General features: G+C 55.2%; 2 protein-coding genes across 2 annotated transcripts; both read left to right on the top strand.

Annotated features, from left to right (window-relative positions):
• The first annotated feature begins 25652 nt into the window (after positions 1-25652).
• Positions 25653-42993, top strand: LOC138353798 (fap1 adhesin-like). The gene is made up of 15 exons (XM_069307206.1): positions 25653-25772; positions 26862-26993; positions 27432-27566; positions 27999-28130; positions 29637-29828; positions 31527-31661; positions 32094-32225; positions 33732-33923; positions 36076-36228; positions 37846-37977; positions 39046-39177; positions 39900-40139; positions 40788-40979; positions 42408-42539; positions 42880-42993. The coding sequence occupies exons 1-15, from the start codon at positions 25653-25655 to the stop codon at positions 42991-42993; spliced, it is 2265 nt and encodes a 754-aa protein (XP_069163307.1).
• A 1541-nt stretch (positions 42994-44534) lies between these two features.
• On the top strand, positions 44535-55654 carry LOC138353797 (fap1 adhesin-like). Its single transcript, XM_069307205.1, has 16 exons — positions 44535-44684; positions 44943-45077; positions 45414-45566; positions 45624-45755; positions 46584-46715; positions 47364-47555; positions 49044-49175; positions 50409-50630; positions 51219-51350; positions 51609-51743; positions 52080-52211; positions 52590-52721; positions 52770-52901; positions 54330-54461; positions 54660-54911; positions 55346-55654. The coding sequence occupies exons 1-16, from the start codon at positions 44535-44537 to the stop codon at positions 55652-55654; spliced, it is 2604 nt and encodes an 867-aa protein (XP_069163306.1).
• Positions 55655-62104: the final 6450 nt, after the last annotated feature.

Here is a 62104-nt window from a genome sequence, read left to right as displayed (position 1 = left end):
TGGCAGTGTTTTCACCGTGTGGGTACACACCTGTCTCAGGTGTCTGGCACTTTCTCTCGCGAAATAGCTGACGGCTCGGTTGACAGATGTATGGTGTGACAGGTGTGGGGTGTGACAGGTGTGGGGTGTGACAGGTGTAGGGCGTGACAGGTGTAAGGCGTGACAGGTGTAAGGCGTGACAGGTGTGGGGTGTGAAAGGTGTGGGGTGTGAAAGGTGGGGGGTGTGACAGGTGTGGGGTGTGACAGGTGTGGGGTGTGACAGGTGTAAGGCGTGACAGGTGTAAGGCGTGACAGGTGTGGGGTGTGAAAGGTGTGGGGTGTGAAAGGTGGGGGGTGTGACAGGTGTGGGGTGTGACAGGTGTGGGGTGTGACAAGGGGAGGTGTCACCCGTCCAAGGGGAGGTGTCACCCGTCCAAGGTGAGGTGTCACCCGTCTAAGGGGAGGTGTCACCCGTCCAAGGGGAAGTGTCACCCGTCCAAGGAGAGGTGTCACCCGTCCAAGGGGAGGTGTCACCCGTCCAAGGTGAGGTGTCACCCGTCTAAGGGGAGGTGTCACCCGTCCAAGGGGAAGTGTCACCCGTCCAAGGAGAGGTGTCACCCGTCCAAGGTGAGGTGTCACCCGTCTAAGGGGAGGTGTCACCCGTCCAAGGGGAAGTGTCACCCGTCCAAGGTGAGGTGTCACCCGTCTAAGGGGAGGTGTCACCCGTCCAAGGGGAAGTGTCACCCGTCTAAGGGGAGGTGTCACCCGTCCAAGGGGAGGTGTCACCCGTCCAAGGTGAGGTGTCACCCGTCTAAGGGGAGGTGTCACCCGTCCAAGAGGAAGTGTCACCCGTCCAAGGTGAGGTGTCACCCGTCTAAGGGGAGGTGTCACCCGTCCAAGGTGAGGTGTCACCCGTCTAAGGGGAGGTGTCACCCGTCCAAGGGGAAGTGTCACCCGTCCAAGGAGAGGTGTCACCCGTCCAAGGTGAGGTGTCACCCGTCTAAGGGGAGGTGTCACCCGTCCAAGGTGAGGTGTCACCCGTCCAAGTGGAGGTGTCACCCGTCCAAGGGGAGGTGTCACCCGTCCAAGGGGAGGTGTCACCCGTCTAAGGGAACGTGACAGCCCTCGTGGGATAAGAATTAAGGGAGATAAGAGATCAAGGGATGGATATATCAGAGATATCCACTCTCTCTCATTGTCTCACTCCCTCTCATTGTCTCTCACTTTCTCTACCACTTTCTCTCTCCCTCTTTCTTATTTTAAGACTAGGTAACTAGTGAAATTGCAAGCAGGAGCTGTTATCCTACCTCACCTCATCTGAAGCCTGCTCCTAGAAACTCATATATATCAAACTCTCTCCCTCTCTCCTTCTCTCTCTCTCTCCCTCTCCCTCTGTATTATGAGCAAGATAAAAGGTTTCACAAAAGAGTTAATTGCCTCTTTATAACCTTCTCTCTTACTGAAAAAAAACTTTTGTGTGGGATGTGATGGCCCCCCATTGTCCGACCATTATGCAGCCAATGGCAAAGGCACATTAAAGGCACATTTTCGCAGTCTCCGTGGTGTAGTGGTAAGACACTCGCCTGGCGTTCCGCGAGCGCTATGTCATGGGTTCGTATCCTGGCCGGGGAGGATTTACTGGGCGCAATTCCTTAACTGTAGCCTCTGTTTAACGCAACAGTAAAATGTGTACTTGGATGAAAAAACGATTCTTCGCGGCAGGGGATCGTATTCCAGGGACCATAGGATTAAGGACTTGCCCGAAACGCTACGCGTACTAGTGGCTGTACAAGAATGTAATAACTCTTGTATATATCTCAAAAAAAAAAAAAAAAAAAAAAAAAAATATTAAGAGAAGCACCGAACCAAGGGTCCATTAACTGAGATTAATCATTCCTTCAGTGACAGATGATGAGTTCAATCTTCACCTGCGGGTTTAATAGTGCCATCATCCCAAATGCTAAGTTGATGTGTATCTAAGAATCGTAGGGACTTCAGGAGACTTGGCAGTCACTGGAGTCACAAGAGAAATGACATTAGCAATGGGGAAAATCCATAGCTGTGATTAGGTTTCGAATCTAGGAGTCGGGGGGTTCCTAGGTGCGCTGGGAATACCCAGGGCGCAGGTTCGAATCCTTATTACAGCTTCCGTGGATTATATTACTCACTGGATTATTATTGTAATCATCACAGAACAACTGTGATCTAAACTGTCCCTATTTCCCGCTTGTTACAACTTGTAATGAAGTTGTTACAACTTGTTATATAGCTTGTTATAACTTGTTAGGTGTTAAACATTGTTGGTACGTTGTAGCCACGTTGTAGTTTCGTTATGTGTTTGGTGGGCGGGTTATACCTTATAAGGATATAAGTTATCATATCACGAATATGATCATACCTAATCATCATATCATTCGCATATCATCACGAATGATCATTCTATCTTCGACACAATTAATGGTAAGGGATCCGACTCTAATTAGCACCTGTATGACTGCTTTTGGTTAATTCATCAGAAATTTAGATATTTAAGTGAAGAGATAACTGTTGATATATATATATATATATATATATATATATATATATATATATATATATATATATATATATATATATATATATATATATATATATATATATATATATATATATATATATATATATATATATATATATATAATCTCAATCAGTCTTAATCTCTTGATAGTTCTGTTTTATTATTCTCACGTTGCTTCTCTCCTTCTCATTACAATCTCTTGTAATCCTTCTCAACTTATTTATGGTTGTTGAGAAATACTCTGTTCTCTCTCATTCTCATCAATGTCATTTTGTTTTTCGTATGTGATTTTCAGTACTTTCTTGCTGATTGTCCTTTACGCTACAAGACCAGGTTTCAGACAGTGTTCTCTCATGTTTCAGTGTACTTTTATGTTTCAGTGTTCTCATGTTTCAGACAGTGTTCTATCATGTTTCAGTGTTCTTTTATGTTTCAGACAGTGTTCTCTCATGTTTCAGACAGTGTTCTCTCATGTTTCAGACAGTGTTCTCTCATGTTTCAGACAATGTTCTCTCATGTTTCAGACAATGTTCTCTCATGTTTCAGACAGTGTTCTCTCATGTTTCAGACAATGTTCTCTCATGTTTCAGACAGTGTTCTCTCATGTTTCAGTGTTCTTTTATGTTTCAGTGTTCTCTCAGGTTTCAGTGTTCTCTCAGGTTTCAGTGTTGTCATGTTTCAGACAGTGTTCTCTCATGTTTCAGTGTTCTTTTATGTTTCAGACAGTGTTCTCTCATGTTTCAGACAGTGTTCTCTCATGTTTCAGACAGTGTTCTCATGTATCAGTGTTCTCTCATGTATCAGTGTTCTCTCATGTTTCAGACAGTGTTCTCTCATGTTTCAGACAGTGTTCTCTCATGTTTCAGACAGTGTTCTCATGTATCAGACAGTGTTCTCTCATGTTTCAGACAGTGTTCTCATGTATCAGACAGTGTTCTTTCATGTTTCAGACAGTGTTCTCTCATGTTTCAGACAGTGTTCTCTCATGTTTCAGACAGTGTTCTCTCAGGTTTCAGACAGTGTTCTCTCAGGTTTCAGACAGTGTTCTCTCAGGTTTCAGTGTTCTCTCAGGTTTTAGACAGTGTTCTCTCAGGTTTCAGTGTTCTCTCATGTTTCAGACAGTGTTCTCTCATGTTTCAGACAGTGTTCTCATGTATCAGACAGTGTTCTCATGTTACAGACAGTGTTCTCTCATGTTTCACACAGTGTTCTCTCATGTTTCAGACAGTGTTCTCTCATGTTGCGTGCTGGGAAGCAGTCTGGTCTTCGCTGAGTGTCAGTTACTTGTTCTTCAGTCCCTATAATTCCGGTACAGGTTTAACTTTTAGTTCACTTTCCAACTGTTTTCTTTATCCCCTGAAAAAAATTCTGATAGTCAGGTTAACTACCTTCACAGTTCGCTGTTATCGTCTATTATCTCTCTCTTCCTCTTTCACTTTCAATAATATCACATATTTAAAGGGTAATAGACAAGATATCACTCATTATATATGTGATATCATTTTAAGCCAGTGAAAGAAGAAAGAAACTTATGAAGGAAAAACGATTATCAAGCCAATACGACTATATAGCACTTGGAAGGAATAAGGATATAAGGATTTAGGATGAGACGGGAGGGATAGGAATGGTGCCCAACCACTTGTGGACGGTCGGGGATTGAACGCCGACCTGCAAGAAGCGAGACCGAGAGAGACGGTAATAATAGCAAAGCTACGGAGGAAATTATTCTGAATGTCAGGATTTTTTTACGGATAAAGAACACAGTTGGAAAGTGAAGTAATATTTATACCTACACCCTACCCCCCTCCCCCCCCCGTCCCATCCCTAATCCTTATCTTTCCCACTGATATATAATTTAACGGCTTGGCGCTTTCCTCCTGATAGTTACCTGCCCTTTATTATATAGGGAATATTAGCACATTATACATGTTAATTTCACTATGTGTGTAACCGTGTCCAGCTTGGTAAACTCACTACTCACTCATGAGTACGTGTCCAGCCTGGTAAACTCACTAAACACACTCATGAGTGTGTCCAGCTTAGTAAACTCACTATATACTCATGAGTGAGTCCAGCTTGGTAAACACACTACATACTCATGAGTACGTGTCCAGCCTGGTAAACTCACTAAACACACTCATGAGTGTGTCCAGCTTAGTAAACTCACTATATACTCATGAGTGAGTCCAGCTTGGTAAACTCACTATATACTCATGAGTGTGTCCAGCTTGGTAAACTCACTACACACTTATGAGTGTGTCCAGCCTGGTAAACTCTCTACACACTTATGAGTGTGTCCAGCCTGGTAAACTCACTATATACTCATGAGTACGTGTCCAGTTTGGTAAACTCACTACATACTCATGAGTACGTGTCCAGCTTGGTAAACTCACTACATACTCATGAGTCTGTGTCCAGCCTGGTAAACTCACTACATACTCATGAGTACTTGTCCAGCTTGGTAAACTCACTATATACTCATGAGTGTGTCCAGCTTGGTAAACTCACTACACACTTATGAGTGTGTCCAGCCTGGTAAACTCACTATATACTCATGAGTACGTGTCCAGTTTGGTAAACTCACTACATACTCATGAGTACGTGTCCAGCTTGGTAAACTCACTACATACTCATGAGTCTGTGTCCAGCCTGGTAAACTCACTACATACTCATGAGTCTGTGTCCAGCTTGGTAAACTCACTATATACTCATGAGTACGTGTCCAGTTTGGTAAACTCACTATATACTCATGAGTGTGTCCAGCTTGGTAAACTCACTATATACTCATGAATACGTGTCCAGCTTGGTAAACTCACTATATACTCATGAGTGTGTCCAGCCTGGTAAACTCACTACCCACTCATGAGTGTGTCCAACCTGGTAAACTCACTATATACTCATGAGTGTGTCCAGCTTGGTAAACTCACTATATACTCATGAGTACGTGTCCAGCTTGGTAAACTCACTACAAACTGATGAGTGTGTCCAGCCTGGTAAACTCACTACACACTCATGAGTGTGTCCAGCCTGGTAAACTCACTATATACTCATGAGTACGTGTCCAGCTTGGTAAACTCACTATATACTCATGAGTACGTGTCCCGCTTGGTAAACTCACTACCCACTCATGAGTGTGTCCAACCTGGTAAACTCACTACACACTCAGGAGTGTGTCCAGCCTGGTAAACTCACTACACACCCATGAGTGTGTCCAGCCTGGTAAACTCACTACACTCTCATAAGCGTGTCCAGCTTAGTAAACTCACTACTCATGAGTGTGTCCAGCTTGGTAAACTCACTACACTCTCATACGTGTGTCCAGCTTGGTAAACTCACTACATACTCATGAGTACGTGTCCAGCCTGGTAAACTCACTACCCACTCATGAGTGTGTCCAGCTTAGTAAACTCAATACTCATGAGTGTGTCCAGCTTGGTAAACTCACTACACTCTCATACGTGTGTCCAGCTTGGTAAACTCACTACATACTCATGAGTACGTGTCCAGCTTGGTAAACTCACTACACACTCATGAGTGGGTCCAGCCTGGTAAACTCACTACACACTCAGGAGTGTGTCCAGCCTGGTAAACTCACTACACACCCATGAGTGTGTCAAGCCTGGTAAACTCACTACACACCCATGAGTGTGTCCAGCTTGGTAAACTCATTACACACCCATGAGTGTGTCCAGCCTGGTAAACTCATTACACACTCATGAGTGTGTCCAGCCTGGTAAACTCACTACACACCCATGAGTGTGTCCAGCCTGGTAAACTCACTACACACCCATGAGTGTGTCCAGCCTGGTAAACTCACTACACACCCATGAGTGTGTCCAGCCTGGTAAACTCACTACACACCCATGAGTGTGTCCAGCCTGGTAAACTCACTACTCACATCTCTGGTAAACTCTAACGCAACATTTCCCACAAGGTCGGTCACCATATTTACAAACTTTTAAACCACTTAAGATCCTTTACAAAGCAAATCTCTCGCAGTTTTCTCGGTAAATATTGAAAATTTCCGCCTCGACTCTTAAATGGTCCATTGGTTCTCAGCTCGGATACGTGTCTGACGGAAACGCTTGGGCTCAGAAACTGAAACTTCAGAAACTGTTACTGACGCCAGGCATATGGGGAGCGGGGGTGAAGAGACGTGTCAGGTGAAAAACGCAAAACCATTACAGGTATACTGACCCACCACCGGCAGGTAGACTGTTGACCTAGATATGACGGAATGAAGTAACCTCTGTATATACCTTCCTTGGAGTTCCACACACCATATCCAGGACCCAATTAAACCTGCCGGCTGGTCAGCAGGCTGGTGCCACAGCTTCAATAACTCTTCAGAGACTGACAGGCTCTAGGCCAGACTCAAAGCCAACCACAACAGCCAAGTGGAAACCAAAACTTTAATGATATTCGAATGTAATAACGTTATCTCTTGTACAATTTTCTGCGTCACATTGACAGGAATTTTGTCCACAAAATATTCCGAACGGAACACTAAACCTGCAAACTTTATTAGTGCCTTTACAGACTTTATTGCTCAGCACGCTGTCAGCTGCTCAGTAATATTGCTCAGCACGCTGTCAGCTGCTCAGTAATATTGCTCAGCACGCTGTCAGCTGCTCAGTAATATTGCTCAACACGCTGTCAGCTGCACAGTAATATTGCTCAGCACGCTGTCATCTGCACAGTAATATTGCTCAGCACGCTGTCAGCTGCACAGTAATATTGCTCAACACACTGTCAGCTGCACAGTAATATTGCTCAACACGCTGTCAGCTGCACAATAATATTGTTCAACACACAGTCAGCTGCACAGTAATATTGTTCACCACGCTGTCAGATGCACAATAATATTGCTCAGCACGTTGTCAGCTGCACAATAATATTGCTCAGCACGCTGTCAGCTGCACAGTAATATTGCTCAACACACTGTCAGCTGCACAGTAATATTGCTCAACACACTGTCAGCTGCACAGTAATATTGCTCAGCACGCTGTCAGCTGCACAATAATATTGTTCAACACACAGTCAGCTGCACATTAATATTGCTCAGCACGCTGTCAGCTGCACAATAATATTGCTCAACACGCTGTCAGCTGCACAGTAATATTGCTCAACACGCTGTCAGCTGCACAGTAATATTGCTCAACACACTGTCAGCTGCACAGTAATTTTGCTCAACACACTGTCAGCTGCACAGTAATATTCTTCAACACACTGTCAGCTGCACAATAATATTGCTCAGCACGCTGTCAGCTGCACAGTAATATTGCTCAACACGCTGTCAGCTGCATAATAATATTGCTCAACACGCTGTCAGCTGCACAATAATATTGCTCAACACTGTCAGCTGCACAATAATATTGCTCAACACACTGTCAGCTGCACAATAATATTGCTCAACACACTGTCAGTTGCACAATAATATTGCTCAACACACTGTCAGCTGCACAGTAATATTGCTCAACACACTGTCAGCTGCACAATAATATTGCTCAACACGCTGTCAGCTGCACAATAATATTGCTCAACACTGTCAGCTGCACAATAATATTGCTCAACACACTGTCAGCTGCACAATAATATTGCTCAACACACTGTCAGCTGCACAGTAATATTGCTCAACACACTGTCAGCTGCACAATAATATTGCTCAACACGCTGTCAGCTGCACAATAATATTGCTCAACACACTGTCAGCTGCACAGTAATATTGCTCAACACGCTGTCAGCTGCACAATAATATTGCTCAACACACTGTCAGCTGCACAATAATATTGCTCAACACTGTCAGCTGCACAATAATATTGCTCAACACACTGTCAGCTGCACAATAATATTGCTCAACACACTGTCAGCTGCACAATAATATTGCTCAACACACTGTCAGCTGCACAGTAATATTGCTCAACACTGTCAGCTGCACAATAATATTGCTCAACACTGTCAGCTGCACAATAATATTGCTCAACACTGTCAGCTGCACAATAATATTGCTCAACACTGTCAGCTGCACAATAATATTGCTCAACACACTGTCAGCTGCACAGTAATATTGCTCAACACTGTCAGCTGCACAATAATATTGCTCAACACACTGTCAGCTGCACAGTAATATTGCTCAACACTGAGCCATCAAGGTGACTATTACTGAGCACAGCGTCAACTGCGTCACTCTTCATTAATAAATTATCAAGTTATGACTTTATTAGTAGTGACTTTATTGTGCACGTGTGTTGTTGTTGTTGTTGTTGTTGTTGTTGTTGTTGTTGTTGTTGTTGTTGTTGTTGTTGTTGTTGTTGTTGTAATTGTTGTAGTTGTTGTTGTTGTTGTTGTTGTAATTGTTGTAGTTGTTGTTGTTGTTGTTATTGTTGTTGTTTTTGTTGTTGTTGTTGTTGTTGTAGTTGTTGTTGTTGTTGTTGTAATTGTTGTAGTTGTTGTTGTTGTTGTTGTAATTGTTGTAGTTGTTGTTGTTGTTGTTGTTGTTGTTGTTGTTGTTGTTGTTGTTGTTCAGAGCGTGGACTCCTACACCTGCGGCCTTATTGTCAAACACACACATCTGTTTTTTATTAATAATATCGTTGGCATCTGTTATTCCAACTATTTACTCAATATAGGGACACTTGTACTCGCCTAGTTGTGTTTATGGAGGGTTGAGCTCTGGCTCTCTCGGCCCGCCTCTCAACTGTCAATCTACCTTTTTACTTGTACTCCTGAATCTTTTCAATTTCTTCAATCGGGTATGAACAGTGTATTTGCTGCTGTATTTTCCGTAATCTCCCGTGTGGGCTGTACAAGGAACTCTCATTAAGTTGCTGTATTGTTGAGAAATTAGTAGGAGCCTTCAGCAAGGGTTCGATCCCCCTGCTGGGGTTGGACTGCTTCTACTCCCCGGCTCCGGGGAGTACAAGAACTCCAGAAACTCTCCGCAGGTATGTTCCAGGTAAGCAGTAATAATAATAACCCTTGTTGGGAGAAAGTTGGGCCGAGTGAATATTTCTTGAGAGTCAGAAAGGTTTTAGCTATTTTTTTAATTATTAGGGGAAAGTGCCAAGCCATTTCGACTACATAGCACTGGGAAGGGATCAGGAAAATGATTTGGGATGGGACGGAGGAAAAGAATGGTGCCCAACCACTTGTATGTCTGCAATCCCCGATTATGCAGGTCGGGGATTGAACGCCGACCTGCATAGTCCCTCATTAATGGAGGTCATGTTAACAATTAGGTCTTGGCCGGCATAGCTAGACAACAGCCAGGACGCCTGAAAAGTTATCTTTTTCTGGTAGGAAACTATATTAGCACGCAATATATTCCATTATTACGTCGACGTCCTTGCAGAGGAAATTGTCTGCCATATCTGTGTTTTTGTGGATTTTGCAACATTGATGAGAAAATTAAGACACGCAGCTGACTAAGGTCTACGTCTGGGACACCAAGATGCCATCCAGCGGTGCTCAAGGAGATCTTGATGCTTAATTACTTCTAAATCTGAAAAATGTCATGTGATGAGTATAGAGATGAAGGGGCCCAAAGGTCATGGTGGACGCTGGAGACACAGAAGATCAGGAGAGACGTCGCGACCAGAGGTCATGGAGGAAGCTGGAGACACAGAAGATCAGGAGAGACGTCGCGACCAGAGGTCATGGTGGAAGCTGGAGACACAGAAGATCAGGAGAGACGTCGCGACCAGAGGTCATGGTGGAAGCTGGAGACAGAAGATCAGGAGAGACGTCGCGACCAGAGGTCATGGAGGAAGCTGGAGATATCATTCATTCCCACTTATCTTACTCGTGATAACGGATCATCCACTTACAACTGCATTACTTATTACACTGCATCATACACTTTGATCTGTATTACTCATGGCGTTGTATCATACACTGAGCTGTGTGACCCAGGACCTGACATCATACACGACACTGCCAGTGTTCTCTCCTTCAGCAGCTTATGGACTCAGACCCAGAGCCCATGGACTCTGATCCACAGCCCATGGACTCAGACCCACAGCCCATGGACTCAGACCCACAGCCCATGGACTCAGACCCACAGCCAATGGACTCAGACCCACAGTCATGGACTCGTAAACACAGTACCTCACAAAAGGCTGTTACAAAAGTTGGAGCAGCAGGCATGAGTAAAAGGGAAGGTGCTCCAGTGGATAAGGGAGTACCTAAGCAACAGGAAACAGCGAGTAACGGTGAGAGGGAAGACATCAGAGTGGCGAGATGTCACTAGCGGACTCCCACAGGGCTCTGTACTTGGACCCATCCTGTTTCTTGAATATGTAAACGACCTTCCAGAGGGTATAGACTCATTCCTCTCAATGTTTGCTGATGATGCAAAAATTATGAGAAGAATCAATACGGATGAAGATAGACAGAGACTACAGGACGACCTGGACAAACTGGAGGAATGGTCTAGAAAATGGCTGCTAAAGTTCAACTCAGGAAAGTGTAAAGTAATGAAATTAGGTGAAGGGAGCAGGAGGCTGAACACAAGGTACCATCTGGGAGGTGAAATCCTGCAAGAGTCAAAGAGAGAGAAAGATCTGGGGTTGATATCACACCGAACCTGTCCCCAGAGGCCCACATCAAAAGGATATCATCAGCGGCATATGCTAGACTGGCCAATATAAGAACTGCCTTTAGAAACTTGTGTAAGGAATCGATCAGGACCCTGTATACCACTTATGTCAGACCAATCCTGGAGTATGCAGCTCCAGCCTGGAGTCCATACCTAGTTAAACACAAGACGAAGTTAGAGAAGATTCAGAGGTATGCCACCAGACTGGTCCCGGAACTGAGAAGAATGAGTTACGAGGAAAGGCTAAGGGAGCTGAACCTCACATCCCTGGAAAATAGAAGAGTAAGAGGAGACATGATAACCACCTACAAAGTTCTCAGGGGAATTGACAGGGTGGACAAAGACAAACTCTTTAGCGCGGGTGGAACACGCATTAGGGGACACAGGTGGAAACCTAGTACCCACATGAGCCACAGAGACGTTAGAAAGAACTTTTTCAGTGTCAGGGTAGTTAACAAATGGAATGCATTAAGTAGTGTTGTGGTGGAGGCTGACTCCATACGCAGTTTCAAATGTAGATATGATAGAGCCCAATAGGCTCAGGAATCAGTACACCAGTTGACTGACAGTTGAGAGGCGGGACCAAAGAGCCAGAGCTCAACCCCCGCAAGCACAACTAGGTGAGTACACTCCATGGACTCATAAGCACAGCCCATGGACTCATAAACACACCCCATTGACTCATGAACATACTCCAGGGACTCAAACACACTCCAGGGACTCATAAACATAGCTCACTCTGCGTGTATAAATATCCATATATGCCAAGTGAGAACTGGTTCATAACTGTGAATACATTTATACAAAACTGTGAGGACTGTGTGAGTGGGGGCGAAGCTTTGCATGTATGAATACTAATGAAGTATCCAGAGCCTGTGATGTATTACTGTATACGTGCAAGCAATGTATACGAGAGTTATGATGTATTGCTATGTATCCAAGCATGTATACTGACTGAATGAATACTGACCGATGGGATTATTGTGTTTCTGCAGGCAAAGCATCCTGATTGGTTGTTTAATAATCTTAACTTTATATTAACTATACCTTGAGTGGGCGCTTTATATTTTTATTCAAACTTTATATTCATTTTATTGGTTTTATTGATTTTGTTTAAGTATTTATCTATTGAGTCAGTTATATTAATTTTCTAAACTTTGCATCTCTATCATTACTTAGATATCTTTCTTATATGAATAATATATTAAGTAGATGGACGATAGTTATATATAATTATATATCATGAGGAATAAAAAGTTTTTTCTTTTAAATTAGTTTCCCTATAATTTACTACTTTTTTTCCCCAATAATTCGATAAAACTTTTTTTCTCTGTTTTAATTAATAAAGTAGAAGTATCTCTCTATCTTCGAGATAATTATTCACAAAGTTATGCAAAAATTATGCTTAAGACTAAGTTGTGTACTCAGCTTTACTATTAAGATTGTTTGAGAATACTCAACTCCTGTACCAGCCACGGGGCTAGATTCACAAAGCAGTTACGCAGGCACTTACGGGCCTGTACATCTTTTCTCAATCTTTGGCGACTTTGTTTACAATTATTAAACAGTTAATGAGCTCCGAAGCACCAGGAGGCTGTTTATAATACTAACAACAGTTGATTGGCAAGTTTTCATGCTTGTAAACTGTTTAATAAATGTAACCAAAGCCGTCAAAGTCTGAGGAAAGATGTATACGTTAGTAAGTGCTTGCATAACTGCTTCGTGAATCTGGCGCCTGATCTTCGAGCCTGTTGTGGTCTGATGTGATCTGTATACCCTTTTCTGGCGTCTGAAAATGTTGAATAGGATGAGGCTGGACAACATTGATACGATGAATATTAAAATTGTAGCAGTAGGCATCCATGAGTCTCAGGAGACTATGGAGTTGCGCTCTGGTTGTCGGTCTGGAGTGGCCTCACCAGGGCGCAAAGCCTGGGTAGGTTGATGCGGGGAAGAAGTGGTTACCCATGCAGCAAGTCCCCCCCTCTCCACGGCGCCAAAAAGTCTCCAATTGAAAGACAAACGCTAATACGACTGGTTCCAACGCCGTTCAGCTGCCGCCGTTCCAACGAAGCTGTTCGGTTATTACAGCTATAACGAAGCTTTAGGTGAAAAGGCCAAGACATTACGAGTATTTAGCACTGGGAAGAGGTCAGGATAAGGGTTCTGGATAATCCAGAATTCTGGATAATTCCCGATAGTCAGGATAATCTACTCCTTCCCCCCATTTGGATGGGACGGGGAAAAGGAATGGTTCCCAGCCACTTGGACGGTCGGGGATTGAACGCCGGCCTGCATGACGCCAGGCCGGTCAGCCCAGGTGGTTGGGCACGGCTTCAACAACGTGATGACTTATGGAATATACACATGGTAGAGAGGACACAGGTATACTAAAATTTACATGAAGCATCATACATATACATATACATGGGTTTACCTCGCCCCATCATAGACATTAGAGATGAAGGGCCCTTAATCGTAGTGGGAGAGACGCTGTTTAAGGCTTTTGGTAACTTGCCCCGCTTCATGCAGGTCGGAGTTCAATCCCCGACCGTCCAAGTGGTTGGGCTGGTCCAGGTCCTCACTGACTCACCACATGATTCACTCATTACCCACATGATTCACTTTACTCATTCACCATCCCCTTTCCCCTTGAAGCGCAAATGACTCCATTACCTCTTGGTAAGGAATCAATACAGTGTTGATAATACTTGAGATACTTCATTAAATATGGTGATGAGTTTTAAAGAGTTTTGTTACGAGTTCTTCTTCAATTGCGTGCTGATTGGCTTGTTCGTGTGGGTGTCGTCGGCAGGAGTGATCTACGTCCTGGGCTGCCTCAGGCACCACCTCTTGCACCTGCTGCAGGAGCAGCAGGGCTGCTGGAGCTATCTGCCTGTTGTGGGCAGGTTCTTCACGTCGCAGGATGCCATCAGGGGCCTGACCCAAGACCCGGACACAATGATGACGCAAGTGCCGCTCGCTGGCTCGCTGGTTACTCTCTGCTGCCGCATCTGGCAGGTGTCGGTCCTCTTGTGGCGTGTAGAGCCGCGTCGCCTGCTGGAGGGAGGCGCCCTCTACGGTGCTGGGCAGCTGGCAGCCCTCCTGTGTGTTATCTGTGGAGCTGTTATCGTCTTTATGAAGACTCGAATGGCGGACCTCCGGGTGAGGGCCCGGTCTCCCGGTCCTCCCCACCAGCACCACCACCAGCAGCAGCAGGTGGAAGAGGACCACTCTCCCCACCAGCACCACCAGCAGCAGCAGGTGGAAGAGGACCACTCTCCCCACCAGCAGCACCAGCAGCAGCACCAGCAGCAGGGGGATGAGGACCACTCTCCCCACCAGCAGCACCAGCAGCAGCACCAGCAGCAGGGGGATGAGGACCATTCTCCCCACCAGGACCACCAGCAGGGGGATGAGGACCACTCTCCCCACCAGGACCACCAGCAGGGGGATGAGGACCACTCTCCCCACCAGGACCACCAGCAGGGGGATGAGGACCACTCTCCCCACCAGCACCAGCACCAGCACCAGCAGCAGGGGGAAGAGGACCACTCTCTCCGGCTCCAGCATAGAGTGGTTGCGAATCTCCCTTCCTCCAAAAACGGTTGTTCCCAGCAGCAGCAGGTAATCTGCCTCTCTGAACCCTGCGGACGACCGGAGCCCTGTGGACGATCGGAGCCCTGCGGACGACCGGAGCCCTGCGGACGACCGGAGCCCTGCGGACGACCGGAGCCCTGCGGACGATCGGAGCCCTGCGGACGATCAGAATGCTTCAAGCGGATACTGAAGAAGAGAGTGAGAGAAGACGACTGGAGGCAGTTAGTTCTGCCGCAGGAAGATCAGCGTACCACAAACCGGAGGCAGAGGACACCGCAGGAAGATCAGCGTACCGCAGACCGGAGGCAGAGGACACCGCAGGAAGATCAGCGTACCGCAGACCGGAGGCAGAGGACACCGCAGGAAGATCAGCGTACCGCAGACCGGAGGCAGAGGACGCCGCAGGAAGATCAGCGTACCGCGGACCAGAGACAGATGACGTCGCAGGAAGATCAGCGTACCGCAGACTGGATGCAGTTAATGCTGCCGCAGAGACAGTGTGAAGCATACTGGAAGGTGGTGAGTTTACAGAAGCTTCAGCAGGGTCTCGCAGACATTCCATCGCCAGTACGAGACGCAGAATTCGTCTTGGTTTACTTCAAAGTTGGCGGATGTGCGTGCGCCGCCTGTCTCAAGCACCACTTTCAGTTCTACTTGCAGGCGCATCACTCGCTCACTCCTCTCCACTACGAGTGCTCGGCCACAGAAGGGCATTCCAAGGCACACTCGGGCAGCAAAGAGGGACCTCAGATGAGCTCAATAACCAAAGGAGAACCTGAGGTAGGGGCTCACTCATCCCGCCTCCAGCATAGGATTGTTGCGGATCTCTCTCCGTCCACAACGGGCGAATCCCAGCAACAGCAGGAGCAGACCACTTATATCTCTGAACCCTGCGGACGATCTGAACCCAGCGGACGACCTGAACCCAGCGGGCGATCTGAACCCGGCGGACGACCTGAACCCAGCGGACGACCTGAATCCTCCAGACGATCAGCGCTCTGCGGACGACCTGAGCCATGCGGACGACAAGACTGCTTCGAGCAGATTATGAAGAAATGGCAGGAGAGAGATAGAGGAGACGACTGGAGGCAGGAACATCCCATAGTGCGCTTGGCCCCAAAGGAGGAACCTCGGGACCACTCGAGAACCAGAACAGAATACGAGGTCTTCTCTGATCCCGAAAAGAAGATCGATGATCGTCCGGCATTAGAGGAAAAATCTGGGATTCGATCGGTGCCTGAAGAACACACGCTCATCTCAACCACCGAAGAGAAACCTGAGGTGGAAGAAGTATCTGAGGTGAGCTCCATCACTGTGAAAGAACCCGAGGTGAGCTCCATCACCGAGGAAGTACCCGAGGTGGGCTCCATCACTGAGAAAGAACCTGAGGTGAGCTCCATCACCGAGGAAGTACCCGAGGTGGGCTCCATCACCGAGGAAGTACCCGAGGTGAGCTCCATCGCCGAGGAAGTACCCGAGGTGAGCTCCATCGCCGAGGAAGTACCCGAGGTGGGCTCCATCGCCGAGGAAGTACCCGAGGTGAGCTCCATCACCGAGGAAGTACCCGAGGTGGGCTCCATCACCGAGGAAGTACCCGAGGTGGGCTCCATCACCGAGGAAGTACCCGAGGTGGGCTCCATCACCGAGGAAGAACCCGAGGTGAGCTCCATCACCGAGGAAGTACCCGAGGTGGGCTCCATCACCGAGGAAGAACCCGAGGTGGGCTCCATCACCGAGGAAGAACCCGAGGTGAGCTCCATCACCGAGGAAGTACCCGAGGTGGGCGCCATCACCGAGGAAGAACCCGAGGTGGGCTCCATCACCGAGGAAGAACCCGAGGTGAGCTCCATCACCGAGGAAGTACCCGAGGTGGGCTCCATCACCGAGGAAGAACTCGAGGTGGGCTCCATCACCGAGGAAGAACCCGAGGTGAGCTCCATCACCGAGGAAGTACCCGAGGTGGGCTCCATCACCGAGGAAGAACCCGAGGTGGGATCCATCACCGAGGAAGAACCCGAGGTGGGATCCATCACCGAGGAAGAACCCGAAGTGAGCTCCATCACCGAGGAAGAACCCGAGGTGGGCTCCATCACCAAGGAAGAACCCGAGGTGGGATCCATCACCGAGGAAGAACCCGAGGTTGGCTCCACCACCGAGGAAGTACCCGAGGTGGGATCCATCACCGAGGAAGAACCCGAGGTTGGCTCCATCACCGAGGAAGTACCCGAGGTGGGCTCCATCACCGAGGAAGTACCCGAGGTGGGCTCCATCACCGAGGAAGAACCCGAGGTGGGCTCCATCACCGAGGAAGAACCCGAGGTGGGCTCCATCACCGAGGAAGAACCCGAGGTGAGCTCCATCACCGAGGAAGTACCCGAGGTGGGCTCCATCACCGAGGAAGAACCCGAGGTGGGATCCATCACCGAGGAAGAACCCGAGGTGGGATCCATCACCGAGGAAGAACCCGAGGTGAGCTCCATCACCGAGGAAGAACCCGAGGTGGGATCCATCACCGAGGAAGAACCCGAGGTGGGCTCCATCACCGAGGAAGTACCCGAGGTGGGCTCCATCACCGAGGAAGTACCCGAGGTGGGCTCCATCACCGAGGAAGAACCCGAGGTGAGCTCCATCACCGAGGAAGTACCCGAGGTGGGCTCCATCACCGAGGAAGAACCCGAGGTGGGCTCCATCACCGAGGAAGAACCCGAGGTGGGCTCCATCACCGAGGAAGAACCCGACGTGGGCTCCATCACCGAGGAAGTTGCCGAGGTGGGCTCCATCACCGAGGAAGAACCCGAGGTGGGATCCATCACCGAGGAAGAACCCGAGGTGGGCTCCATCACCGAGGAAGAACCCGAGGTGAGCTCCATCACCGAGGAAGAACCCGAGGTGGGATCCATCACCGAGGAAGAACCCGAGGTGGGATCCATCACCGAGGAAGAACCCGAGGTGGGATCCATCACCGAGGAAGAACCCGAAGTGGGATCCATCACCGAGGAAGAACCCGAGGTGGGCTCCATCACCGAGGAAGAACCCGAGGTGGGATCCATCACCGAGGAAGAACCCGAGGTTGGCTCCATCACCGAGGAAGTACCCGAGGTGGGCTCCATCACCGAGGAAGTACCCGAGGTGGGCTCCATCACCGAGGAAGAACCCGAGGTGAGCTCCATCACCGAGGAAGAACCCGAGGTGAGCTCCATCACCGAGGAAGTACCCGAGGTGAGCTCCATCACCGAGGAAGTACCCGAGGTGGGCTCCATCACCAAAGAAGAACCCGAGGTGAGCTCCATCACCGAGGAAGAACCCGAGGTGGGATCCATCACCGAGGAAGAACCCGAGGTGGGCTCCATCACCGAGGAAGTACCCGAGGTGGGCTCCATCACCGAGGAAGTACCCGAGGTGGGCTCCATCACCGAGGAAGAACCCGAGGTGGGCTCCATCACCGAGGAAGAACCCGAGGTGGGCTCCATCACCGAGGAAGAACCCGAGGTGGGCTCCATCACCGAGGAAGAACCCGACGTGGGCTCCATCACCGAGGAAGAACCCGACGTGGGCTCCATCACCGAGGAAGTTGCCGAGGTGGGCTCCATCACCGAGGAAGAACCCGAGGTGAGCTCCATCACCGAGGAAGAACCCGAGGTGGGCTCCATCACCGAGGAAGAACCCGAGGTGAGCTCCATCACCGAGGAAGTACCCGAGGTGGGCTCCATCACCGAGGAAGAACCCGAGGTGGGATCCATCACCGAGGAAGAACCCGAGGTGGGATCCATCACCGAGGAAGAACCCGAAGTGAGTTCCATCACCGAGGAAGAACCCGAGGTGGGATCCATCACCGAGGAAGAACCCGAGGTTGGCTCCACCACCGAGGAAGTACCCGAGGTGGGCTCCATCACCGAGGAAGTACCCGAGGTGGGCTCCATCACCGAGGAAGAACCCGAGGTGAGCTCCATCACCGAGGAAGAACCCGAGGTGAGCTCCATCACCGAGGAAGTACCCGAGGTGGGCTCCATCACCGAGGAAGAACCCGAGGTGGGCTCCATCACCGAGGAAGAACCCGAGGTGAGCTCCATCACCGAGGAAGTACCCGAGGTGGGCTCCATCACCGAGGAAGAACCCGAGGTGGGATCCATCACCGAGGAAGAACCCGAGGTGGGATCCATCACCGAGGAAGAACCCGAGGTGGGATCCATCACCGAGGAAGAACCCGAGGTGGGATCCATCACCGAGGAAGAACCCGAGGTGGGCTCCATCACCGAGGAAGAACCCGAGGTGGGCTCCATCACCGAGGAAGTACCCGAGGTGGGCTCCATCACCGAGGAAGTACCCGAGGTGAGCTCCATCACCGAGGAAGTACCCGAGGTGGGCTCCATCACCGAGGAAGAACCCGAGGTGGGCTCCATCACCGAGGAAGAACCCGAGGTGGGCTCCATCACCGAGGAAGAACCCGACGTGGGCTCCATCACCGAGGAAGTTGCCGAGGTGGGCTCCATCACCGAGGAAGAACCCGAGGTGGGCTCCATCACCGAGGAAGAACCCGAGGTGGGCTCCATTAACGAGGAAGAACCCGTCGTGGGCTCCATCACCGAGGAAGTTGCCGAGGTGGGCTCCATCACCGAGGAAGAACCCGAGGTGGGCTCTATCACCGAGGAAGAACCCGAGGTGGGCTCCATCACCGAGGAAGAACCCGAGGTGGGCTCCATCACCGAGGAAGTACCCGAGGTGGGCTCAATCACCGAGGAAGAACCCGAGGTGGGATCCATCACCGAGGAAGAACCCGAGGTGGGATCCATCACCGAGGAAGAACCCGAGGTGGGATCCATCACCGAGGAAGAACCCGAGGTGGGATCCATCACCGAGGAAGAACCCGAGGTGGGATCCATCACCGAGGAAGAACCCGAGGTGGGATCCATCACCGAGGAAGTACCCGAGGTGAGCTCCATCACCGAGGAAGAACCCGAGGTGAGCTCCATCACCGAGGAAGTACCCGAGGTGAGCTCCATCACCGAGGAAGAACCCGAGGTGAGCTCCATCACCGAGGAAGTACCCGAGGTGAGCTCCATCACCGAGGAAGTACCCGAGGTGAGCTCCATCACCGAGGAAGAACCCGAGGTGGGCTCCATCACCGAGGAAGAACCCGAGGTGGGATCCATCACCGAGGAAGAACCCGAGGTGGGATCCATCACCGAGGAAGAACCCGAGGTGGGATCCATCACCGAGGAAGAACCCGAGGTGGGCTCCATCACCGAGGAAGAACCCGAGGTGGGCTCCATCACCGAGGAAGAACCCGAGGTGGGCTCCATCACCGAGGAAGAACCCGAGGTGGGCTCCATCACCGAGGAAGAACCCGAGGTGGGCTCCATCACCGAGGAAGAACTCGACGTGGGCTCCATCACCGAGGAAGAACCCGACGTGGGCTCCATCACCGAGGAAGTTGCCGAGGTGGGCTCCATCACCGAGGAAGTACCCGAGGTGAGTTCGATCACCGAGGAAGTACCCGAGGTGAGTTCGATCACCGAGGAAGTACCCGAGGTGGGCTCCATCACCGAGGAAGTACCCGAGGTGGGCTCCATCACCGAGGAAGAACCCGAGGTGGGCTCCATCACCGAGGAAGAACCCGAGGTGGGCTCCATCACCGAGGAAGTACCCGAGGTGGGCTCCATCACCGAGGAAGTACCCGAGGTGGGCTCCATCACCGAGGAAGTAGCCGAGGTGGGCTCCATCACCGAGGAAGAACCCGAGGTGGGCTCCATCACCGAGGAAGAACCCGAGGTGGGCTCCATCGCCGAGGAAGTACCCGAGGTGGGCTCCATCGCCGAGGAAGAACCCGAGGTGGGCTCCATCACCGAGGAAGAACCCGAGGTGGGCTCCATCGCCGAGGAAGAACCCGAGGTGGGCTCCATCACCGAGGAAGTACCCGAGGTGGGCTCCATCGCCGAGGAAGTACCCGAGGTGGGCTCCATCACCGAGGAAGAACCCGAGGTGGGCTCCATCACCGAGGAAGAACCCGAGGTGGGCTCCATCACCGAGGAAGAACCCGAGGTGGGCTCCATCACCGAGGAAGTACCCGAGGTGGGCTCCATCACCGAGGAAGAACCCGAGGTGGGCTCCATCACCGAGGAAGTACCCGAGGTGGGCTCCCTCACCGAGGAAGTACCCGAGGTGGGCTCCATCACCGAGGAAGAACCCGAGGTGGGCTCCATCACCGAGGAAGTAGCCGAGGTGGGCTCCATCACCGAGGAAGTACCCGAGGTGGGCTCCATCACCGAGGAAGAACCCGAGGTGGGCTCCATCACCGAGGAAGTACCCGAGGTGAGTTCCATCACCGAGGAAGTACCCGACGTGAGCTCCATCACCGAGGAAGTACCCGAGGTGGGCTCCATCACCGAGGAAGTACCCGAGGTGGGCTCCATCACCGAGGAAGAACCCGAGGTGGGCTCCATCACCGAGGAAGAACCCGAGGTGGGCTCCATCACCGAGGAAGTACCCGAGGTGGGCTCCATCGCCGAGGAAGAACCCGAGGTGGGCTCCATCGCCGAGGAAGTACCCGAGGTGAGCTCCATCACCGAGGAACTACCCGAGGTGGGCTCCATCACCGAGGAAGTACCCGAGGTGGGCTCCATCACCGAGGAAGAACCCGAGGTGGGCTCCATCGCCGAGGAAGAACCCAAAGTGGGCTCCATCACCGAGGAAGTACCCGAGGTGGGCTCCATCACCGAGGAAGAACCCGAGGTGGGCTCCATCACCGAGGAAGTACCCGAGGTGAGCTCCATCACCGAGGAAGAACCCGAGGTGAGCTCCATCACCGAGGAAGAACCCGAGGTGGGCTCCATCACCGAGGAAGAACCCGAGGTGGGCTCCATCACCGAGGAAGAACCCGAGGTGGGCTCCATCACCGAGGAAGTACCCGAGGTGAGCTCCATCACCGAGGAAGTACCCGAGGTGAGCTCCATCACCGAGGAAGAACCCGAGGTGGGCTCCATCACCGAGGAAGTAGCCGAGGTGGGCTCCATCACCGAGGAAGAACCCGAGGTGGGCTCCATCACCGAGGAAGTACCCGAGGTGGGCTCCATCACCGAGGAAGTACCCGAGGTGGGCTCCATCACCGAGGAAGTACCCGAGGTGGGCTCCATCACCGAGGAAGTACCCGAGGTGGGCTCCATCACCGAGGAAGTACCCGAGGTGGGCTCCATCACCGAGGAAGTACCCGAGGTGGGCTCCATCACCGAGGAAGTACCCGAGGTGGGCTCCATCACCGAGGAAGTACCCGAGGTGGGCTCCATCACCGAGGAAGTACCCGAGGTGGGCTCCATCACCGAGGAAGTACCCGAGGTGGGCTCCATCACCGAGGTGGGCTCCATCACCGAGGAAGTAGCCGAGGTGGGCTCCATCACCGAGGAAGTAGCCGAGGTGGGCTCCATCACCGAGGAAGAACCCGAGGTGGGCTCCATCACCGAGGAAGAACCCGAGGTGGGCTCCATCACCGAGGAAGTAGCCGAGGTGGGCTCCATCACCGAGGAAGTAGCCGAGGTGGGCTCCATCACCGAGGAAGAACCCGAGGTGGGCTCCATCACCGAGGAAGTACCCGAGGTGGGCTCCATCACCGAGGAAGTAGCCGAGGTGGGCTCCATCACCGACGAAGTACCCGAGGTGGGCTCCATCACCGAGGAAGTAGCCGAGGTGGGCTCCATCACCGAGGAAGAACCCGAGGTGGGCTCCATCACCGAGGAAGTACCCGAGGTGGGCTCCATCACCGAGGAAGTACCCGAGGTGGGCTCCATCACCGAGGAAGTAGCCGAGGTGGGCTCCATCACCGAGGAAGTAGCCGAGGTGGGCTCCATCACCCAGGAAGAACCCGAGTTGTTCTCCATCACCGAGGAAGAACCCGAGGTGAGCTCCATCACCGAGGAAGAACCCGAGGTGAGCTCCATCACCGAGGAAGTACCCGAGGTGAGCTCCATCACCGAGGAAGTACCCGAGGTGAGCTCCATCACCGAGGAAGTAGCCGAGGTGGGCTCCATCACCGAGGAAGTAGCCGAGGTGGGCTCCATCACCGAGGAAGTAGCCGAGGTGGGCTCCATCACCGAGGAAGAACCCGAGGTGGGCTCCATCACCGAGGAAGAACCCGAGGTGGGCTCCATCACCGAGGAAGAACCCGAGGTGGGCTCCATCACCGAGGAAGTAGCCGAGGTGGGCTCTATCACCGAGGAAGTAGCCGAGGTGGGCTCCATCACCGTGGAAGAACCCGAGGTGAGCTCCATCACCGAGGAAGTACCCGAGGTGAGCTCCATCACCGAGGAAGTACCCGAGGTGGGCTCCATCACCGAGGAAGAACCCGAGGTGGGCTCCATCACCGAGGAAGTAGCCGAGGTGGGCTCCATCACCGAGGAAGAACCCGAGGTGGGCTCCATCACCGAGGAAGAACCCGAGGTGGGCTCCATCACCGAGGAAGTACCCGAGGTGGGCTCCATCACCGAGGAAGAACCCGAGGTGGGCTCCATCACCGAGGAAGTACCCGAGGTGGGCTCCATCACCGAGGAAGAACCCGAGGTAGGCTCCATCACCGAGGAAGAACCCGAGGTGGGCTCCATCACCGAGGAAGTACCCGAGATGAGCTCCATCACCGAGGAAGTACCCGAGGTGGGCTCCATCACCGAGGAAGTACCCGAGATGAGCTCCATCACCGAGGAAGTACCCGAGGTGGGCTCCATCACCGAGGAAGTACCCGAGGTGAGCTCCATCACCGAGGAAGTACCCGAGGTGGGCTCCATCACCGAGGAAGAACCCGAGGTGAGCTCCATCACCGAGGAAGAACCCGAGGTGGGCTCCATCACCGAGGAAGAACCCGAGGTGGGCTCCATCACCGAAGAAGTACCCGAGGTGAGCTCCATCACCGAGGAAGTACCCGAGGTGGGCTCCATCACCGAGGAAGTACCCGAGGTGGGCTCCATCACCGAGGAAGAACCCGAGGTGGGCTCCATCACCGAGGAAGTACCCCAGGTGAGCTCCATCACCGAGGAAGAACGTGAGGTGAGCTCCATCACCAAGGAAGAACGTGAGGTGATCTCCATCACCGTGGTAATACCCCAGGTGAGCTCCATCACCGTGGAAGTACGCCAGGTGAGCTCCATCACCGAGGAAGAACGTGAGGTGACCTCCATCACCGTGGAAGTACCCCAGGTCAGCTCCATCACCGAGGAAGAACGTGAGGTGACCTCCATCACCGTGGAAGTACCCCAGGTGAGCTCCATCACCGAGGAAGAACGTGAGGTGAGCTCCATCACCGTGGAAGTACCCCAGGTGAGCTCCATCACCGAGGAAGAACGTGAGGTGAGCTCCATCACCGTGGAAGTACCCCAGGTGAGCTCCATCACCGAGGAAGAACGTGAGGTGACCTGCATCACTGAGGAAGTACCTGAGGTGAGCTTCATCACCGAGGAAGTACCCGGGGTGACCTGCATCACCGAGGAAGTACCTGAGGTGAGCTTCATCACCGAGGAAGTACCCGGGGTGACCTGCATCACCGAGGAAGTACCTGAGGTGAGCTTCATCACCGAGGAAGTACCCGAGGTGACCTGCATCACCGAGGAAGTACCTGAGGTGAGCTTTATCACCCAGGAAGTACCCGAGGTGAGCTTCATCACCGAGGAAGTACCTCAGGTGAAGTACTCCAGGTGAGCTCCATCACCGAGGAAGTACCTGAGGTGAGCTCCATCACCGAGGAAGTACCCGAGGTGAGCTCCATCACCGAGGAAGTACCTGAGGTGAGCTTCATCACCGAGGAAGTACCCGAGGTGAGCTCCATCACCGAGGAAGTACCTGAGGTGAGCTCCATCACCGAGGAAGTACCCGAGGTGAGCTCCATCACCGAGGAAGTACCTGAGGTGAGCTTCATCACAGAGGAAGTACCTCAGGTGAAGTACTCCAGTTGAGCTCCATCACCGAGGAAGTACCCGAGGTGAGCTCCATCACCGAGGAAGTACCCGAGGTGAGCTCCATCACCGTGGAAGTACCCCAGTTGAGCTCCATCACCGAGGAAGTACCTGAGGTGAGCTCCATCACCGAGGAGACGACTACGACGTGGTAGTCCCCCTCCCAGCGAGTCCCCCTCCCGGCGAGTCCCTCTCCCAGCGAGTCCCCCTCCTGGCGAGTCCCCCTCCCAGTGAGTCCCCCTCCCAGCGAGTCCCCCTCCCAGCGAGTCCCCCTCCCGGCGAGTCCCCCTCCCGGCGAGTCCCCCTCCCAGCGAGTCCCCCTCCCTGCGGGCTTCCCGACCGGCGGGCGTCCCGACCGGCGGGCTTCCCGACCGGCGGGCTTCCCGACCGGCGGGCGTCCCGACCGGCGGGCGTCCCGACCGGCGGGCGTCCCGACCGGCGGGTGTCCCGGCCGGCGGGCGTCCCGACCGGCGGGCGTCCCGACCGGCGGGCGTCCCGACCGGCGGGCGTCCCGACCGGCGGGCGTCCCGACCGGCGAGGGGGCCTCGCTGGGAGGGGGACTCGCTGGGAGGGGGACTCGCTGGGAGGGGAACTCGCCGGGAGGGGAACTCGCCGGGAGGGGAACTCGCCGGGAGGGGAACTCGCCGGGAGGGGAACTCGCCGGGAGGGGAACTCGCCGGGAGGGGGACTCGTCGGGAGGGGAACTCGCCGGGAGGGGGACTCGCAGGGAGGGGGACTCGCAGGGAGGGGGACTCGCAGGGAGGGGGTCTCGCAGGGAGGGGGTCTCGCCGGTCGGGTCGCTCGCCGGTCGGGTCGCTCACCGGTCGGGACGTATTTGATTTGAAGTATAGAGTATCATTCAAATAATTCATTACCAAAACCGCCACCAGTGGCGTCCTGGCCCATTGTCGGCCTGAGGTGACACCAATTTTGTCGGTTCGTGACCAGACCGACCACCAGTGGCGTCCGGTCTGGTCACTGGCGTCCGGTGATGAGCTCCATCACCGAGGAAGAACGTGAGGTGAGCTCCATCACCGAGGAAGAACGTGAGGTGAGCTCCATCACCGAGGAAGTACCCCAGGAGAGCTCTATCACCGAGGAAGAACGTGAGGTGAGCTCCATCACTGAGGAAGAACGTTAGGTGAGCTCCGTCACCGTGGAAGTACCTCAGGTGAGCTCCATCACCTAGGAAGAACGTGAGGTGAGCTCCATCACCGTGGAAGTACCCGAGGCGAGTTCCATCACCGAGTTTCAAAGTTTTGTTTCATTATTTTTTTGTATCAAAATATAACTATGGAGAGGAGATATGGGAGGCCCAGCGATCAAGAAACTTTGCTGGGTGACTGGTTTGTGTCCGGGAATGGTCACATTGGGTCAGGTTCGAGCCCCATGCCACCCATTGGCGTGAAATGAGAAATAATCCTGATTTCCAATTGTCGGAAATCCGACACACAAGTTAACATACAACAGTTACCCCTTGAAGGCTTTAGAGAATGGGTGATTCCGTGACGGAATCTTCTCTTGCGGGGTCTTGTTTGAGCATTGTTAATAATAGTAAAGTGTTTCAGGTCAGAGCTGGTGATGAGTGGAGCTGTGTTCGCGCCTCCGTCAACACGTGAAGCACCAGAATGCCACGAAGACCTTCCAACAAGCAAAAAAATCAAAATAATTTAAAATATGAACACAGTGTAAATCACCGTGTAAATCATCGAGTAAATCACTGAGTGTCTCAATGATCCCGAACTGGCGGTTTCATCACCGTATGAAGTACGCTTGTTTTTCTTCGTTCATCAACATAACAGCTTTACAAATGAATAGAAACTCAAAGAGTTGGATTAAACTAAAGCCGATCGTGTCATCACGTGTAGCAGTAGCCGCCGTGTTCAGTGAGATTGTATCATGTCATCATGATACAATCATTGTATTGTATCATGATCAGACGTCATGATGCATGATACAGACATGATACATTGAATTCTATCATGTAGACGTCATGATTGTATCATATAATCATGATACAGATTCATGGAAGACACTCTAACCAGCAGGATTGAATTGATAAATAATTTAATTACATGTAATTTGTGAACTTCCTCGGTTCATCACCGAGGAAGTACCCGAGGTGGGCTCCATCACCGAGGAAGTACCCGAGGTGGGCTCCATTACCGAGGAAGTACCCGAGGTGGGCTCCATCACCGAGGAAGAACCCGAGGTGGGCTCCATCACCGGGGAAGAACCCGAGGTGGGCTCCATCCCCGAGGAAGACCCCGAGGTGGGCTCCATCACCGAGGAAGAACCCGAGGTGGGCTCCATCACCGAGGAAGTACCCGAGGTGGGCTCCATCACCGAGGAAGTACCCGAGGTGGGACCCATCACCGAGGAAGTAGCCGAGGTGGGCTCCATCACCGAGGAAGAACCCGAGGTGGGCTCCATCGCCGAGGAAGAACCCGAGGTGGTCTCCATCACCGAGGAAGTAGCCGAGGTGGGCTCCATCACCGAGGAAGAACCCGAGGTGGGCTCCATCGCCGACAAAGAACCCGAGGTGGTCTCCATCACCGAGGAAGTACCCGAGGTGGGCTCCATCACCGAGGAAGTAGCCGAGGTGGTCTCCATCACCGAGGAAGAACCCGAGGTGGGCTCCATCGCCGAGGAAGAACCCGAGGTGGTCTCCATCACCGAGGAAGAACCCGAGGTGGGCTCCATCACCGAGGAAGAACCCGAGGTGGGCTCCATCGCCGAGGAAGAACCCGAGGTGGTCTCCATCACCGAGGAAGTAGCCGAGGTGGGCTCCATCACCGAGGAAGAACCCGAGGTAGGCTCCATCGCCGACAAAGAACCCGAGGTGGTCTCCATCACCGAGGAAGTACCCGAGGTGGGCTCCATCACCGAGGAAGTAGCCGAGGTGGTCGCCATCACCGAGGAAGAACCCGAGGTGGGCTCCATCACCGAGGAAGAACCCGAGGTGGGCTCCATCACCGAGGAAGTACCCGAGGTGGGCTCCATCACCGAGGAAGTACCCGAGGTGAGCTCCATCACCGAGGAAGTACCCGAGGTGTGCTCCATCACCGAGGAAGTACCCGAGGTGGGCTCCATCGCCGAGGAAGAACCCGAGGTGGGCTCCATCACCGAGGAAGAACCCGAGGTGGGCTCCACCGAGGAAGTACCCGAGGTGGGCTCCATCACCGAGGAAGTACCCGAGGTGGGCTCCATCACCGAGGAAGAACCCGAGGTGGGCTCCATCGCCGAGGAAGAACCCAAGGTGGGCTCCATCACCGAGGAAAAACCCGAGGTGGGCTCCATCACCGAGGAAGTACCCGAGGTGGGCTCCATCACCGAGGAAGTACCCGAGGTGGGCTCCATCACCGAGGAAGAACCCGAGGAGAGCTCCACCACCGAGGACGAACCCGAGGTGGGCTCCATCACCGAGGAAGAACCCGAGGTGGGCTCCATCATCGAGGAAGTACCCGAGGTGGGCTCCGTTACCGAGGAAGTACCCGAGGTGGGCTCCGTCACCGAGGAAGTACCCGAGGTGAGCTCCATCACCGAGGAAGTACCCGAGGTGGGCTCCATCACCGAGGAAGTAGCCGAGGTGGGCTCCATCACTGAGGAAGTAGCCGAGGTGGGCTCCGTCACCGAGGAAGAACCCGAGGTGGGCTCCATCACCGAGGAAGAACCCGAGGTGGGCTCCATCACTGAGGAAGTACCCGAGGTGGGCTCCATCACCGAGGAAGTACCCGAGGTGGGCTCCGTACCCGAGGTGGGCTCTATCACCGAGGAAGTACCCGAGGTGGGCTCCATCACCGAGGAAGTACCCGAGGTGGGCTCCATCACCGAGGAAGTAGCCGAGGTGGGCTCCATCACCGAGGAAGAACCCGAGGTGGGCTCCATCGCCGAGGAAGAACCCGAGGTGGGCTCCATCACCGAGGAAGAACCCGAGGTGGGCTCCATCACCCAGGAAGAACCCGAGGTGGGCTCCATCACCGAGGAAGAACCCGAGGTGAGCTCCATCACCGAGGAAGTACCCGAGGTGAGCTCCATCACCGAGGAAGTACCCGAGGTGGGCTCCATCACCGAGGAAGTAACCGAGGTGAGCTCCATCACCGAGGAAGTACCCGAGGTGGGCTCCATCACCGAGGAAGTAGCCGAGGTGGGCTCCATCACCGAGGAAGTACCCGAGGTGGGCTCCGTCACCGAGGAAGTACCCGAGGTGGGCTCCGTCACCGAGGAAGTACCCGAGGTGAGCTCCATCACCGAGGAAGTACCCGAGGTGGGCTCCATCACCGAGGAAGTAGCCGAGGTGGGCTCCATCACCGAGGAAGTAGCCGAGGTGGGCTCCATCACCGAGGAAGAACCCGAGGTGGGCTCCATCACCGAGGAAGTACCCGAGGTGGGCTCCATCACCGAGGAAGTAGCCGAGGTGGGCTCCATCACCGAGGAAGTAGCCGAGGTGGGCTCCATCACCGAGGAAGAACCCGAGGTGGGCTCCATCACCGAGGAAGTACCCGAGGTGGGCTCCATCACCGAGGAAGTACCCGAGGTGGGCTCCATCACCGAGGAAGTACCCGAGGTGGGCTCCATCACTGAGGAAGTACCCGAGGTGGGCTCCATCACCGAGGAAGTACCCGAGGTGGGCTCCATCACCGAGGAAGTAGCCGAGGTGGGCTCCATCACCGAGGAAGAACCCGAGGTGGGCTCCATCGCCGAGGAAGAACTCGAGGTGGGCTCCATCACCGAGGAAGAACCCGAGGTGGGCTCCATCACTGAGGAAGAACCCGAGGTGGGCTCCATCACCGAGGAAGAACCCGAGGTGAGCTCCATCACCGAGGAAGTACCCGAGGTGAGCTCCATCACTGAGGAAGTACCCGAGGTGGGCTCCATCACCGAGGAAGTACCCGAGGTGAGCTCCATCACCGAGGAAGTACCCGAGGTGGGCTCCATCACCGAAGAAGTAGCCGAGGTGGGCTCCATCGCCGAGGAAGTAGCCGAGGTGGGCTCCATCACCGAGGAAGAACCCGAGGTGAGCTCCATCACCGAGGAAGAACCCGCGGTGGGCTCCATTACCGAGGAAGTAGCCGAGGTGGGCTCCATCACCGAGGAAGTAGCCTTGGTGGGCTCCATCAACGAGGAAGTAGCCGAGGTGGGCTCCATCACCGAGGAAGAACCCGAGGTGGGCTCCATCGCCGAGGAAGAACCCGAGGTGGTCTCCATCACCGAGGAAGAACCCGAGGTGGGCTCCATCACCGAGGAAGAACCCGAGGTGGGCTCCATCACCGAGGAAGTACCCGAGGTGGGCTCCATCACCGAGGAAGTACCCGAGGTGAGCTCCATCACCGAGGAAGTACCCGAGGTGTGCTCCATCACCGAGGAAGTACCCGAGGTGGGCTCCATCGCCGAGGAAGAACCCGAGGTGGGCTCCATCACCGAGGAAGAACCCGAGGTGGGCTCCATCACCGAGGAAGTACCCGAGGTGGGCTCCATCACCGAGGAAGTACCCGAGGTGGGCTCCATCACCGAGGAAGAACCCGAGGTGGGCTCCATCGCCGAGGAAGAACCCAAGGTGGGCTCCATCACCGAGGAAAAACCCGAGGTGGGCTCCATCACCGAGGAAGTACCCGAGGTGGGCTCCATCACCGAGGAAGTACCCGAGGTGGGCTCCATCACCGAGGAAGTACCCGAGGTGGGCTCCATCACCGAGGAAGTACCCGAGGTGGGCTCCATCACCGAGGAAGTACCCGAGGTGGGCTCCATCACCGAGGAAGTAGCCGAGGTGGGCTCCATCACCGAGGAAGAACCCGAGGTGGGCTCCATCGCCGAGGAAGAACTCGAGGTGGGCTCCATCACCGAGGAAGAACCCGAGGTGGGCTCCATCACCGAGGAAGAACCCGAGGTGGGCTCCATCACTGAGGAAGAACCCGAGGTGGGCTCCATCACCGAGGAAGAACCCGAGGTGAGCTCCATCACCGAGGAAGTACCCGAGGTGAGCTCCATCACTGAGGAAGTACCCGAGGTGGGCTCCATCACCGAGGAAGTACCCGAGGTGAGCTCCATCACCGAGGAAGTACCCGAGGTGGGCTCCATCACCGAAGAAGTAGCCGAGGTGGGCTCCATCGCCGAGGAAGTAGCCGAGGTGGGCTCCATCACCGAGTAAGAACCCGAGGTGAGCTCCATCACCGAGGAAGAACCCGAGGTGGGCTCCATTACCGAGGAAGTAGCCGAGGTGGGCTCCATCACCGAGGAAGTAGCCTTGGTGGGCTCCATCACCGAGGAAGAACCCGAGGTGGGCTCCATCGCCGAGGAAGAACCCGAGGTGGGCTCCATCACCGAGGAAGAACCCGAGGTGGGCTCCATCACCGAGGAAGAACCCGAGGTGGGCTCCATCACCGAGGAAGTACCCGAGGTGGGCTCCATCACCGAGGAAGTACCCGAGGTGTGCTCCATCACCGAGGAAGTACCCGAGGTGGGCTCCATCACCGAGGAAGTACCCGAGGTGGGCTCCATCGCCGAGGAAGAACCCGAGGTGGGCTCCATCACCGAGGAAGAACCCGAGGTGGGCTCCATCACAGAGGAAGTAGCCGAGGTGGGCTCCATCACCGAGGAAGAACCCGAGGTGGGCTCCATCGCCGACAAAGAACCCGAGGTGGTCTCCATCACCGAGGAAGTACCCGAGGTGGGCTCCATCACCGAGGAAGTAGCCGAGGTGGTCTCCATCACCGAGGAAGAACCCGAGGTGGGCTCCATCGCCGAGGAAGAACCCGAGGTGGTCTCCATCACCGAGGAAGAACCCGAGGTGGGCTCCATCACCGAGGAAGAACCCGAGGTGGGCTCCATCGCCGAGGAAGAACCCGAGGTGGTCTCCATCACCGAGGAAGTAGCCGAGGTGGGCTCCATCACCGAGGAAGAACCCGAGGTAGGCTCCATCGCCGACAAAGAACCCGAGGTGGTCTCCATCACCGAGGAAGTACCCGAGGTGGGCTCCATCACCGAGGAAGTAGCCGAGGTGGTCGCCATCACCGAGGAAGAACCCGAGGTGGGCTCCATCACCGAGGAAGAACCCGAGGTGGGCTCCATCACCGAGGAAGTACCCGAGGTGGGCTCCATCACCGAGGAAGTACCCGAGGTGAGCTCCATCACCGAGGAAGTACCCGAGGTGTGCTCCATCACCGAGGAAGTACCCGAGGTGGGCTCCATCGCCGAGGAAGAACCCGAGGTGGGCTCCATCACCGAGGAAGAACCCGAGGTGGGCTCCACCGAGGAAGTACCCGAGGTGGGCTCCATCACCGAGGAAGTACCCGAGGTGGGCTCCATCACCGAGGAAGAACCCGAGGTGGGCTCCATCGCCGAGGAAGAACCCAAGGTGGGCTCCATCACCGAGGAAAAACCCGAGGTGGGCTCCATCACCGAGGAAGTACCCGAGGTGGGCTCCATCACCGAGGAAGTACCCGAGGTGGGCTCCATCACCGAGGAAGAACCCGAGGAGAGCTCCACCACCGAGGACGAACCCGAGGTGGGCTCCATCACCGAGGAAGAACCCGAGGTGGGCTCCATCATCGAGGAAGTACCCGAGGTGGGCTCCGTTACCGAGGAAGTACCCGAGGTGGGCTCCGTCACCGAGGAAGTACCCGAGGTGAGCTCCATCACCGAGGAAGTACCCGAGGTGGGCTCCATCACCGAGGAAGTAGCCGAGGTGGGCTCCATCACTGAGGAAGTAGCCGAGGTGGGCTCCGTCACCGAGGAAGAACCCGAGGTGGGCTCCATCACCGAGGAAGAACCCGAGGTGGGCTCCATCACTGAGGAAGTACCCGAGGTGGGCTCCATCACCGAGGAAGTACCCGAGGTGGGCTCCGTACCCGAGGTGGGCTCTATCACCGAGGAAGTACCCGAGGTGGGCTCCATCACCGAGGAAGTACCCGAGGTGGGCTCCATCACCGAGGAAGTAGCCGAGGTGGGCTCCATCACCGAGGAAGAACCCGAGGTGGGCTCCATCGCCGAGGAAGAACCCGAGGTGGGCTCCATCACCGAGGAAGAACCCGAGGTGGGCTCCATCACCCAGGAAGAACCCGAGGTGGGCTCCATCACCGAGGAAGAACCCGAGGTGAGCTCCATCACCGAGGAAGTACCCGAGGTGAGCTCCATCACCGAGGAAGTACCCGAGGTGGGCTCCATCACCGAGGAAGTAACCGAGGTGAGCTCCATCACCGAGGAAGTACCCGAGGTGGGCTCCATCACCGAGGAAGTAGCCGAGGTGGGCTCCATCACCGAGGAAGTACCCGAGGTGGGCTCCGTCACCGAGGAAGTACCCGAGGTGGGCTCCGTCACCGAGGAAGTACCCGAGGTGAGCTCCATCACCGAGGAAGTACCCGAGGTGGGCTCCATCACCGAGGAAGTAGCCGAGGTGGGCTCCATCACCGAGGAAGTAGCCGAGGTGGGCTCCATCACCGAGGAAGAACCCGAGGTGGGCTCCATCACCGAGGAAGTACCCGAGGTGGGCTCCATCACCGAGGAAGTAGCCGAGGTGGGCTCCATCACCGAGGAAGTAGCCGAGGTGGGCTCCATCACCGAGGAAGAACCCGAGGTGGGCTCCATCACCGAGGAAGTACCCGAGGTGGGCTCCATCACCGAGGAAGTACCCGAGGTGGGCTCCATCACCGAGGAAGTACCCGAGGTGGGCTCCATCACTGAGGAAGTACCCGAGGTGGGCTCCATCACCGAGGAAGTACCCGAGGTGGGCTCCATCACCGAGGAAGTAGCCGAGGTGGGCTCCATCACCGAGGAAGAACCCGAGGTGGGCTCCATCGCCGAGGAAGAACTCGAGGTGGGCTCCATCACCGAGGAAGAACCCGAGGTGGGCTCCATCACTGAGGAAGAACCCGAGGTGGGCTCCATCACCGAGGAAGAACCCGAGGTGAGCTCCATCACCGAGGAAGTACCCGAGGTGAGCTCCATCACTGAGGAAGTACCCGAGGTGGGCTCCATCACCGAGGAAGTACCCGAGGTGAGCTCCATCACCGAGGAAGTACCCGAGGTGGGCTCCATCACCGAAGAAGTAGCCGAGGTGGGCTCCATCGCCGAGGAAGTAGCCGAGGTGGGCTCCATCACCGAGGAAGAACCCGAGGTGAGCTCCATCACCGAGGAAGAACCCGCGGTGGGCTCCATTACCGAGGAAGTAGCCGAGGTGGGCTCCATCACCGAGGAAGTAGCCTTGGTGGGCTCCATCAACGAGGAAGTAGCCGAGGTGGGCTCCATCACCGAGGAAGAACCCGAGGTGGGCTCCATCGCCGAGGAAGAACCCGAGGTGGTCTCCATCACCGAGGAAGAACCCGAGGTGGGCTCCATCACCGAGGAAGAACCCGAGGTGGGCTCCATCACCGAGGAAGTACCCGAGGTGGGCTCCATCACCGAGGAAGTACCCGAGGTGAGCTCCATCACCGAGGAAGTACCCGAGGTGTGCTCCATCACCGAGGAAGTACCCGAGGTGGGCTCCATCGCCGAGGAAGAACCCGAGGTGGGCTCCATCACCGAGGAAGAACCCGAGGTGGGCTCCATCACCGAGGAAGTACCCGAGGTGGGCTCCATCACCGAGGAAGTACCCGAGGTGGGCTCCATCACCGAGGAAGAACCCGAGGTGGGCTCCATCGCCGAGGAAGAACCCAAGGTGGGCTCCATCACCGAGGAAAAACCCGAGGTGGGCTCCATCACCGAGGAAGTACCCGAGGTGGGCTCCATCACCGAGGAAGTACCCGAGGTGGGCTCCATCACCGAGGAAGTACCCGAGGTGGGCTCCATCACCGAGGAAGTACCCGAGGTGGGCTCCATCACCGAGGAAGTACCCGAGGTGGGCTCCATCACCGAGGAAGTAGCCGAGGTGGGCTCCATCACCGAGGAAGAACCCGAGGTGGGCTCCATCGCCGAGGAAGAACTCGAGGTGGGCTCCATCACCGAGGAAGAACCCGAGGTGGGCTCCATCACCGAGGAAGAACCCGAGGTGGGCTCCATCACTGAGGAAGAACCCGAGGTGGGCTCCATCACCGAGGAAGAACCCGAGGTGAGCTCCATCACCGAGGAAGTACCCGAGGTGAGCTCCATCACTGAGGAAGTACCCGAGGTGGGCTCCATCACCGAGGAAGTACCCGAGGTGAGCTCCATCACCGAGGAAGTACCCGAGGTGGGCTCCATCACCGAAGAAGTAGCCGAGGTGGGCTCCATCGCCGAGGAAGTAGCCGAGGTGGGCTCCATCACCGAGTAAGAACCCGAGGTGAGGCTCCATCACCGAGGAAGAACCCGAGGTGGGCTCCATTACCGAGGAAGTAGCCGAGGTGGGCTCCATCACCGAGGAAGTAGCCTTGGTGGGCTCCATCACCGAGGAAGAACCCGAGGTGGGCTCCATCGCCGAGGAAGAACCCGAGGTGGGCTCCATCACCGAGGAAGAACCCGAGGTGGGCTCCATCACCGAGGAAGAACCCGAGGTGGGCTCCATCACCGAGGAAGTACCCGAGGTGGGCTCCATCACCGAGGAAGTACCCGAGGTGTGCTCCATCACCGAGGAAGTACCCGAGGTGGGCTCCATCACCGAGGAAGTACCCGAGGTGGGCTCCATCGCCGAGGAAGAACCCGAGGTGGGCTCCATCACCGAGGAAGAACCCGAGGTGGGCTCCATCACCGAGGAAGTACCCGAGGTGGGCTCCATCACCGAGGAAGTACCCGAGGTGGGCTCCATCACCGAGGAAGTAGCCGAGGTGGGCTCCATCACCGAGGAAGTAGCCGAGGTGGGCTCCATCACCGAGGAAGAACCCGAGGTGGGCTCCATCACCGAGGAAGTACCCGAGGTGGGCTCCATCACCGAGGAAGTAGCCGAGGTGGGCTCCATCACCGAGGAAATAGCCGAGGTGGGCTCCATCACCGAGGAAGTAACCCGAGGTGGGCTCCATCACTGAGGAAGTACCCGAGGTGGGCTCCATCACCGAGGAAGTACCCGAGGTGGGCTCCATCACCGAGGAAGTACCCGAGGTGGGCTCCATCACTGAGGAAGTACCCGAGGTGGGCTCCATCACCGAGGAAGTACCCGAGGTGGGCTCCATCACCGAGGAAGTAGCCGAGGTGGGCTCCATCACCGAGGAAGAACCCGAGGTGGGCTCCATCAGCCGAGGAAGAACTCGAGGTGGGCTCCATCACCGAGGAAGAACCCGAGGTGGGCTCCATCACTGAGGAAGAACCCGAGGTGGGCTCCATCACCGAGGAAGAACCCGAGGTGAGCTCCATCACCGAGGAAGTACCCGAGGTGAGCTCCATCACCTGAGGAAGTACCCGAGGTGGGCTCCATCACCGAGGAAGTACCCGAGGTGAGCTCCATCACCGAGGAAGTACCCGAGGTGGGCTCCATCACCGAAGAAGTAGCCGAGGTGGGCTCCATCGCCGAGGAAGTAGCCGAGGTGGGCTCCATCACCGAGGAAGAACCCGAGGTGAGCTCCATCACCGAGGAAGAACCCGCGGTGGGCTCCATTACCGAGGAAGTAGCCGAGGTGGGCTCCATCACCGAGGAAGTAGCCTTGGTGGGCTCCATCACCGAGGAAGTAGCCGAGGTGGGCTCCATCACCGAGGAAGAACCCGAGGTGGGCTCCATCGCCGAGGAAGAACCCGAGGTGGTCTCCATCACCGAGGAAGAACCCGAGGTGGGCTCCATCACCGAGGAAGAACCCGAGGTGGGCTCCATCACCGAGGAAGTACCCGAGGTGGGCTCCATCACCGAGGAAGTACCCGAGGTGAGCTCCATCACCGAGGAAGTACCCGAGGTGTGCTCCATCACCGAGGAAGTACCCGAGGTGGGCTCCATCGCCGAGGAAGAACCCGAGGTGGGCTCCATCACCGAGGAAGAACCCGAGGTGGGCTCCATCACCGAGGAAGTACCCGAGGTGGGCTCCATCACCGAGGAAGTACCCGAGGTGGGCTCCATCACCGAGGAAGAACCCGAGGTGGGCTCCATCGCCGAGGAAGAACCCAAGGTGGGCTCCATCACCGAGGAAATACCCGAGGTGGGCTCCATCACCGAGGAAGTACCCGAGGTGGGCTCCATCACCGAGGAAGTACCCGAGGTGGGCTCCATCACCGAGGAAGTACCCGAGGTGGGCTCCATCACCGAGGAAGTACCCGAGGTGGGCTCCATCACCGAGGAAGTACCCGAGGTGGGCTCCATCACCGAGGAAGTAGCCGAGGTGGGCTCCATCACCGAGGAAGAACCCGAGGTGGGCTCCATCGCCGAGGAAGAACTCGAGGTGGGCTCCATCACCGAGGAAGAACCCGAGGTGGGCTCCATCACCGAGGAAGAACCCGAGGTGGGCTCCATCACTGAGGAAGAACCCGAGGTGGGCTCCATCACCGAGGAAGAACCCGAGGTGAGCTCCATCACCGAGGAAGTACCCGAGGTGAGCTCCATCACTGAGGAAGTACCCGAGGTGGGCTCCATCACCGGGGAAGTACCCGAGGTGAGCTCCATCACCGAGGAAGTACCCGAGGTGGGCTCCATCACCGAAGAAGTAGCCGAGGTGGGCTCCATCGCCGAGGAAGTAGCCGAGGTGGGCTCCATCACCGAGGAAGAACCCGAGGTGAGCTCCATCACCGAGGAAGAACCCGAGGTGGGCTCCATTACCGAGGAAGTAGCCGAGGTGGGCTCCATCACCGAGGAAGTAGCCTTGGTGGGCTCCATCACCGAGGAAGAACCCGAGGTGGGCTCCATCGCCGAGGAAGAACCCGAGGTGGGCTCCATCACCGAGGAAGAACCCGAGGTGGGCTCCATCACCGAGGAAGAACCCGAGGTGGGCTCCATCACCGAGGAAGTACCCGAGGTGGGCTCCATCACCGAGGAAGTACCCGAGGTGTGCTCCATCACCGAGGAAGTACCCGAGGTGGGCTCCATCACCGAGGAAGTACCCGAGGTGGGCTCCATCGCCGAGGAAGAACCCGAGGTGGGCTCCATCACCGAGGAAGAACCCGAGGTGGGCTCCATCACAGAGGAAGTACCCGAGGTGGGCTCCATCACCGAGGAAGTACCCGAGGTGGGCTCCATCACCGAGGAAGAACCCGAGGTGGGCTCCATCGCCGAGTAAGAACCCAAGGTGGGCTCCATCACCGAGGAAAAACCCGAGGTGGGCTCCATCACCGAGGAAGTACCCGAGGTGGGCTCCATCACCGAGGAAGTACCCGAGGTGGGCTCCATCACCGAGGAAGTACCCGAGGTGGGCTCCATCACCGAGGAAGTATCCGAGGTAGTCTCCGTCACCGAGGAAGTACCCGAGGTGGGCTCCGTCACCGAGGAAGTACCCGAGGTGAGCTCCATCACCGAGGAAGTACCCGAGGTGGGCTCCATCACCGAGGAAGTAGCCGAGGTGGGCTCCATCACCGAGGAAGTAGCCAAGGTGGGCTCCATCACCGAGGAAGAACCCGAGGTGGGCTCCATCGCCGAGGAAGAACCCGAGGTGGGCTCCATCACCGAGGAAGAACCCGAGGTGGGCTCCATCACCGAGGAAGAACCCGAGGTGGGCTCCATCAACGAGGAAGTACCCGAGGTGGGCTCCATCACCGAGGAAGTACCCGAGGTGTGCTCCATCACCGAGGAAGTACCCGAGGTGGGCTCCATCACCGAGGAAGTACCCGAGGTGGGCTCCATCGCCGAGGAAGAACCCGAGGTGGGCTCCATCACCGAGGAAGAACCCGAGGTGGGCTCCATCACCGAGGAAGAACCCGAGGTGGGCTCCATCACCGAGGAAGAACCCGAGGTGGGCTCCATCACCGAGGAAGTACCCGAGGTGGGCTCCATCACCGAGGAAGTACCCGAGGTGTGCTCCATCACCGAGGAAGTACCCGAGGTGGGCTCCATCACCGAGGAAGAACCCGAGGTGAGCTCCATCACCGAGGAAGAACCCGAGGTGGGCTCCATCACCGAGGAAGAACCCGAGGTGGGCTCCATCACCGAGGAAGTACCCGAGGTGGGCTCCGTCACCGAGGAAGTACCCGAGGTGGGCTCCGTCACCGAGGAAGTACCCGAGGTGAGCTCCATCACCGAGGAAGTACCCGAGGTGGGCTCCATCACCGAGGAAGTAGCCGAGGTGGGCTCCATCACCGAGGAAGTAGCCGAGGTGGGCTCCATCACCGAGGAAGAACCCGAGGTGGGCTCCATCACCGAGGAAGTACCCGAGGTGGGCTCCATCACCGAGGAAGTACCCGAGGTGGGCTCCATCACCGAGGAAGTACCCGAGGTGGGCTCCATCACCGAGGAAGTACCCGAGGTGGGCTCCATCACCGAGGAAGTACCCGAGGTGGGCTCCATCACCGAGGAAGTACCCGAGGTGGGCTCCATCACCGAGGAAGTAGCCGAGGTGGGCTCCATCACCGAGGAAGAACCCGAGGTGGGCTCCATCACCGAGGAAGAACCCGAGGTGGGCTCCATCACCCAGGAAGAACCCGAGATGGGCTCCATCACCGAGGAAGAACCCGAGGTGAGCTCCATCACCGAGGAAGTACCCGAGGTGGGCTCCATCACCGAGGAAGTACCCGAGGTGGGCTCCATCACCGAGGAAGTACCCGAGGTGAGCTCCATCACCGAGGAAGTACCCGAGGTGGGCTCCATCACCGAGGAAGTACCCGAGGTAGTCTCCGTCACCGAGGAAGTACCCGAGGTGGGCTCCGTCACCGAGGAAGTACCCGAGGTGGGCTCCGTCACCGAGGAAGTACCCGAGGTGAGCTCCATCACCGAAGAAGTACCCGAGGTGGGCTCCATCACCGAGGAAGTAGCCGAGGTGGGCTCCATCACCGAGGAAGTAGCCAAGGTGGGCTCCATCACCGAGGAAGAACCCGAGGTGGGCTCCATCACCGAGGAAGTTCCCGAGGTGGGCTCCATCACCGAGGAAGTAGCCGAGGTGGACTCTATCACCGAGGAAGTAGCCGAGGTGGGTTCCATCACCGAGGAAGAACCCGAGGTGGGCTCCATCACCGAGGAAGTACCGAGGTGGGCTCCATCACCGAGGAAGTACCCGAGGTGGGCTCCATCACCGAGGAAGTACCCGAGGTGGGCTCCATCACCGAGGAAGTACCCGAGGTGGGCTCTATCACCGAGGAAGTACCCGAGGTGGGCTCCATCACCGAGGAAGTAGCCGAGGTGGGCTCCATCACCGAGGAAGGACCCGAGGTGGGCTCCATCGCCGAGGAAGAACCGAGGTGGGCTCCATCACCGAGGAAGAACCCGAGGTAGGCTCCATCACCCAGGAAGAAGAACCCCGAGGTGGGCTCCATCACCGAGGAAGAACCCGAGGTGAGTTCCATCACCGAGGAAGTACCCGAGGTGAGCTCCATCACCGAGGAAGTACCCGAGGTGGGCTCCATCACGGAGGAAGTACCCGAGGTGAGCTCCATCACTGAGGAAGTACTCGAGGTGGGCTCCATCACCGAGGAAGTAGCCGAGGTGGGCTCCATCACCGAGGAAGTAGCCGAGGTGGGCTCCATCACCGAGGAAGAACCCGAGGTGGGCTACATCACCGAGGAAGAACCCGAGGTGGGCTCCATCACCGAGGAAGTACCCGAGGTGAGCTCCATCACCGAGGAAGTACCCGAGGTGAGCTCCACCACCGAGGAAGTACCCGAGGTGGGCTCCATCACCGAGGAAGAACCCGAGGTGGGCTCCATCACCGAGGAAGAACCCGAGGTGGGCTCCATCACCGAGGAAGAACCCGAGGTAGGCTCCATCACCGAGGAAGTAGCCGAGGTGGGCTCCATCACCGAGGAAGAACCCGAGGTGGGATCCATCACCGAGGAAGAACCCGAGGTGGGTTCCATCACCGAGGAAGAACCCGAGGTGGGCTCCATCACCGAGGAAGTACCCGAGGTGGGCTCCATCACCGAGGAAGTACCCGAGGAGGGCTCCATCACCGAGGAAGTACCCGAGGTGGGCTCCATCACCGAAGAAGTACCCGAGGTGGGTTCCATCACCGAGGAAGAACCCGAGGTGGGCTCCATCACCGAGGAAGTACCCGAGGTGGGCTCCATCACCGAGGAAGAACCCGAGGTGGGCTCCATCACCGAGGAAGAACCCGAGGTGAGCTCCATCACCGAGGAAGAACCCGAGGTAGGCTCCATCACCGAGGAAGTAGCCGAGGTGGGCTCCATCACCGAGGAAGAACCCGAGGTGGGATCCATCACCGAGGAAGGACCCGAGGTGGGTTCCATCACCGAGGAAGAACCCGAGGTGGGCTCCATCACCGAGGAAGTTCCCGAGGTGGGCTCTATCACCGAGGAAGTACCCGAGGTGGGCTCCATCACCGAGGAAGTACCCGAGGTGGGCTCCATCATCGAGGAAGAACCCGAGGTGGGCTCCATCGCCGAGGAAGAACCCGAGGTGGGCTCCATCACCGAGGAAGTACCCGAGATGAGCTCCATCACCGAGGAAGTACCCGAGGTGGGCTCCATCACCGAGGAAGAACCCGAGGTGGGCTCCATCGCCGAGGAAGAACCCGAGGTGGGCTCCATCACCGAGGAAGTACCCGAGATGAGCTCCATCACCGAGGAAGTACCCGAGGTGGGCTCCATCACCGAGGAAGTACCCGAGGTGGGCTCCATCACCGAGGAAGAACCCGAGGTGAGCTCCATCACCGAGGAAGAACCCGAGGTGGGCTCCATCACCGAGGAAGTACCCGAGGTGGGCTCCATCACCGAGGAAGAACCCGAGGTGGGCTCCATCACCGAGGAAGAACCCGAGGTGGGCTCCATCACCGAAGAAGTACCCGAGGTGAGCTCCATCACCGAGGAAGTACCCGAGGTGGGCTCCATCACCGAGGAAGTACCCGAGGTGGGCTCCATCACCGAGGAAGAACCCGAGGTGGGCTCCATCACCGAGGAAGAACCCGAGGTGGGCTCCATCACCGAGGAAGTACCCGAGGTGGGCTCCATCACCGAGGAAGAAGCAGAGGTGAGCTCCATCACCGAGGAAGAACCCGAGGTGGGCTCCATCACCGAGGAAGTACCCGAGGTGGGCTCCATCACCGAGGAAGAACCCGAGGTGAGCTCCATCACCGAGGAAGAACCCGAGGTGGGCTCCATCACCGAGGAAGTACCCCAGGTGAGCTCCATCACCGAGGAAGAACGTGAGGTGAGTTCCATCACCGTGGAAGTACCCCAGGTGAGCTCCATCACCGAGGAAGAACGTGAGGTGAGCTCCATCACCGAGGAAGAACCCGAGGTGGGCTCCATCACCGAGGAAGTACCCCAGGTGAGCTCCATCACCGAGGAAGAACGTGAGGTGAGCTCCATCACCGAGGAAGAACGTGAGGTGATCTCCATCACCGTGGTAATACCCCAGGTGAGCTCCATCACCGTGGAAGTACGCCAGGTGAGCTCCATCACCGAGGAAGAACGTGAGGTGACCTCCATCACCGTGGAAGTACCCCAGGTGAGCTCCATCACCGAGGAAGAACGTGAGGTGAGCTCCATCACCGTGGAAGTACCCCAGGTGAGCTCCATCACCGAGGAAGAACGTGAGGTGAGCTCCATCACCGTGGAAGTACCCCAGGTGAGCTCCATCACCGAGGAAGAACGTGAGGTGAGCTCCATCACCGTGGAAGTACCCCAGGTGAGCTCCATCACCGAGGAAGAACGTGAGGTGACCTGCATCACCGAGGAAGTACCTGAGGTGAGCTTCATCACCGAGGAAGTACCCGGGGTGACCTGCATCACCGAGGAAGTACCTGAGGTGAGCTTCATCACCGAGGAAGTACCCGAGGTGACCTGCATCACCGAGGAAGTACCTGAGGTGAGCTTTATCACCAAGGAAGTACCCGAGATGACCTGCATCACCGAGGAAGTACCTGAGGTGAGCTTCATCACCGAGGAAGTACCCGAGGTGAGCTCCATCGCCGAGGAAGAACGTGAGGTGAGCTCCATCACCGTGGAAGTACCCCAGGTGAGCTCCATCACTGAGGAAGAACGTGAGGTGAGCTCCATCACCGTGGAAGTACCCCAGGTGAGCTCTATCACCGAGGAAGAACGTGAGGTGAGCTCCATCACTGAGGAAGAACGTTAGGTGAGCTCCATCACCGTGGAAGTACCTCAGGTGAGCTCCATCACCTAGGAAGAACGTGAGGTGAGCTCCATCACCGTGGAAGTACCCGAGGCGAGTTCCATCACCGAGTTTCAAAGTTTTGTTTCATTTTTTTTTTTTGTATCAAAATATAACTATGGAGAGGAGATATGGGAGGCCCAGCGATCAAGATACTTTGCTGGGTGACTGGTTTGTGTCCGGGAATGGTCACATTGGGTCAGGTTCGAGCCCCATGCCACCCATGGGCGTGAAATGAGAAATAATCCTGATTTCCAATTGTCGGAAATCCGACACACAAGTTAACATACAGCAGTTACCCCTTGAAGGCTTTAGAGAATGGGTGATTCCGTGACACCAGTAAACTGGAATATATTTTGCTAGCCTTTCACTCCCCTTCACTTTCACTTGTCCGTGATTCATAACAACCACAGTGCCTAAATGCTCTCTACAGCATTGTTAATAATAGTTAAGTGTTTCAGGTCAGAGCTGGTGATGAGTGGAGCTGTGTTCGCGCCTCCGTCAACACGTGAAGACCAGAATGCCACGAAGACCTTCCAACAAGCAACAAAACAAAAATTATGTAAAATATGAACACCGTGTAAATCACCGTGTAAATCACCGTGTAAATCATCGAGTAAATCACTGAGTGTCTCAACGATCCCGAACTGGCGGTTTCATGACCGTATGAAGTACGCTTGTTGGTGTTCTTCGTTCATCAACATAACAGCTTTACAGATGAATAGAAACTCAAAGAGTTGGATTAAACTAAAGCCGATCTTGTCATCACGTGTAGCAGTAGCCGCCGTGTTCAGTGAGATTGTATCATGTCATCATGATACAATCATTGTATTGTATCATGATCAGACGTCATGATGCATGATACAGACATGATACATTGTATTCTATCATGTAGACGTCATGATTGTATCATATGATCATGATATAGATTCATGGAAGACACTCTAACCAGCAGGATTGAATTGATAAATAATTTAATTACATGTAATTTGTGAATTTCCTCGGTTCATCACCGAGGAAGTACCCGAGGTGGGCTCCATCACCGAGGAAGTACCCGAGGTGGGCTCCATCACCGAAGAAGTACCCGAGGTGGGCTCCATCACCGAGGAAGAACCCGAGGTGGGCTCCATCACCGAGGAAGTACCCGAGGTGGGCTCCATTACCGAGGAAGTTGCCGAGGTGGGCTCCATCACCGAGGAAGAACCCGAGGTGGGCTCCATTACCGAGGAAGTAGCCGAGGTGGGCTCCATCACCGAAGAAGTACCCGAGGTGGGCTCCAACACCGAGGAAGAACCCGAGGTGGGCTCCATCACCGAGGAAGTACCCGAGGTGGGCTCCATTACCGAGGAAGTAGCCGAGGTGGGCTCCATCACCGAGGAAGAACCCGAGGTGGGCTCCATCACCGAGGAAGTACCCGAGGTGAGCTCCATCGCCGAGGAAGAACCCGAAGTGGGCTCCATCACCGAGGAAGAACCCGAGGTGGGCTCCATCACCGAGGAAGTACCCGAGGTGGGCTCCATCACCGAGGAAGTACCCGAGGTGGGCTCCATCACCGAGGAAGTACCCGAGGTGAGCTCCATCACCGAGGAAGTACCCGAGGTGAGCTCCATCACCGAGGAAGTACCCGAGGTGGGCTCCATCACAGAGGAAGTACCCGAGGTGGGCTCCATCACCGAGGAAGTACCCGAGGTGGGCTCCATCACCGAGGAAGTACCCGAGGTCGACTCCATCACCGAGGAAGTACCCGAGGTGAGGTCCATCACCGAGGAAGTACCCGAGATGAGGTCCATCACCGAGGAAGAACCCGAGGTGGGCTCCATCACCGAGGAAGTACCCGAGGTGGGCTCCTTCACCGAGGAAGTATCCGGGGTGAGCTCCATCACCGAGGAAGTACCCGAGGTGAGCTCCATCACCGAGGAAGTACCCGAGGTGAGCTCCATCACCGAGGAAGAACCCGAGGTGGGCTCCATCACCGAGGAAGTACCCGAGGTGGGCTCCATCACCGAGGAAGTACCCGAGGTGAGCTCCATCACCGAGGAAGTACCCGAGGTGAGCTCTATCACCGAGGAAGTACCCGAGGTGAGGTCCATCACCGAGGAAGAACCCGAGGTGGGCTCCTTCACCGAGGAAGTACCCGAGGTGGGCTCCATCACCGAGGAAGTACCCGAGGTGGGCTCCATCCCCGAGGAAGTACCCGAGGTGGGCTCCATTACCGAGGAAGTAGCCGAGGTGGGCTCCATCACCGAAGAAGTACCCGAGGACGTGGGCTCCATCACCGAGGAAGAACCCGAGGTGGGCTCCATCACCGAGGAAGTACCCGAGGTGGGCTCCATTACCGAGGAAGTAGCCGAGGTGGGCTCCATCACCGAGGAAGAACCCGAGGTGGGCTCCATCACCGAGGAAGAACCAGAGGTGAGCTCCATCGCCGAGGAAGAACCCGAGGTGGGCTCCATCACCGAGGAAGACCCCGAGGTGGGCTCCATCACCGAGGAAGAACCCGAGGTGGGCTCCATCACCGAGGAAGTACCCGAGGTGGGCTCCGTACCCGAGGTGGGCTCCATCACCGAGGAAGAACCCGAGGTGGGCTCCATCACCGAGGAAGTACCCGAGGTGGGCTCCATCACCGAGGAAGTACCCGAGGTGGGCTCCATCACCGAGGAAGAACCCGAGGTGGGATCCATCACCGAGGAAGAACCCGAGGTGGGCTCCATCGCCGAGGAAGTACCCGAGTTGGGCTCCATCACTGAGGAAGTACCCGAGGTGGGCTCCATCACCGAGGAAGTACCCGAGGTGGGCTCCATCACCGAGGAAGTACCCGAGGTGGGCTCCATCACCGAGGAAGTAGCCGAGGTGGGCTCCATCACCGAGGAAGAACCCGAGGTGGGCTCCATCACCGAGGAAGAACCCGAGGTGGGCTCCATCACCCAGGAAGAACCCGAGATGGGCTCCATCACCGAGGAAGAACCCGAGGTGAGCTCCATCACCGAGGAAGTACCCGAGGTGGGCTCCATCACCGAGGAAGTACCCGAGGTGGGCTCCATCACCGAGGAAGTACCCGAGGTGAGCTCCATCACCGAGGAAGTACCCGAGGTGGGCTCCATCACCGAGGAAGTACCCGAGGTAGTCTCCGTCACCGAGGAAGTACCCGAGGTGGGCTCCGTCACCGAGGAAGTACCCGAGGTGGGCTCCGTCACCGAGGAAGTACCCGAGGTGAGCTCCATCACCGAAGAAGTTCCCGAGGTGGGCTCCATCACCGAGGAAGTAGCCGAGGTGGGCTCCATCACCGAGGAAGTAGCCAAGGTGGGCTCCATCACCGAGGAAGAACCCGAGGTGGGCTCCATCACCGAGGAAGTTCCCGAGGTGGGCTCCATCACCGAGGAAGTAGCCGAGGTGGACTCTATCACCGAGGAAGTAGCCGAGGTGGGTTCCATCACCGAGGAAGAACCCGAGGTGGGCTCCATCACCGAGGAAGTACCCGAGGTGGGCTCCATCACCGAGGAAGTACCCGAGGTGGGCTCCATCACCGAGGAAGTACCCGAGGTGGGCTCCATCACCGAGGAAGTACCCGAGGTGGGCTCTATCACCGAGGAAGTACCCGAGGTGGGCTCCATCACCGAGGAAGTAGCCGAGGTGGGCTCCATCACCGAGGAAGGACCCGAGGTGGGCTCCATCGCCGAGGAAGAACCCGAGGTGGGCTCCATCACCGAGGAAGAACCCGAGGTAGGCTCCATCACCCAGGAAGAACCCGAGGTGGGCTCCATCACCGAGGAAGAACCCGAGGTGAGTTCCATCACCGAGGAAGTACCCGAGGTGAGCTCCATCACCGAGGAAGTACCCGAGGTGGGCTCCATCACGGAGGAAGTACCCGAGGTGAGCTCCATCACTGAGGAAGTACTCGAGGTGGGCTCCATCACCGAGGAAGTAGCCGAGGTGGGCTCCATCACCGAGGAAGTAGCCGAGGTGGGCTCCATCACCGAGGAAGAACCCGAGGTGGGCTACATCACCGAGGAAGAACCCGAGGTGGGCTCCATCACCGAGGAAGTACCCGAGGTGAGCTCCATCACCGAGGAAGTACCCGAGGTGAGCTCCACCACCGAGGAAGTACCCGAGGTGGGCTCCATCACCGAGGAAGAACCCGAGGTGGGCTCCATCACCGAGGAAGAACCCGAGGTGGGCTCCATCACCGAGGAAGAACCCGAGGTAGGCTCCATCACCGAGGAAGTAGCCGAGGTGGGCTCCATCACCGAGGAAGAACCCGAGGTGGGATCCATCACCGAGGAAGAACCCGAGGTGGGTTCCATCACCGAGGAAGAACCCGAGGTGGGCTCCATCACCGAGGAAGTACCCGAGGTGGGCTCCATCACCGAGGAAGTACCCGAGGAGGGCTCCATCACCGAGGAAGTACCCGAGGTGGGCTCCATCACCGAAGAAGTACCCGAGGTGGGTTCCATCACCGAGGAAGAACCCGAGGTGGGCTCCATCACCGAGGAAGTACCCGAGGTGGGCTCCATCACCGAGGAAGAACCCGAGGTGGGCTCCATCACCGAGGAAGAACCCGAGGTGAGCTCCATCACCGAGGAAGAACCCGAGGTAGGCTCCATCACCGAGGAAGTAGCCGAGGTGGGCTCCATCACCGAGGAAGAACCCGAGGTGGGATCCATCACCGAGGAAGGACCCGAGGTGGGTTCCATCACCGAGGAAGAACCCGAGGTGGGCTCCATCACCGAGGAAGTTCCCGAGGTGGGCTCTATCACCGAGGAAGTACCCGAGGTGGGCTCCATCACCGAGGAAGTACCCGAGGTGGGCTCCATCATCGAGGAAGAACCCGAGGTGGGCTCCATCGCCGAGGAAGAACCCGAGGTGGGCTCCATCACCGAGGAAGTACCCGAGATGAGCTCCATCACCGAGGAAGTACCCGAGGTGGGCTCCATCACCGAGGAAGAACCCGAGGTGGGCTCCATCGCCGAGGAAGAACCCGAGGTGGGCTCCATCACCGAGGAAGTACCCGAGATGAGCTCCATCACCGAGGAAGTACCCGAGGTGGGCTCCATCACCGAGGAAGTACCCGAGGTGGGCTCCATCACCGAGGAAGAACCCGAGGTGAGCTCCATCACCGAGGAAGAACCCGAGGTGGGCTCCATCACCGAGGAAGTACCCGAGGTGGGCTCCATCACCGAGGAAGAACCCGAGGTGGGCTCCATCACCGAGGAAGAACCCGAGGTGGGCTCCATCACCGAAGAAGTACCCGAGGTGAGCTCCATCACCGAGGAAGTACCCGAGGTGGGCTCCATCACCGAGGAAGTACCCGAGGTGGGCTCCATCACCGAGGAAGAACCCGAGGTGGGCTCCATCACCGAGGAAGAACCCGAGGTGGGCTCCATCACCGAGGAAGTACCCGAGGTGGGCTCCATCACCGAGGAAGAAGCAGAGGTGAGCTCCATCACCGAGGAAGAACCCGAGGTGGGCTCCATCACCGAGGAAGTACCCGAGGTGGGCTCCATCACCGAGGAAGAACCCGAGGTGAGCTCCATCACCGAGGAAGAACCCGAGGTGGGCTCCATCACCGAGGAAGTACCCCAGGTGAGCTCCATCACCGAGGAAGAACGTGAGGTGAGTTCCATCACCGTGGAAGTACCCCAGGTGAGCTCCATCACCGAGGAAGAACGTGAGGTGAGCTCCATCACCGAGGAAGAACCCGAGGTGGGCTCCATCACCGAGGAAGTACCCCAGGTGAGCTCCATCACCGAGGAAGAACGTGAGGTGAGCTCCATCACCGAGGAAGAACGTGAGGTGATCTCCATCACCGTGGTAATACCCCAGGTGAGCTCCATCACCGTGGAAGTACGCCAGGTGAGCTCCATCACCGAGGAAGAACGTGAGGTGACCTCCATCACCGTGGAAGTACCCCAGGTGAGCTCCATCACCGAGGAAGAACGTGAGGTGAGCTCCATCACCGTGGAAGTACCCCAGGTGAGCTCCATCACCGAGGAAGAACGTGAGGTGAGCTCCATCACCGTGGAAGTACCCCAGGTGAGCTCCATCACCGAGGAAGAACGTGAGGTGAGCTCCATCACCGTGGAAGTACCCCAGGTGAGCTCCATCACCGAGGAAGAACGTGAGGTGAGCTCCATCACCGTGGAAGTACCCCAGGTGAGCTCCATCACCGAGGAAGAACGTGAGGTGACCTGCATCACCGAGGAAGTACCTGAGGTGAGCTTCATCACCGAGGAAGTACCCGGGGTGACCTGCATCACCGAGGAAGTACCTGAGGTGAGCTTCATCACCGAGGAAGTACCCGAGGTGACCTGCATCACCGAGGAAGTACCTGAGGTGAGCTTTATCACCAAGGAAGTACCCGAGATGACCTGCATCACCGAGGAAGTACCTGAGGTGAGCTTCATCACCGAGGAAGTACCCGAGGTGAGCTCCATCGCCGAGGAAGAACGTGAGGTGAGCTCCATCACCGTGGAAGTACCCCAGGTGAGCTCCATCACTGAGGAAGAACGTGAGGTGAGCTCCATCACCGTGGAAGTACCCCAGGTGAGCTCTATCACCGAGGAAGAACGTGAGGTGAGCTCCATCACTGAGGAAGAACGTTAGGTGAGCTCCATCACCGTGGAAGTACCTCAGGTGAGCTCCATCACCTAGGAAGAACGTGAGGTGAGCTCCATCACCGTGGAAGTACCCGAGGCGAGTTCCATCACCGAGTTTCAAAGTTTTGTTTCATTTTTTTTTTTGTATCAAAATATAACTATGGAGAGGAGATATGGGAGGCCCAGCGATCAAGATACTTTGCTGGGTGACTGGTTTGTGTCCGGGAATGGTCACATTGGGTCAGGTTCGAGCCCCATGCCACCCATGGGCGTGAAATGAGAAATAATCCTGATTTCCAATTGTCGGAAATCCGACACACAAGTTAACATACAGCAGTTACCCCTTGAAGGCTTTAGAGAATGGGTGATTCCGTGACACCAGTAAACTGGAATATATTTTGCTAGCCTTTCACTCCCCTTCACTTTCACTTGTCCGTGATTCATAACAAACCACAGTGCCTAAATGCTCTCTACAGCATTGTTAATAATAGTTAAGTGTTTCAGGTCAGAGCTGGTGATGAGTGGAGCTGTGTTCGCGCCTCCGTCAACACGTGAAGACCAGAATGCCACGAAGACCTTCCAACAAGCAACAAAACAAAAATTATGTAAAATATGAACACCGTGTAAATCACCGTGTAAATCACCGTGTAAATCATCGAGTAAATCACTGAGTGTCTCAACGATCCCGAACTGGCGGTTTCATGACCGTATGAAGTACGCTTGTTGGTGTTCTTCGTTCATCAACATAACAGCTTTACAGATGAATAGAAACTCAAAGAGTTGGATTAAACTAAAGCCGATCTTGTCATCACGTGTAGCAGTAGCCGCCGTGTTCAGTGAGATTGTATCATGTCATCATGATACAATCATTGTATTGTATCATGATCAGACGTCATGATGCATGATACAGACATGATACATTGTATTCTATCATGTAGACGTCATGATTGTATCATATGATCATGATATAGATTCATGGAAGACACTCTAACCAGCAGGATTGAATTGATAAATAATTTAATTACATGTAATTTGTGAATTTCCTCGGTTCATCACCGAGGAAGTACCCGAGGTGGGCTCCATCACCGAGGAAGTACCCGAGGTGGGCTCCATCACCGAAGAAGTACCCGAGGTAGGCTCCATCACCGAGGAAGAACCCGAGGTGGGCTCCATCACCGAGGAAGTACCCGAGGTGGGCTCCATTACCGAGGAAGTTGCCGAGGTGGGCTCCATCACCGAGGAAGAACCCGAGGTGGGCTCCATTACCGAGGAAGTAGCCGAGGTGGGCTCCATCACCGAAGAAGTACCCGAGGTGGGCTCCAACACCGAGGAAGAACCCGAGGTGGGCTCCATCACCGAGGAAGTACCCGAGGTGGGCTCCATTACCGAGGAAGTAGCCGAGGTGGGCTCCATCACCGAGGAAGAACCCGAGGTGGGCTCCATCACCGAGGAAGTACCCGAGGTGAGCTCCATCGCCGAGGAAGAACCCGAAGTGGGCTCCATCACCGAGGAAGAACCCGAGGTGGGCTCCATCACCGAGGAAGTACCCGAGGTGGGCTCCATCACCGAGGAAGTACCCGAGGTGGGCTCCATCACCGAGGAAGTACCCGAGGTGAGCTCCATCACCGAGGAAGTACCCGAGGTGAGCTCCATCACCGAGGAAGTACCCGAGGTGGGCTCCATCACCGAGGAAGTACCCGAGGTGGGCTCCATCACCGAGGAAGTACCCGAGGTGAGGTCCATCACCGAGGAAGTACCCGAGGTCGACTCCATCACCGAGGAAGTACCCGAGGTGAGGTCCATCACCGAGGAAGTACCCGAGATGAGGTCCATCACCGAGGAAGAACCCGAGGTGGGCTCCATCACCGAGGAAGTACCCGAGGTGGGCTCCATCACCGAGGAAGTACCCGAGGTGGGCTCCTTCACCGAGGAAGTATCCGGGGTGAGCTCCATCACCGAGGAAGTACCCGAGGTGAGCTCCATCACCGAGGAAGTACCCGAGGTGAGCTCCATCACCGAGGAAGAACCCGAGGTGGGCTCCATCACCGAGGAAGTACCCGAGGTGGGCTCCATCACCGAGGAAGTACCCGAGGTGAGCTCCATCACCGAGGAAGTACCCGAGGTGAGCTCTATCACCGAGGAAGTACCCGAGGTGAGGTCCATCACCGAGGAAGAACCCGAGGTGGGCTCCTTCACCGAGGAAGTACCCGAGGTGGGCTCCATCACCGAGGAAGTACCCGAGGTGGGCTCCATCCCCGAGGAAGTACCCGAGGTGGGCTCCATTACCGAGGAAGTAGCCGAGGTGGGCTCCATCACCGAAGAAGTACCCGAGGACGTGGGCTCCATCACCGAGGAAGAACCCGAGGTGGGCTCCATTACCGAGGAAGTACCCGAGGTGGGCTCCATTACCGAGGAAGTAGCCGAGGTGGGCTCCATCACCGAGGAAGAACCCGAGGTGGGCTCCATCACCGAGGAAGAACCAGAGGTGAGCTCCATCGCCGAGGAAGAACCCGAGGTGGGCTCCATCACCGAGGAAGACCCCGAGGTGGGCTCCATCACCGAGGAAGAACCCGAGGTGGGCTCCATCACCGAGGAAGTACCCGAGGTGGGCTCCGTACCCGAGGTGGGCTCCATCACCGAGGAAGAACCCGAGGTGGGCTCCATCACCGAGGAAGTACCCGAGGTGGGCTCCATCACCGAGGAAGTACCCGAGGTGGGCTCCATCACCGAGGAAGAACCCGAGGTGGGATCCATCACCGAGGAAGAACCCGAGGTGGGCTCCATCACCGAGGAAGTACCCGAGTTGGGCTCCATCACTGAGGAAGTACCCGAGGTGGGCTCCATCACCGAGGAAGTAGCCGAGGTGGCCTCCATCACCGAGGAAGAACCCGAGGTGGGCTCCATCACCGAGGAAGAACCCGAGGTGGGCTCCATCACCGAGGAAGAACCCGAGGTGGGCTCCATCACTGAGGAAGAACCCGAGGTGGGCTCCATCACCGAGGAAGTACCCGAGGTGGGCTTCATCACCGAGGAAGAACCCGAGGTGGGCTCCATCGCCGAGGAAGAACCCGAGGTGGGCTCCATCACCGAGGAAGAACCCGAGGTGGGCTCCATCACCGAGGAAGAACCCGAGGAGGGCTCCATCACCGAGGAAGAACCCGAGGTGGGCTCCATCACCGAGGAAGTACCCGAGGTGGGCTCCATCACCGAGGAAGTACCCGAGGTGGGCTCAATAACCGAGGAAGAACCCGAGGTGGGCTCCATCACCGAGGAAGAACCCGAGGTGGGCTCCATCACCCAGGAAGTTCCCGAGGTAGGCACCATCACCGAGGAAGTACCCGAGGTGAGCTACATCACCGAGGAAGAACCCGAGGTGAGCTCCATCACCGAGGAAGTACCCGAGGTGGGCTCCATCACCGAGGAAGAACCCGAGGTGGCGTCCATCACCGAGGAAGAACCCGAGGTGGGCTCCATCACCGAAGAAGAACCCGTGGTGGGCTCCATCACCCAGGAAGTACCCGAGGTAGGCTCCATCACCGAGGAAGTACCCGAGGTGAGCTACATCACCGAGGAAGAACCCGAGGTGAGCTCCATCACCGAGGAAGTACCCGAGGTGGGCTCCATCACCGAGGAAGAACCCGAGGTGGCGTCCATCACCGAGGAAGTACCCGAGGTGGGCTCCATCACCGAGGAAGAACCCGAGGTGGCGTCCATCACCGAGGAAGAACCCGAGGTGGGCTCCATCGCCGAGGAAGAACCCGAGGTGGGCTCCATCGCCGAGGAAGAACCCGAGGTAGGCTCCATCACCGAGGAAGAACCCGAGGTGGGCTCCATCACCGAGGAAGAACCCGAGGTAAGCTCCATCACCGAGGAAGAATCCGAGGTGGGCTCCATCACCGAGGAAGAACCCGAGGTGGGCTCCATCACCGAGGAAGAACCCGAGGTGGGCTCCATCACCGAGGAAGTACCCGAGGTGGGCTCCATCACCGAGGAAGTACCCGAGGTGAGCTCCATCACCGAGGAAGTACCCGAGGTGGGCTCCATCACCGAGGAAGTACCCGAGGTGGGCTCCATCACCGAGGAAGAACCCGAGGTGGGCTCCATCAAGGAGGAAGTACCCGAGGTGGGCTCCATCACCGAGGAAGTACCCAAGGTGGGCTCCATCACCGAGGAAGTACCCGAGGTGAGCTCCATCACCGAGGAAGTACCCGAGGTGGGCTCCATCACCGAGGAAGTACCCGAGGTGGGCTCCATCACCGAGGAAGAACCCGAGGTGGGCTCCATCACCGAGGAAGTACCCGAGGTGGGCTCCATCACCGAGGAAGTACCCGAGGTGGGCTCCATCACCGAGGAAGTACCCGAGGTGGGCTCCATCACCGAGGAAGTACCCGAGGTGGGCTCCATCACCGAGGAAGAACCCGAGGTGGGCTCCATCACCGAGGAAGATCCCGAGGTGGGCTCCATCACCGAGGAAGTACCCGAGGTGGGCTCCATCACCGAGGAAGTACCCGAGGTGGGCTCCATCACCGAAGAAGTACCCGAGGTGGGCTCCATCACCGAGGAAGTACCCGAGGTGGGCTCCATCACCGAGGAAGAACCCGAGGTGGGCTCCATCACCGAGGAAGTTCCCGAGGTGGGCTCCATCACCGAGGAAGTATCCGAGGTGGGCTCCATCACCGAGGAGGAACCCGAGGTGGGCTCCATCACCGAAGAAGTACCCGAGGTGGGCTCCATCACCGAGGAAGAACCCGAGGTGGGCTCCATCACCGAGGAAGTACCCGAGGTGAGCTCCATCACCGATGAAGTACCCGAGGTGGGCTCCATCACCGAGGAAGTACCCGAGGTGAGCTCCATCACCGAGGAAGTACCCGAGGTGGGCTCCATCACCGAGGAAGAACCCGAGGTGGGCTCCATCACCGAGGAAGTACCCGAGGTGAGCTCCATCACCGAGGAAGTACCTCCGGTGAGCTCCATCACCGAGGAAGTACCTCCGGTGAGCTCCATCACCGAGGAAGAACGTGAGGTGATCTCCATCACCGTGGTAGTACCCCATGTGAGCTCCATCACCGTGGAAGTACGCCAGGTGAGCTCCATCACCGAGGAAGAACGTGAGGTGAGCTCCATCACCGTGGAAGTACGCCAGGTGAGCTCCATCACCGAGGAAGAACGTGAGGTGAGCTCCATCACCGTGGAAGTACCCCAGGTGAGCTCCATCACCGAGGAAGAACGTGAGGTGAGCTCCATCACCGTGGAAGTACCCCAGGTGAGCTCCATCACCGAGGAAGTACCTGAGGTTAGCTTCATCACCGAGGAAGTACCCGGGGTGACCTGCATCACCGAGGAAGTACCTGAGGTGAGCTTCATCACCGAGGAAGTACCCGGGGTGACCTGCCTCACTGAGGAAGTACCTGAGGTGAGCTTCATCACCGAGGAAGTACCTGAGGTGAGCTTCTTCACCGAGGAAGTACCCGGGGTGACCTGCATCACCGAGGAAGTACCTGAGGTGAGCTGTATCACCAAGGAAGTACCCGAGGTGACCTGCATCACCGAGGAAGTACCTGAGGTGAGCTCCATCACCGTGGAAGTACCCCAGGTGAGCTCCATCACCGAGAAAGTACCTGAGGTGAGCTTCATCACCGAGGAAGTACCCGGGGTGACCTGCATCACCGAGGAAGTACCTGAGGTGAGCTTCATCACCGAGGAAGTACCCGGGGTGACCTGCCTCACTGAGGAAGTACCTGAGGTGAGCTTCATCACCGAGGAAGTACCTGAGGTGAGCTTCTTCACCGAGGAAGTACCCGGGGTGACCTGCATCACCGAGGAAGTACCTGAGGTGAGCTTTATCACCGAGGAAGTACCCGAGGTGACCTGCATCACCGAGGAAGTACCTGAGGTGAGCTTCATCACCGAGGAAGTACCCGAGGTGAGCTCCATCACCGAGGAAGTACCCGTGGTGAGCTGCATCACCGAGGAAGTACCTCAGGTGAAGTACTCCAGGTGAGCTCCATCACCGAGGAAGTACCCCAGGTGAGCTCCCTCACCGAGAAAGTACCCCAGGTGAGCTCCATCACCGAGAAAGTACCCCAGGTGAGCTCCATCACCGAGGAAGTACCCCAGGTGAGCTCCATCACCGAGGAAGTACAGGAGGTGAGCTCCATTACCGAGGAAGTACCCCAGGTGAGCTCCATTACCGTGGAAGTACCCGAGGTGAGCTCAATCACCGTGGAAGTACCCCAGTTGAGCTCCATCACCGAGGAAGTACCTGAGGTGAGCTCCATCACCGAGGAGACGACTACGACCTGGTAGTCCCCCTCCCAGCGCGTCCCCCTCCCGGCGTGTCCCTGTCCCAGCGAGTTTCCCTCCCAGCGAGTCCCCCTCCCGGCGAGTCCCTCTCCCAGCGAGTTCCCCTCCCAGCGAGTTCCCCTCCCGGCGAGTCCCCCTCCCAGCGAGTCCCTCTCCCAGCGAGACCCCCTCCCAGCGAGTCCCCCTCCCAGCGAGTTCCCCTCCCAGCGAGTCCCCCTCCCAGCGAGTTCCCCTCCCAGCGAGTTCCCCTCCCGGCGAGTCCCCCTCCCAGCGAGTCCTCCTCCCGGCGAGTCCCCCTCCCAGCGGGCTTCCCGACCGGCGGGCTTCCCGACCGGCTGGCGTCCCGACCGGCGGGCGTCCCGACCGGCGGGCTTCCCGACCGGCGGGCGTCCCGGCCGGCGGGCTTCCCGACCGGCGGGCGTCCCGGCCGGCGAGGGGGACTCGCCGGGAGGGGAACTCGCTGGGAGGGGAACTCGCTGGGAGGGGGACTCGCCGGGAGGAGAACTCGCTGGGAGGGGAACTCGCTGGGAGGGGGATTCGCTGGGAGGGGAACTCGCTGGGAGGGGAACTCGCCGGGAGGGGGTCTCGCCGGTCGGGTCTCTCGCCGGTCGGGTCGCTCACCGGTCGGGACGTTTCAGACAGTGTTCTCTCATGTTTCAGTGTTCTCTCATGTTTCAGACAGTGTTCTCTCATGTTTCAGTGTTCTCTCATGTTTCAGACAGTGTTCTCATGTTTCAGACAGTGTTCTCATGTTTCAGACAGTGTTCTCTCATGTTTCACACAGTGTTCTCTCATGTTTCAGACAGTGTTCTCTCATGTTGCGTGCTGGGAAGCAGTCTGGTCTTCGCTGAGTGTCAGTTACTTGTTCTTCAGTCCCTATAATTCCGGTACAGGTTTAACTTTTAGTTCACTTTCCAACTGTTTTCTTTATCCCTGAAAAGAAATTCTGATAGTCAGGTTAACTACCTTCAGAGTTTGCTATTATCGTCTATTCTCTCTCTCTTCCTCTTTCTCTTTCACTTACGTACAATGATATCACATATATAAAGGGTAATAGACAAGATATCACTCATCGTATATGTGATATCTTTTTAAGCCAATGAAAGAAGAAAGAAAATTATGAAGGAAAAACGATTATCAAGCCAATACGACTATATAGCACTTGGAAGGAATCAGGATATAAGGATTTAGGATGGGACGGGGGGAAAGGAATGGTGCCCAACCACTTGTGGACGGTCGGGGATTGAACGCCGACCTGCAAGAAGCGAGACCGAGAGACGGTAATAATAGCAAAGCTACGGAGGAAATTATTCTGAATGTCAGGATTTTTTTATGGATAAAGAACACAGTTGGAAAGTGAAGTAATATTTATACCTACACCCTTCCCCCCCCCCCCCCCCCCGTCCCATCCCTAATCCTTATCTTTCCCACTGATATATAGTTTAACGGCTTAGCGCTTTCCTCCTGATAGTTACCTGCCCTTTATTATATAGGGAATATTAGCACATTATACATGTTAATTTCACTATGTGTGTAACCGTGTCCAGCTTGGTAAACTCACTACTCACTCATGAGTACGTGTCCAGCCTGGTAAACTCACTAAACACACTCATGAGTGTGTCCAGCTTAGTAAACTCACTATATACTCATGAGTGAGTCCAGCTTGGTAAACACACTACATACTCATGAGTACGTGTCCAGCCTGGTAAACTCACTAAACACACTCATGAGTGTGTCCAGCTTAGTAAACTCACTATATACTCATGAGTGAGTCCAGCTTGGTAAACTCACTATATACTCATGAGTGTGTCCAGCTTGGTAAACTCACTACACACTTATGAGTGTGTCCAGCCTGGTAAACTATCTACACACTTATGAGTGTGTCCAGCCTGGTAAACTCACTACATACTCATGAGTACGTGTCCAGCTTGGTAAACTCACTATATACTCATGAGTGTGTCCAGCTTGGTAAACTCACTATATACTCATGAGTACGTGTCCAGCTTGGTAAACTCACTATATACTCATGAGTACGTGTCCAGCATGGTAAACTCACTACACACTTATGAGTGTGTCCAGCCTGGTAAACTCACTATATACTCATGAGTACGTGTCCAGTTTGGTAAACTCACTACATACTCATGAGTACGTGTCCAGCTTGGTAAACTCACTACATATTCATGAGTCTGTGTCCAGCCTGGTAAACTCACTACATAGTCATGAGTACTTGTCCAGCTTGGTAAACTCACTATATACTCATGAGTGTGTCCAGCTTGGTAAACTCACTATATACTCATGAGTACGTGTCCAGCTTGGTAAACTCACTATATACTCATGAGTGTGTCCAGCCTGGTAAACTCACTACCCACTCATGAGTGTGTCCAACCTGGTAAACTCACTATATACTCATGAGTGTGTCCAGCTTGGTAAACTCACTATATACTCATGAGTACGTGTCCAGCTTGGTAAACTCACTACAAACTGATGAGTGTGTCCAGCCTGGTAAACTCACTACACACTAATGAGTGTGTCCAGCCTGGTAAACTCACTATATACTCATGAGTACGTGTCCAGCTTGGTAAACTCACTATATACTCATGAGTACGTGTCCCGCTTGGTAAACTCACTACCCACTCATGAGTGTGTCCAACCTGGTAAACTCACTACACACTCAGGAGTGTGTCCAGCCTGGTAAACTCACTACACACCCATGAGTGTGTCCAGCCTGGTAAACTCACTACACTCTCATAAGCGTGTCCAGCTTAGTAAACTCACTACTCATGAGTGTGTCCAGCTTGGTAAACTCACTACACTCTCATACGTGTGTCCAGCTTGGTAAACTCACTACATACTCATGAGTACGTGTCCAGCCTGGTAAACTCACTACCCACTCATGAGTGTGTCCAGCTTAGTAAACTCAATACTCATGAGTGTGTCCAGCTTGGTAAACTCACTACACTCTCATACGTGTGTCCAGCTTGGTAAACTCACTACATACTCATGAGTACGTGTCCAGCTTGGTAAACTCACTACACACTCATGAGTGGGTCCAGCCTGGTAAACTCACTACACACTCAGGAGTGTGTCCAGCCTGGTAAACTCACTACACACTCAGGAGTGTGTCCAGCCTGGTAAACTCACTACACACCCATGAGTGTGTCCAGCCTGGTAAACTCATTACACACCCATGAGTGTGTCCAGCATGGTAAACTCACACTCACATTTCTGGTAAACTCTAACGCAACATTTCCCACAAGGTCGGTCACCATATTTACAAACTTTTAAACCACTTAAGATCCTTTACAAAGCAAATCTCTCCCAGTTTTCTCGGTAAATATTGAAAATTTCCGCCTCGACTCTTAAATGGTCCATTGGTTCTCAGCTCGGATACGTGTCTGACGGAAACGCTTGGGCTCAGAAACTGAAACTTCAGAAACTGTTACTGACGCCAGGCATATGGGGAGCGGGGGTGAAGAGACGTGTCAGGTGAAAAACGCAAAACCATTACAGGTATACTGACCCACCACCGGCAGGTAGACTGTTGACCTAGATATGACGGAATGAAGTAACCTCTGTATATACCTTCCTTGGAGTTCCACACACCATATCCAGGACCCAATTAAACCTGCCGGCTGGTCAGCAGGCTGGTGCCACAGCTTCAATAACTCTTCAGAGACTGACAGGCTCTAGGCCAGACTCAAAGCCAACCACAACAGCCAAGTGGAAACCAAAACTTTAATGATATTCGAATGTAATAACGTTATCTCTTGTACAATTTTCTGCGTCACATTGACAGGAATTTTGTCCACAAAATATTCCGAACGGAACACTAAACCTGCAAACTTTATTAGTGCCTTTACAGACTTTATTGCTCAGCACGCTGTCAACTGCTCAGTAATATTGCTCAGCACGCTGTCAGCTGCTCAGTAATATTGCTCAGCACGCTGTCAGCTGCTCAGTAATATTGCTCAGCACGCTGTCAGCTGCTCAGTAATATTGCTCAACACGCTGTCATCTGCACAGTAATATTGCTCAGCACGCTGTCATCTGCACAGTAATATTGCTCAGCACGCTGTCAGCTGCACAGTAATATTGCTCAACACACTGTCAGCTGCACAGTAATATTGCTCAACACGCTGTCAGCTGCACAATAATATTGTTCAACACACAGTCAGCTGCACAGTAATATTGTTCACCACGCTGTCAGATGCACAATAATATTGCTCAGCACGTTGTCAGCTGCACAATAATATTGCTCAGCACGCTGTCAGCTGCACAGTAATATTGCTCAACACACTGTCAGCTGCACAGTAATATTGCTCAACACACTGTCAGCTGCACAGTAATATTGCTCAGCACGCTGTCAGCTGCACAATAATATGGTTCAACACACAGTCAGCTGCACATTAATATTGCTCAGCACGCTGTCAGCTGCACAATAATATTGCTCAACACGCTGTCAGCTGCACAGTAATATTGCTCAACACGCTGTCAGCTGCACAGTAATATTGCTCAACACACTGTCAGCTGCACAGTAATTTTGCTCAACACACTGTCAGCTGCACAGTAATATTCTTCAACACACTGTCAGCTGCACAATAATATTGCTCAGCACGCTGTCAGCTGCACAGTAATATTGCTCAACACGCTGTCAGCTGCATAATAATATTGCTCAACACGCTGTCAGCTGCACAATAATATTGCTCAACACTGTCAGCTGCACAATAATATTGCTCAACACACTGTCAGCTGCACAATAATATTGTTCAACACACTGTCAGCTGCACAATAATATTGCTCAACACACTGTCAGCTGCACAGTAATATTGCTCAACACACTGTCAGCTGCACAATAATATTGCTCAACACACTGTCAGCTGCACAGTAATATTGCTCAACACACTGTCAGCTGCACAATAATATTGCTCAACACGCTGTCAGCTGCACAATAATATTGCTCAACACTGTCAGCTGCACAATAATATTGCTCAACACACTGTCAGCTGCACAATAATATTGCTCAACACGCTGTCAGCTGCACAATAATATTGCTCAACACACTGTCAGCTGCACAGTAATATTGTTCAACACACTGTCAGCTGCACAATAATATTGCTCAACACGCTGTCAGCTGCACAATAATATTGCTCAACACTGTCAGCTGCACAATAATATTGCTCAACACACTGTCAGCTGCACAATAATATTGCTCAACACACTGTCAGCTGCACAGTAATATTGCTCAACACACTGTCAGCTGCACAATAATATTGCTCAACACGCTGTCAGCTGCACAATAATATTGCTCAACACACTGTCAGCTGCACAATAATATTGCTCAACACGCTGTCAGCTGCACAATAATATTGCTCAACACACTGTCAGCTGCACAATAATATTGCTCAACACTGTCAGCTGCACAATAATATTGCTCAACACTGTCAGCTGCACAATAATATTGCTCAACACGCTGTCAGCTGCACAATAATATTGCTCAACACGCTGTCAGCTGCACAATAATATTGCTCAACACACTGTCAGCTGCACAATAATATTGCTCAACACGCTGTCAGCTGCACAATAATATTGCTCAACACACTGTCAGCTGCACAATAATATTGCTCAACACTGTCAGCTGCACAATAATATTGCTCAACACACTGTCAGCTGCACAATAATATTGCTCAACACGCTGTCAGCTGCACAATAATATTGCTCAACACACTGTCAGCTGCACAATAATATTGCTCAACACTGAGCCATCAAGGTGACTCTTTATTACTGAGCACAGCGTCAACTGCGTCACTCTTCATTAATAAATTATCAAGTTATGACTTTATTAGTAGTGACTTTATTGTGCACGTGTGTTGTTGTTGTTGTTGTTGTTGTTGTTGTAATTGTTGTAGTTGTTGTTGTTGTTATTGTTGTTGTTGTTGTTGTTGTTGTTGTTGTTGTTGTTCAGAGCGTGGACTCCTACACCTGCGGCCTTATTGTCAAACACACACATCTGTTTTTTATTAATAATATCGTTGGCATCTGTTATTCCAACTATTTACTCAATATAGGGACACTTGTACTCGCCTAGTTGTGTTTATGGAGGGTTGAGCTCTGGCTCTCTCGGCCCGCCTCTCAACTGTCAATCTACCTTTTTACTTGTACTCCTGAATCTTTTCAATTTCTTCAATCGGGTATGAATAGTGTATTTGCAGCTGTATTTTCCGTAATCTCCCGTGTGGGCTGTACAAGGAACTCTCATTAAGTTGCTGTATTGTTGAGAAATTAGTAGGAGCCTTCAGCAAGGGTTCGATCCCCCTGCTGGGGTTGGACTGCTTCTACTCCCCGGCTCCGGGGAGTACAAGAAACTCTCCGCAGGTATGTTCCAGGTAAGCAGTAATAATAATAACCCTTGTTGGGAGAAAGTTGGGCCGAGTGAATATTTCTTGAGAGTCAGAA

This window comes from Procambarus clarkii, chromosome 59, assembly GCF_040958095.1.
Source record: "Procambarus clarkii isolate CNS0578487 chromosome 59, FALCON_Pclarkii_2.0, whole genome shotgun sequence".
Lineage (NCBI taxonomy): Eukaryota > Metazoa > Arthropoda > Malacostraca > Decapoda > Cambaridae > Procambarus > Procambarus clarkii.
This window is presented reverse-complemented; position numbering and strand designations above follow the sequence as displayed.

Coding starts and splice junctions, on each gene's coding strand:
- LOC138353798 (XM_069307206.1), top strand. CDS start 25,653: ATGAGCTCCATCACCGAGGAAGAACGTGAGGTGAGCTCCATCACCGAG. Junction 31,662..32,093: donor CCGAGGAAGTAGCCGAGGTG/GTCGCCATCACC, acceptor TCCATCACCGAG/GAAGTACCCGAGGTGGGCTC. Junction 39,178..39,899: donor TCACCGAGGAAGTACCCGAG/GTGGGCTCCATC, acceptor AACCCGAGGTAG/GCTCCATCACCCAGGAAGAA.
- LOC138353797 (XM_069307205.1), top strand. CDS start 44,535: ATGAGGTCCATCACCGAGGAAGAACCCGAGGTGGGCTCCATCACCGAG. Junction 51,744..52,079: donor TTACCGAGGAAGTACCCGAG/GTGGGCTCCATT, acceptor TCCATCACCGAG/GAAGAACCCGAGGTGGGATC. Junction 54,912..55,345: donor TCACCGAGGAAGTACCTGAG/GTGAGCTCCATC, acceptor GAAGTACTCCAG/GTGAGCTCCATCACCGAGGA.